This window comes from Lycium ferocissimum, chromosome 9, assembly GCF_029784015.1.
Source record: "Lycium ferocissimum isolate CSIRO_LF1 chromosome 9, AGI_CSIRO_Lferr_CH_V1, whole genome shotgun sequence".
Classification (NCBI taxonomy): Eukaryota; Viridiplantae; Streptophyta; class Magnoliopsida; order Solanales; family Solanaceae; genus Lycium; species Lycium ferocissimum.
This window is the reverse complement of record NC_081350.1, coordinates 17,218,121-17,290,209: the sequence shown is the minus strand read 5'-3', so window position 1 is coordinate 17,290,209 and position 72,089 is coordinate 17,218,121. Positions and strand designations below refer to the sequence as shown.

General features: G+C 34.3%; 2 protein-coding genes and 1 non-coding gene across 4 annotated transcripts; 2 read left to right on the top strand and 1 right to left on the bottom strand.

Moving 5' to 3' along the window:
* Positions 1-11,310: 11,310 nt before the first annotated feature.
* Positions 11,311-11,383, top strand: TRNAR-CCU (transfer RNA arginine (anticodon CCU)). The gene has a single exon. It is a non-coding gene; the product is annotated as a tRNA-Arg (tRNA).
* Positions 11,384-18,564: 7,181 nt separating this feature from the next.
* Positions 18,565-24,520, top strand: LOC132029744 (probable boron transporter 7). The gene is made up of 14 exons (XM_059419079.1): positions 18,565-18,761; positions 19,331-19,442; positions 19,552-19,634; positions 20,246-20,438; positions 20,527-20,665; positions 20,795-20,960; positions 21,056-21,222; positions 21,678-21,851; positions 21,952-22,047; positions 22,134-22,250; positions 22,684-23,003; positions 23,346-23,601; positions 23,903-24,028; positions 24,120-24,520. The coding sequence occupies exons 2-14, from the start codon at positions 19,339-19,341 to the stop codon at positions 24,147-24,149; spliced, it is 1,971 nt and encodes a 656-aa protein (XP_059275062.1). The 5' UTR covers positions 18,565-18,761; positions 19,331-19,338; the 3' UTR covers positions 24,150-24,520.
* A 5,763-nt stretch (positions 24,521-30,283) lies between these two features.
* LOC132029743 (potassium channel AKT1-like) lies at positions 30,284-36,679 on the bottom strand. Of its 2 annotated transcripts, none has more exons than XM_059419077.1 (9): positions 36,253-36,679; positions 34,471-34,836; positions 34,012-34,069; positions 33,361-33,924; positions 33,089-33,187; positions 32,682-32,714; positions 32,146-32,602; positions 31,122-31,721; positions 30,284-30,845 (listed from the first exon to the last, which is right to left on the bottom strand). In XM_059419077.1, exons 1-9 carry the CDS (start codon positions 36,438-36,440, stop codon positions 30,574-30,576), a joined length of 2,637 nt encoding a protein of 878 aa, XP_059275060.1. In that variant the 5' UTR covers positions 36,441-36,679; the 3' UTR covers positions 30,284-30,573. The 2 variants fall into 2 exon arrangements, with proteins under 2 accessions (XP_059275060.1, XP_059275061.1); XM_059419078.1 differs by having other exon boundaries at positions 30,284-30,842.
* Between the last annotated feature and the right edge of the window lie 35,410 nt (positions 36,680-72,089).

Genomic DNA, 72,089 nt, shown 5'->3' with positions numbered 1-72,089 from the left:
AAAGGAATCGAGCAATTTCTAAGACCACTGGCTGTAATTTCCTGTGAGAAAGTCTTTACTTACAAAAAGAAAAGAAAAAAAATTCCTGTGGTCTTTTTCTTTAAGTAATATTTTATTTTCTAGATTTGTAGGAAGCATAGAGGGTCAAGTGAAGATTTAGCGTTACGTGACGGTAATACAGTAAGGACCAATTGTGTGTAGGCTGTAAGCAAGAGCTTCATTTTGAAAAATAGAAGTAGATTTGGCATCGTAACTTCCAACAGTAGCTAGGTATAAGGCTTATAGAGTTAGAATTTGTCCTTTGTATTTTTTCAAATGCTATTAATAGTAGGATTTGGATTAGACTTTATAAATTTAAAAATTGTTGCGAACGCAGGCAAAAAAAATAAATTAGATGATAAAATTGTTTTTTTGAACATGAACGTTTCATTTCTCATTGCTGAATCATTTAAGTTAAATGGGTCAAATTAATTTTTTGAAACATTTTAGCCTGAAAATGACTTTAAAATGGCGTAGAAGCAACAAAAAACTGGCGCTTGAAGCTTATAAGCCAACTTATAATATCAGCGGGCTCTAAATCACCTTTACCTTTCTGAAAGCGTTGTTATGAGAAAATTCAGCAAAATTGGGTTCCACATTAGGTTAACTTTTTAACTTTTTTAAATTGTTTTTATTACATGGGGGGAGTAGGGGAAGGGAATTCTGATATAGGTATTCAAACTTTCTGTAAAAATTAGAAATTAGGTTATCCAACTAAGCTAAAGCTACTAGATGCCTACCATTATGAGTTGGTTGATATGTGGATTCTTACAAATAATTTGGTATTCCCTCGAATCAAATAGGTATTATTGGGATTTGATTCACATGTAACTAATAGGGCAAGTAATAGAAAGACCAGGTTAATCGTTTCTTGTTTTAATAAGTGGATATTTTTTACAAAAAAAAAAGACTGGCCAAACTTTTTTTGATCCGAAGACAGTATTTAATACTCCTACATTCCATAATAAGTGACTTTTTAGGCTTATGCACACCGCTTAAGAAAGTGCTCATTCCTAGAAATTTAAGAGTGTTTTTACTAACTTACCCCTAATTAAATACCTAGAAAAAAAAAGCTTAATGATTTTTAATTATGTAAATAAGAGTTATTTTAAAAGAAGAAGATCAATTTTTTCTTAATATCTTAATGCACTACTTATTTTGAAATGAAATAAAAAGCCTAAAAAGTCACTTATTATGAAATGCAGGAAGTAGTAATTTTCACATTTATTTTTACATTTTATGTGAAAAGTGTTGATTTAGTTAAACCCATTACATCTACTTTATATCCACCTCTAATATATATATATATTAAAAGGCGGTGTCTTATCAAATGATATCCTATATATATATATATATATATATATATATATTAAGGCAGTGTCTTATCAAATATCCTATTAATATAAATTGATATCTTAAAGGCTCTTCAATTCCCTACCCAAGAAAACTTTACCAAAATTACAACTTCTAGGCTGAATGATTCTGGATACATAATGAATATCAAAAGGAGGTTTTATTAAATGATACTACTTGTTTCGTAATAAGTGATTTTTTAGGCTCATAAATATCCCTTAAGAAATTAATTACTCTTAAAAAGTAAAAAGTGTTTTTAACTTACCTAATCAAGTTCTATTACTTTCTAGAAAAAAGAAAAAAATAGTTAATGAATCTTGACTATTTAAATAAAGGTAATCTTGAAAGAATCTATCCAAAGTCTTCTTGAAATCTAAAGCACCCTTAATTTGAAAAAAAATTAGAAAGCCTAAACAACCACTTATTGTGGAATGGAAATTATCGGTAATTGATATCTTAAGGGCTCTTCAACGCTTACACAAAAAAACTTTACAAGTCACCGAGATGATTTAGAAATAATCAAAACATTAGTAGACGAATCATATTAAAATGTGATATATGAGATACTTTTCACTTTTCGAGTGTCAATTTGATTAAACTTTGAAGCTAAATTGGAATAGATTAACTCAATATTTGAAAATTAATATTTTATTTGAAAACTACATGAAAAATAAGTTATAACTTTTACCATATCAATTTGGTAAAAAAATATATCTCAAGATGATGATCAAAATTCATGCAGTTTGAATGTTGGGAAGCGAAAAGTATACATAAATTGGGATAGAGGAAATATAAACTTTTGTATCCAAATAAAGCATTCACCAGACTTACAAATTATCAACACTATGAATAATTCAAATCGTTCGCGACGAATAATTTTCTTATTCCAAACATATGTTGCGAATTTAGCGTTCAACCTCCATTAACTCTTATTTTGAATTAGTGTTGTCCTTGAGAAAACTTCTCATCAACATTCTTAATCTCCTACTCTACCAAAACCTGGTGTTGAAAGGATAAAAAAGAAAAAGATCAAGAAAGTCAATCACCTTTATATCATAATTATGCAAAACAACATAAAATCAAGAAACTACACATGTAATACAGATTATAAACACTGAAAATTTTAAGCAATGAAAAGCAAGGAGGATGTTTGGAGAGTTGGTTGATGGTATAAATAGTAGGGGTGTACAAAGTAAACCGACAAACCGCACCAAACCGATAAACCGAGTCAAATCGAGAAAAAAACCCGACTAGTGGTTTGGTTTGACTTGGTTTGGTGTAAAAAAAAAAAAACCGACCATAATTGGTTTGGTTTGGTTTGGTTTTAACTAAAAAAAGTCAAACCGAACCAAACCAACCCGACATTACATGTATTCAATTTTTATAATATTTTATACATAAAAATATTTATTTGTAATGTAATTTATAAATATTTCTTAAATTTTTTCGTAGTTTTTTAATCTATTATCATATTATTCAAGCTTGAACTTAGAATTTGGATGTCAATAAATTTTATATCCTATGGATGTTAGGAACTCAAATAAAGTCCAAATCAAAACCAACTCAATACTAATGCTAACAAAAGAAATTCAATTTACCACTAGGAATGACAATAATGTTAGATATCTATTCTTTCGTTTTGCATAATTGATTTAGAGAGTGAAAATACATAACTTAAGTTTTTTTTCTTTGTCATGTAATTAATACTTATTAGCCGTACTTATTTTAGCATGACTTAATATTTTTAGATTATGGTCATTTTCTTTATGGCTTGTTAATTAGCAATATTTATTTTAACCGATTTTATTAGCTTTTGTTGAATATTTTAATACAATGTCATCACTCTTCTCACATTTTGTGTGTTTTCTTAAGAAACACCTTAATTATATAGTTGTATCTTATTAGGACTAAAGAAATATTTGAAGTAAAAGCTATATGTTTTGTATCAAGACTATAGCGGAGAAACCCGAGAAAACCGAATAACCCGAGAAAACCCGAGGTTGAAAAACCCGAATTATATTGGTTTGGTTTGGTGTGTAAATTTAAAAACCCGACGCAATTGGTTTGGTTTGGTGTTTAAAAAATCCGAACCAACCCGGTCCATGTACACCCAGAAATTTATCACCCCCGTTTTGCTTAATAATTTGCACAAAAATAAATATACCATAATTATGTATCATTATAGATTGATATTCTATTATTTCATACCTTAATTATGTGCCCGCTTCATCATTTTTGTAACTTCCACTCAAATCCTTCTTAATGAAGTTCTCCTTAAATCTCTCTTAATTTTATGTAACTGATTACTTAATTATCTCCACAAATTTCGGGAAGATTTTCTGGACTCATATAAGTCATCGATTGTTTTTTCTAATTAGTGATTTTTTTTTAATTATTTATTTAATTAATATATAGCAGATTAACAAGAGGGAATGCAAAATATAAATATTTATAAATAGAGAAAAGCCGAAAAAGGAGATAATTTTTTAACCATTTTTCCGCAAAAATATATGGCTAACTACTTCAAATTTAGAATTTGAATTAAACATTTTAGAATTTATAATCAGTTACCTAAATTTTAGGGGTATAATAAATTTTAAATTTTTATTGCATTATAATAAATTCATTACGAGAGATAACCCAATCTACGGGGGGGGGGGGGGGGGGGGGATGGGATTCTAATATTCCTTATATGTTGATATTTGAATTGCACATGTTTTAACTTTTAATTCAAATTCAAATTTTTTATTTCAGTTCAAATATTTGTATTAGAATATTTTCTCTACATAGAAAAAGAAATCGATATTTATTTATAAAATTTAGTTCATCAGAGCCATAAAACTTGTCGATTTGATTCTGTTACTACCCTAGCTTGAAAGAAAATTTTCTTCTTAAAAGGAAGTACCAAAAAAACTTTGATGTGTTCCGTTTTTTTGCTTTTAGGAAGGATAGTCATTTGATTAGTTTAAAAAAGGTAACTGTCTTTCAATTTAATTCAAATCCTATTTTTTATTTATTTATTTTAAGTTTAAATTGTTTTACATCTATATATATGGTATGAACTTGGTTTAAAATTCAAAGTAGCATTATATTTTTTTCCTGCTAATTATGCTAATATTGATTCGTTCTATTATTAATAAGAAAGGTGATAAAATCTAATTGTTGATATCTCAATTTCGTTTAGACTTATCATTTTTTATATTCCTAATAGATTACTTACACGGTAGCATTTTAAAGTGAAAATATTAAACAATTGAATTTCAATCATGATATTTTGATACATTTTAATTTTGATATTGCATTCAATTTAATCGTAATGCGTACTTTCATATGGGCTTGAATTTATCTTAATTGCGAGAAAGTAATAAAGGACAATATTATATCTTACCATTTAAAGGAGCATTGTTGACTATAAATTAGAATCCAAGAATATCAATTAATAATTTTCTCTAATCAATACATCAAATTAGGTGAGTTCATTTAATACTGTCAATTAATTTCTTTTTAGAATTGATACAAATAGAATTTGTTGCCAAGTGGCTTGTTCATATTACGCCACTTGGCTTAATATTAAGCTAGACTGCCCTCCTTTTATTATAATATAGATATAGATATTATTATTATTATTATTATTATTATTATTATTATTATTATAATAATAATAATTATAATAATATTAACAACTCTACTATTATGTGTTGATAATATCGTATGAGTATATTAGGTGAGTTCATTATTATTTTCATTATTATTATTAACAACAACTACTACTATGTGTTGATAATATCGTATGAGTATATTACGTGAGTTCATTATTATTATTAGTATTACTAATTATTATTATTGTTATTATTATTATTATTATTATTAAATTAGGTAATATTTTGAACTACAATTAATAACTTCTTTAATAATTAATGCAAATAGAATTTGTTGCCAAGTGGCTTGTTCATATTACGCCACTTGATTTAATATTAAGCTAGACTACTCTCCTTTTATATATATATATATATATATATATATATATATATAGATATTAGTAGTAGTAGATTATTTAATTAGGTAATATTTTGAACTACAATTAATAACCTCTTTTATAATTAATGCAAATAGAATTTGTTGTCAAGTGACTTGTTCATATTACGCCACTTGGCTTAAGATTAAGCTAGCTTACTCCCCTTTTATATATATAGAGATAATAATATTAACAACTCTACTACTATGTGTTGATAATATCGTATGAGTATATTATGTGAGTTCATTATTATTATTAACAACAACTACTACTATATGTTGATAATATCGTATGAGTATATTACGTGAGTTCATTATTATTATTAAGTATTATTATTATTATTAGTAGTAGTAGTAGTAGTATTAGATTATTAAATTAGGTAATATTTTGAACTACAATTAATAGCTTCTTTAATAATTAATGCAAATAGAATTTGTTGCCAAGTGACTTGTTCATATTACGCCACTTGATTTAATAATAAGCTATATATATATATATATATATATATATATATATAGATTAGTAGTAGTAGATTATTAAATTAGGTAATATTTTGAACTACAATTAATAACTTCTTTTATAATTAATGCAAATAGAATTTGTTGCCAAGTGGCTTGTTCATATTACGCCACTTGATTTAAGATTAAGCTAGACTACTCTCCTTTTATATCTATATAGATATAGATATAGACTAGTTGGTATGGAAGACTAATGTATGTACAAAGAGAGACTAATATATACCACCAATACTACCATCGGTAAAGGGACAATGAAAAGAATTTATCTGAAAGGAATTTGACTTTTTTTTCCTTTTGAGGAAACTAATAAGTTCATTTGGCGATACCTTAATTAATGAATGAAAATCCACAATCCACGTCCCAATGGTCCCAATGAGTGCAACTTTTTGACCTTCATCTATTAGTTCATGAACATTCTCTTATGCAAACATGCATATCATATCTGAATGAAGCTAAAATCATTTAAATAATTTCCCTTTTCCAAGAAAATCATTGATTTTTCATTCATGAACCTCCTTATGAAGGTTAGATAAAGTACCCAAAAGCAGCAATTGATCATGAATTTCTTTATAGGAGTACCCATCATTATTAAATGTAGTACTAACTGTAAATATAGGTTATGTTAAGATAGGAGAACTAGCTAGCTGATTTATTTCCTTAAATGAAGTATCTATTTTCACTCTAGCTGTTGTTGTTTGGTGCAGCTCAAAAGGAAAGTAAATCAGAGAACTTCAATAAGAGGACCCTAAAACTTCGAAATTGGGTGGATGGTTTCTTCACAAAGAAGTGAACGCTCCATTAGGTGCGGTGAATCAGTGACGGAGCCAGAATTTCACTAATTCAAAATATAAAGAAGTAAATATACAAACTAATTAAAAAGATTTAACATTTACTATATATACATAAAAAATAAATTTTAATTTTGTATATATGTACAATATAAATTTTCGAGGAAGGGGGTTCGGATGAATCACCTTGCGATACCTTAGCTTCGCCCATCGTCAGTTGTTGTGCTGAATCATGATGCCCTTCACGCAGGGTCGACCCAAGGCCAAAGCCACTAAGGCAATGGCTTTGGGCCCCAAAAAATTGGGGGCCCCATTTTTTATTAAGTTTTATGCTAATTTGTTTAAAAACTTATTGTGACTTATGGTACTTTTATATAGCTTCTAAATATGTAAATTATTTTTCAGAAAACTTAAAGATTGTATATCTGAATTCACGATAAAATAAAGAAGTTGGACTCTTGAAATCCAAATTGTGTCACATAAACTGAGACAGAGGGAGTGCACAATATTTATGAAAGAAAAAAAGAGAAGAAATTTGTTTAGTCGCGTGATTGATTAGCTATATTGTCAGTTGAATTTTTTTCGAATAAATTGATTTAAAAAAATTGTTAACAACTTTGCATTGTGTTTGACTATTAAAACAGTAATTAATGACTTCACACCTAAAAAAATAGAAAAGTAGGCTTTAAATAAAAATATATATATGTCGATATTTCTTTTAAAAAAAAAAAAAAAAAACTAGGGCCTCTCTATGATGTTTGGTTTTAGGCCTCCAATCTTGTTGAGACGGCTCTGCCTTCACACGCAGCGGGCAATACACATATATTGAACCTCAATGGAATGCAAATTCAGGATTTAATTTACAGCCCATAACTACCTCTAAGACTTATTTATTAGTAATAACTATCTTTTTTTAAAATTATTTTTGGTAGCTTAATTATTTATCAAATTACCATCTATAACTTGTTTTTGTAACTGCAATGTATTTCCCTAAAAATAAGGTACCTCTCTCCCACTTACCCACAATCTTTTTTTTTTTTTTTTGCAAATATTTTTCTCTCACATCTTCAATTCACAACCGTATTTTACTCCTATTATTCTTCACCATAATTAGTATGATTTCTTCTTCTTCTTCCTTATCAGTTACCCAATCTCTACAGGTAACTAATTTTCGTTATGTTATTTGTTGTATTTCTCTTCAATTGTTCGTAAATTTCATCGTCTTTACCTTCACTTTTCATTCAATTTTTTTATTTTTATTTATATTTTCAGTCATTGTTAGAGTATCTTCAACAAGCTCTAACTCTCCATTTTAATGGCGGATATTGATACTCCAAGCAAAAATAAACCAGTGGCAACAAGAAAAGCAAAAGGATCTCCGGCCATGGCCGAAGCTCAGCCATAACAATTCGATTGCTAAATCTCCATGGATAGGCCGAAATAAGAGGAAAATCCTTCTTATGTTTGCTAATCATGTGGTGTTGTTTATCTTATGAGTGATGAAGAATAGTATTGATTATAGCAATATGATATTGTAGCATCATCTAGGAGCAAGAGAATAGGTTGTTGTTGTAGAAACACCACTGATGAGAGTTGTGGAGCTTCATGCCCACCAAGTGTTTGATAAAATGTTTCAGTATATTTCGGGTATTTCGTGTATCAACAAACAATATATCTAATTTTCGATATTTCGGTGTATTATTTATTTGTATTTAAATGTATTTATCTTTTTTTTGCTGTAGAGCCTATTTTTACTCCACTTTGTTTTCACGATTTTTGTATTTCGCTGTAGTTCAATGTATTTCTACATTTTGTATTTCTAATTTTTGAAATAGTTTCTGATATATTTCATTGTATTCCATTGTATATACGCATACTACAACTTTATATTTCTTAAACAATCAACCATATTTCATTGTATTCTAGCATATATTTTTCTATATTTGGAAGTTTTCAGATCTTTAGTGGTTTTTGAATTCAAAAAGTTTTGATTGTGATAAAAATTGAGAGAGATTCGTGAGCTGTTATGGAATGCGTGAAATATAATTGATTTAATTTAACTTACCATTTAAAAAGAAAAAGAAGAATCTGTTCCAAAAATATAGCCTATTTTTACTCAACCCGATTTTGTATTTCTGTGTATTTAACTATATTTCAAAAAATCTGTTCCATAAATAGCTCCTGATTTCACTGGAGCGTGTTTACTGTTCACTGTATTTCTCTGTATTTAAAAAAAAAAAACAGAAATACACGCGCTTTTAAAGAAAAGTAGCTACGCTTGATAATTTTGTATTTTATAGTTATATCTAGTTAGAAGCCAATAAAAGGTAGTCATTTATGTAAATTTTACATTTAAAAATTATTTATTCGAGTTCGAAATTTAAGTAAAACTTACTTGGTCCAAATGATGTTAGCTAATTAGTGTCCTTCTATGATGAAAAAAAAAATTAATGTCCTTCTATCACTCGCAAGTGAGCGTTAGCCATTCCTGGGAGGCGTGATAGCACAAGATCATAGTCCCTTCATTTGAACTTGGATGGGACGTCTATTGGAGAAAGTGCGAGGAGTGAAAGACCACTTCTAATTATTAACATTTGGATATCAGTCTAAAATGGAATTTTAAAATAATTAACTGAGATTATCTCTTCTTCCCCTTGCCGAAATATAAGCTTCTGCCGAAGAGTGGAACTCACATTTTGTTATTGGGATAGGTGAATTCTTATAGATCCATCCCCCGAGGGAACTGGACATGATAATTTTTAATCATCCAGCTCAAGCAAGAATAAAAAGAACCAAACGAATCCATATATCCATATAAAATTTATATATGGTACCCGTATTTACACATACACATATATAATATAGGAATGGTTCAATGTAAGAAAAATTTGTGAAATTCTTTTTTACGGAGTTGCAACTATCCATTACAAAACAAAGAATTTTGTTCTTACAAGTAAATACTCAAGACCCAAGTAGGCTTACAAATTAGATCATGATATAATCAAGTGCTTTCTGGGTCGTCTCAGACCTTCGATCTGGATTTCCCCCATTTTTGTATCATAGACCAAGGATCTATTTTCATTCCTTGTCTACTCTTTCTTTCCAATATTTTGATTATGATTAGTTTTTAGTATTCCATGACTAATTAAGCAATAAGGGCATTTTTGGAAAGCCACCTGCTAATTGGAATTGGCGTAATTACTAGGGTAATATGCAAGATCTGTTTGTTTGTCATAATGTAATTATAATGTAATTACAAGCGTGATGTTTGATAGCACAAGTGTAATTACACAGTTAGTTTAATTTAAAAATAAAGTTTAATTATAAAAAATTTAAAATTAATATTTAAAAAATATTTGCCTTTATAAATGATATTAAATTAGTTCTTTAATAACACATTTTTTCTTGAAAATATATTAATTAATAATCATATATTTGTAACTAATATTGTAAAAAATAATTGATATATATTTTTCAAATTAATAATATTAATTTTAATTAATTATAAAACTTAAAAGAAGACTTTTTTTGTGAGAACGTTATGGATTGGATGTTTGACAAAAAAATAATAGTTATAAATATAATGCCATAACATTCTTCAAATGTTTGACACAAAAAATCTATCAAATGTAAGTGAAAAATAAACAACATGCAATGTGAGAGCAAATAACTTAAAATTCAAAATATAACATAAATTCAAAATCCAAATGAAAAAGTTTAACATAATACTCTTATGTCAAATTCCAACATTACGTAAGTAAGTTCCAACGTAACTTAAGTAAATAATTCAAAAGAAAGAGAAAATATAAGTCTATAACCTCATTCACAACGAAATTCTATTTTAATAACGTCACTCGTTATATGCCAAGTTTTTTAATGACTCATTCTTTCCAATATTAAGAGGTGTAGTTTCAAAAATTAGAATAATAACATGGTTATGCTAAATGAATAAAATAAAAAATACAAGCAATCACATGGAACTACAAGAAATAAAGGTTGGAATGAGAAGAAAGGAAATGAAAAGTAAATAATATAAAAAGAAAAATACATATTAAAAATAAAAATAATTAAAAAGTAAAAATAAAAAAGAAATTAAAATAATAGAATAAAAATAAATTAAAAATCAAAAGAAATTAAAATAATATAAATAAAAAATAAATAAAAAATAAAAAAGAAATTAAAATAAACAAAAAGAAACAAACTAAAGAGCAATCCTGTAATTACAGGGTGTGATTACACCCAATTCTCAACCCCTCCCCCACCCCCCCCCTTGAGAATTGGAGAATATAATTACACCTTCTCAATTACACCAAATTCCCAACTAACTGTGTAATTATTTGGTCAAACAAACAGACCAAACTATGTAATTACACTCAAATACACCCAATTTCAATTACCTGGGTGCCTTTCCAAACAGGCCCTAAACGTATCCAATCTTTCCTAGGGACAAAGTGACAAGGTTTATATATTGTTGGTGGATTATGAGAAGTAAAAGAAAACATGATGAACAGAATGTTCCAATACCTTTGACTCGTTTTGTAGATTGAGGCGTTATTAGTAGCTTTTCTTTAGTATTACAATCCAACTAAATAACAATGCGCCTGTAGCTCAGTGGATAGAGCGTCTGTTTCCTAAGCAGAAAGTCGTAGGTTCGACCCCTACCTGGCGCGCGATTAGAGGTTGTATTTTTTTTTTGCCTGACCAAAACAAAAAATATCATGTCAAGTCAAATCGGAAGCCTCCATCTGCAGAATGATGGAATATTGTTTTCAAATAAATTTTGCACATATAAAAGGTACTATAAATTTTACTCAAGTTACAATTCTTTTTATCATGGACAAAGAGAAAGAACCTTTCTTTTTTTTTTTGGTAAATAAAAGATTTCATTACCAAAATTGATAGACAGTACATAACAATGATCTAACTGAGTACTGGACATTGCCCCAATACTTCAGCCATACTACCATACTTTTAGACTATACTAAACGATTACAAAATAATGCACCATACATTCTACTAACTTTCCTCCTCTGCCAGGCAACTAAACAGGATAGAAGTTGAGTCTGGTTAGCCATTGAGCAACTGTTGGTTTCCTGTTCCCCCTGAAGTTTATTTCTTGAATAATCATCCTTACCAAATTATCCACCGACTGTTTTTTGTTTTGAAAGCATCTCAAGTTGCGTTCCTTCCAAATATGGTCCACGCAAAGAATAGTCATCCTATACACTTCATCTCTAGCAATCTTTCCTTTGGCATGTTGAGTACCTAATGCGAGTTCTGCTTCCCAGTTCAAATTGCTCCTCTGTATGTCTTGCCAACACAAAAGTTTCTGCCATAGTTGACTAGAGTATCCACATTCAAAAAATAGATGAGAGTGGAATTCATCCATATGTTCACAGAGGGGACAAGCTGTAGCATTTGTGATTCCCCACTTGTGTAGTCTATCTCTTGTGTATAAATTCCCGTGTGCTGCCAATCTAAAACTGAATACCCATCTAGGAAGTCCCATATTATTACATACTAGTTTTCTCCACCCAACTTTTGGAACGACACCTCTGATTCTTTGATAGAATTGCTTTGTAGGGAACCTAGTCATTTGTTGGAGTTCTTGCACTGTATAGCCTGCTGCATTCACATGTTTGCTAGCCTTCAATATTTTCTGCATGATCCATGATGCCTGCTTTGGTATGTCCTCAAGTATGTTCCTTCTGTTCCCATAGTAGCAGTGGAGCCATTTGATCCACAGTTTGTCCTTTTTCTGACAAATATTCCACAGTAGCTTGCTAATAGCTACCTTATTCCAAGAGCTGATGTCTATTATGTTCAACCCACCAGCAGTTTCAAGCTGGCATTCCTTACTTCATGCTAGAAGTGCCTTCTTTGATAATTCTGCTCCCCCAGTCCAAAGGAAACTCCTACATGTTGCCTCAATGGTTTTAATCACTTTCTTGGGCAAGATGAATACTTGGGCCCAAAACACTTGGATTGAGAATAGGACTACTTTGATTAATTGAATTACGCATAAGATAAAAATTTTATGGTCCAAGACTTAATCTTGTTAAGGATCTTGTCTATTAGGGGCTGACACTGACTATAGGACACTCTCTTCGTACTCAATGGAACACCTAGATACCTTATAGGGAGTATACCCTTTGTGAAACCAAGTAGCTCTAGGATTTCACTTTTTCATCACTGGACATGCCTCCAAAATATACTGAGCTGCATTGGCAATTAGGCCTGAAGCTAAGGAAAAGCTTTGAAACTGTTTAAACAGTATCTGGACAGACCCAACATCCCCTCTACAAAATAATAACAGGTCATCTGCAAATCCAAGGTGAATCAAGCTTAATCTGTCACACTTTGGATGGAAATTGAAGTTGGGATTTTTACCAAGCTGTTTCAGTAGTCTACTCAAATACTCCATTACCATGACAAACAAGAAGGGGGACATAGGGTCCCCTTGTCTTAGCCCTTTCCTTGCTTCAAAGGGTGTTGTTGGTGTCCCATTTACAATGATTGAATAGGAAACTGTCCTAAGGCATGCCATTATCCAGTTCACAAACATTTTGGGGAAATTCAGTCCACCTAGTACTTGTTCTACAAACACCCATTCTACTGAATCATATGCCTTTTGCATATCGATTTTGAGCATACATCTTGGGGATAGATTTTTCCTACCATAGCCTTTAATTAGTTCATGACTCAACAGTATGTTATCAGTTATGACCCTCCTTGGTACAAAGGCTGCTTGACTTTGGTCTATCAAGTAGTGCATAACATGTTGCATTCTCCTTGTAATTACTTTAGATATAATCTTGTATAACATAGTACAACAAGAAATGGGTCTAAATTCTTTAATAGAGTTAGGAGATTGTACCTTAGGAATCAGGGTGACAGTAGTGCAGTTAATGGCCTTATACATCCAGTTTGTTTGAAAGAATTATTGCACTGCCTTTGTAACGTCATCACCAATGATGGGCCATGCCTTTTTGAAGAAGCAGGCATTAAAACTATCACACCCTGGTGCTTTTGAATCATCTATACCCTTCAGTGCCTGCTGTACTTCCTCCTTTGTGACAGGTGTGATGAGGGATAATTGTTGTTCACTATTGAGCACTGGTCCATCAGCTATGACACTTGGGTTCATAGCAGGTACAACATCAAAGACTACTCCTCAGCAGTCTCTTGTAGAAACCAATTATATCTTCTTCCAGCCCACTTTCAGAGTTAATGACTACACCCCTCTCACTGGTTAATCTTCTAATTATATTCTGAGCAATTCTATTTTTGAGGCTGGCATGGAAGTAGGCTGAGTTAGTGTCTCCAAGTGTCATCCATTTAACTCTGGATTTTTGCTTGAGTATACTATCCTCCACCAATATCCATTTTTCTAAAGCCAATTTGAGTTCCTTTTCTGTTGCATACAGGTCTGGATCATCATAACATTCCCTTAGCTTTTCCTGCACCTCACTTAGCTGTTGTCTAGACATCTGAATTCTTTGCTCCACATGTGAAAATTCATGGTTTTTCAGCTTCTTCATCTCTTCCTTCATTAACTTAAGTTTGTTCCATGTACTAATCATGTCCTTCCCTTGCACTGATGTCTCCCACACTACTTGCACTGCTTCTAGAAACCTTTGATGTGTGGTTAGATGGTTTAGGAACCTAAATGGGGCATTCTTTCTCCTCTGGTCACTGGAAAATGTAATACAAAGCATAAAGTGATCAGAGAAGTATGGGTCTGTGGCTTTAGCTTCTAGGTGTGGCCAACTACTTATCCAAGCAGGATTGACTAGTGCTCTATCAATCCTGCAATGAATGTAAGAGTTAGTCCATGTATAAAATCTCCCATGGTCTCCAGTACTGCTAGGTTTGTGCACTCCAACAGATACTCAAAATCTACTATTTCTGCATCCTGCACAGGACTACCTCCTCTTCTATCATCAGCTTACAAAATGGCATTAAAATCACCCACCACCACGCAGGGTAGTTGTATCCCAGGTGCTAGACTTTGAATACCTTGCCACATGCTCTTCCTATCAATAATGGTATGAAGCCCATAAATTGTAGTAAATTCAAATTTGATATCACTATTACTCTCTTGAACATGACAGTGTAGCATCTGGCTGGTGGCATGAGTTACATGAATGTCTACAGTCCCACTATCCTAAACTAACCAAATTCTTCCCCTTCCATCTGATGTGTAGTTGCTCTGCCAGCTCCAGTTTGGAAATACTTTCCTGATAATATGTGGTGCTTTATTTTCAAATACCCTATGTTCTATGATGGCTAATACTACTATCTTTTCTTTCTTTATTATTCTACTCAACTCCTTATGCTTATGAAGCTTATTGAATCCCCTTACGTTCCAAGTTGCAACCTTCATTTGGACTTTGTGTTTGGATCAGGATCGGCTTGGACTGCTTTGGCTCCTCTATACTAAGTTGAAAGCAGCTTCAAACACCTGCTGGAAATTGTTTTCCTTCAGAGGGGTATAGCCATTACTAGTATCCACAATATATTCACTCTCTTCATCTACTTGTACTGGATTTTTATTTTTTGATTTCCCTTTCACTTGTGTCCAATCCTCATTCTCCCTTGCCTTTGTTTCATCCACCCCAGGCCCTTCATCTTTGTTCACCTTTGTGGCCTTAGTAATATCCAGTGGTTCACCTTCTTTACCTTGCCATACCTGCTTGTTCCTCTTGGGTGGATTCTTTGGCTGTTTAGGTGGTTGTTTCTTCTGTGGATTCACTTTGCAGATATGTCCCACCTGGCAGCATACAGGCGATTCTGGCCACCATTCATAGTCAATAAATTGCTCAAAGGTCTGCCCATTGGAGTCAAGTATCTTAACTGATGTTGGTAAGGGAACTGTAATATCCATTTCTATTAGCACCCGAGCATAAGATATTCTTTCCATCTTAGAGGTGCAATCATCAGCACACAGAGGATTGCCAAGACCACTAGCCAATCTACTAAGGGAATCTGTTCTCCAATAGCTCAGTGGAAGATTTGGAAACATTACCCAAAGTGGAATAGTTTTGAGGATTTCTTCACTAAAGTTGAATTTCGCACTCCATGGTTTGACAATCACTGGTTTACTATTAATCATATGGGGTCCCGACATCATAACCTAGTCTCTATTGCTACAGGCATGGAATTTTATCACAAAATAACCATCATTGTGGTAATAGATGATAGGTTTGACTTCAAAGGACCACTGACTAGTAAGGAATCTGTTTACAGCCCCTATAGTTGGTGTATCACCAACTACATACAAGATTAACGCAGCTTGCCACATTTCTGACCCTTTTGCCACCTCAGTTTTGTCAAATTGTACCAATTTAACCCCATTTTTTTTTATTATTGTAGCAATAAATTTCAGTGGCATACCTTTCGAAGCTAGTTTTGACCTAGTGAACAGGTTCACCCAGGTTTTCTCTTGTGCCGGTCCAATTGGAGGCTGGTTGAGTTCCAATCTCCGGTTAGCAGTGGTCGTTCCTTGTGGTTCTGTATTTTGTTTCACTACTGGTAGATCCGGCTTCTCCGCAACTTCCTTCAAACCCATCCCTTGTGTTTCATCTGCCTTCGTAGTTGTCCCTTTTGGGGTTACACCTTTCATCACCATAAGATTTGGTGGTGTAATCATAACCTCTAGCCTAGCAAGTTCCATCTGAGCTTCTTCCATTGTAATGACTCCAGAGCTTGTAGAAACACCCCTCTTTGCGGTCGCTTCTTGCACTGTCTTACTCGTCACCTGTTTCCCTACATTCATCTTGACCATCTGGACATCCTCCTGGACGTCTTGTGTCTTTCTTGGCCGGCCTTGCGCCATGGCGGCGGCGGCAGAACGTAGTTACACTACTATCGTACGCCTTTTTAGGTTTTCTTATCGTGCGCCGCGAGAGCTTATTTCTTTATTACACTTTTAGAGAAAGAACCTTTTGACTTCTTAGATAATGAACGCCACATAAAAAGGGAAATCTAAGTATTTGTCAGGTAGTTCATAGCAGAAATACAAAGTCATTTTCATTAAGAATATCTTTAGCAATATTATAAGTTCATAAACAGTTATGGCAAAAACGAATTATTAGTTTGATATACACCCAAAAGTGGAATTCACAAAGAAGATAATGCTTCATTTATTTTTCCTCTTTCACAACAACATTCACATTATATCTGACACGAAATCCCAAAACAAAATATGCACTCGTTTGCTTATCGGAATGACTGTACATGACCAAGTGCAGCTAACTTTTTTATGCACTTAAAGATGTGTGCTTTTAAAGTGTATAAAAAAAAAATGAGTGCATTTCAGTTATATGTTGTGACTTTTCAATTTCGAAAAAAAATAATTATAATTTTAAATTCGGATTTTGCTATTTTAGTCACGTACGTCTGAAGTTATGTCCCAAGTGAGTAATAGTGGACAGTGAAGGCTAGAGTTTGTATGAAAAAGAAGACATTTGTTGGAGGTAGAAAGAAACTATTGTTATGTTTTGAAAAGAGAATAATATTACTATTGGTTATGGTTAATTTGGTCCTAGTATATGTATAGGAAACTATCCCTATAAATAAAACAAAAAGAAGAAGTATCATTCCCTTAATTCCAAATTGTTTGACATTGTTGGATCGATTCCATTATTTAAGAAAAAACTTTTGACACATAAATCAACTTTCAATGGATATCAAAACTGTCCTTGTACCAAAATAATTTGTGTTACACCGCATATTTTCCTTTTATCAGGAGTTTCAATCAGAAGTATAGTGGAAAGTAATTTTAAATTACAGTTAGAAATACATGAATAATCACAACAACAACAACAACAGCATACTCAGTATAATTCTATAAGTGGGGTTTAGGGAAGGTAGAATGTACACATATTTTACCCCTACCTTTATGGGTAGAGAGGTTGTTTCCGGTAGACTCTCGGCTCAAAAAATGCAATCAAAGCAGCATAGAAAGGAAATAACGACAGTAAAATAGGAAGATAAAAGAACAATCGAAGTAACAAGTAGTAGTAAAAATGAAGAATAAGATACTGTGCAAATACTAGAAAAGACTACTAAATAAGGAGAAGATGAGAAGAGACGACTAGCTTCACCTTCTCCCTCATAAAAGTACTAAAGCAGATACAATCAAACAACTCTATAACAACATCATTGGTTCCGAAACTTTTTGGTTGCTATAGCGAGCTGCTGTTATACACCTAGAACAACATTCAGCATTTAAATAATATTTGTTTGTTATAAGCAAAAAAAAACTTCCAAATCGTAAGCTTTATCAAACTTTCCATAAAGAAGGAAAACTTTTTAACGATGGAAATATATATTTCATATAATATTCTTTGTCATAAATAGTGCACTATTAAAATATCAAAATATTTGTCCAAAATCTCTAGACTTATTGTTGGCAATCTTAGAGATTCTATTTCTATAAAGATGGTTAATTAAGATATTACCAAAAAAGAAGATAGACGTTATAGAAGGGTAATTTTACAAGGAGTTTACTGTTATAAAGATGGTTGTTGCTGTTATAGATAAAATGTCGTTATAGAGATGTAAAACATAACATAAACAAATCATTTCTAGAAAAATTTGGCTGTTATATAAAGACGTAGTTACTTTATAAGATAGTTTGCTGACCATAAAGGTATAAATGACATTTCAAAGTATAAATACATTTACACGTCATTTTGCCAAAAGAAAAATAAGAGAAGGAAATGAATAATCCAAGTAAGAGTGAGAAGAGAAGTAAAGGGAGGGGGACCTACACGAATCGCGCGCTGCCATGATCGTTATTCAAAACAGAAAGACAGAAAAGAAGCTCGAAAATAGGAAGGGAAGTGACGGATATAGAGAGAGAGAAATAAGAACTAATTGCCCTCTTTAATTTCCTTGTCATACATACACTTATATCATTTACTTATTAGACCCCTTCCCATCTTCTTCTCCAGGCGGCAAGTTTTGCCGCCGGAAAGGAATTAATATTACTACCCTTTTTTTTTTCTTCATTCTTCTTTATCTGCATTACCCTGTCATTTGGTAATACTATTTCTCTTTCATCTCAACATCAATTATTTATGTGTTGGGTTGGGTTGGGTACGATGTGAACATGCGATTTGGTCTTTTCCATTCCGCCGTTTGGCCAACTTTTGAAAATAAGAGAAAGGGGAATGTGCTTGATAATTTTGTGTTTTTGTTTTGAGTTAAAAAATAAAAAACCTCCTGAAAATATTCGAAAAAGCAGATTTGAAAATTGTTAGTAGCACAAAATTTCTAGAGAACACTTTAAAAAAAAAAAATTACTCGTCTCTGTTGTCACAAGTGGGGGTAAAGTCTGCTTACACTCTATGTTGGTATTGTCGTTATCGTATTTTAAAAAACATTATTGCAATATATGAAAATAATCTCAATGGACAAACGCCGGGAACTAGAGTAAACACCATATATGATTTGTTTGGGGTGCGTGGTAGTGTCGAAATTTTGCATGTTCCGCTTGTTGAAGCCAAGTTTAATTTAATTAACATTCTCATGAAAAATGAAGGGATTTAATATGTTTCATGGTTATAATACTAGTATATGTTTAACCTGTTAAATTTCTTATAATGCAGTTTCACCTATGGAGAAACCGAAAACTCCCTTAAAGGGAGTCCTTGATGATATTAAAGGAAGGATAACATGCTACAAACGCGATTGGCTTGACTCATGTGGCACAGGCGTAAGGTATTTTGCAATATTTTATCTTATGTTTGCGCTGAACATGAATTAATTTATCACCCACCTATTGATGAAAAATGTTGATTTTCATGTGTATATATCTATATTCATATAGGATACTGGCTCCAACAGCATACATTTTCTTTGCTTCTGCTCTTCCTGTGATTGCTTTCGGAGAGCAATTGAGTAGAGAAACAGGTCCGTCCTAATATCTTTTCATGCTTGATTACTACTCCCAGAGGCGAATTCAGGATTTCACGAGGATGAGTTCACCTTAGAATTTTTTTTTTTAAAAAAAGGTGCAAAAGTGCATTTAGTAGGGTTCAATCCCACAACCTTGATGGATTAAACCCAGCACCGAACCAGTACTCCACTCAGTCTAGTTTGACCATGTGTTCCTTCAATTAATATTAGTTATATTTCAAGGAATATACATATTATACCGAGTTTAGTTGGGTGACCATGTGTTCACGTGACCCATATTTTACACATGGATTCGCCCCTGACTGCTCCCTCTGTCTCAGATTATTTGTCGTGTTTATCTTTTACACTCCCCTTAAGAAAAAAATTAATTAGGAGGGGTTTATGACTATTCTACCCTTGTTTGTGTCTTAAGATATAATCTCTCTTAATTGAATATTTATGCTGTTTATGTGCCATCTTGAGGTGCTTGCAGTCGTCAAGAACACTTGCTTGTCTTGAACTTCTAAAATGAGAAAATATTTGAGAAGGAGGGAGTAAGTATTTAGCATATGCAATAATCATGTAATACAGGTTGGATTAATTTGTTGGTATATTGATATTGACAGATGGAGCTATGAGCACAGTTGAAACACTTGCTTCTACTGCTATATGTGGAATCATCCATTCCATTTTGGGTGGACAGCCTCTGTTGATCTTAGGAGTTGCAGAACCAACAATTATCATGTATACCTACTTGTACACTTTTGTTAAGGATAGACCAGACATGGGGCCAAAGCTGTTTGTTGCCTGGGCAGGATGGTGTGGAATCTATTTTATTTTATTTTTCCTTTGTCTTCTCCAAAAGGAAAGCAAATGCATAAATGTTACTAACCATATTGTTTGACAGGGTTTGTATCTGGACCGCGTTGATGCTGTTTCTTCTTGCTATATTCAATGCTTGCAATATCATACCTAGGTTTACGAGGCTTGCAGGGGAACTCTTTGGCATGTTAATCACAGTTCTTTTCCTCCAAGAGGCTATTAAGGTACTTGTTCCTAATATCCCTCCCAAAGCTACAAGGACTAGAATGGATTTCCATTTAAAACTAGAAGAAATCCCATGTTCATACCTTTGAAGAAATCCCATGTTCATACCTTTGTTTTTCGAGTCACAGGGAGTAGTGAGTGAATTTACTATTCCAAAAGGTGAAGATCCGGAACGAGAGGAGTTCCACTTTCATTGGCTCTACACGAATGGGTTACTGGCAGTTATTTTCTCGTTTGGTGTTCTTTTAGCTTCTATTAAAAGTAGAGGAGCTAGATCATGGCGTTATGGAACAGGTATGTGACTATATCTGCTTTATTGAAGGGTGAATTTGGAGATATTGTTGTCTGTTAAAAGTTAAAATCTTTCATTCATTGACTATTATGAACAGGTTGGATGCGAAGTTTTATAGCCGACTATGGGGTTCCCCTTATGGTTGTGTTGTGGACAGCAATGTCTTTTGGTGTGCCTGGAAAAATTCCCTCTGAAATTCCTCGAAGGCTCTTTTGTCCTCTCCCTTGGGAGGCTAAATCATTATACCACTGGACTGTGATCAAGGTACTATAAATTTCACAATGAGACCTTATTCATCTAGGAAATCATGTGTAACTTCTTGAGTTCTCCAGCTGGACTGCTTCTATAGTCTGCTCAGAGCAATATCTTGCTCCTTTAGTTGAGCTTTCATAAAACGGAATGTTGTAAAATAAAAGGAGACATTAGAATTCATTATCAAGATCCTTTGTTTTTATATATGCTCTTGCATAGGATTGCAAACATGCTATTCTTCAACAAAAAGCTTTTGAAAGGGGGCCAAACAAATAGCTTGTGGCACATAACTTTCTCCTATAGTAATTCGGAAGTCAGTATTATACAGGTCAAGATATTGTCAGGCACCTCTTTGTTATTTTTCTGAAAAAAGAATTTTGAACCAAATTTATGGCGAAACTTTATGTACGTCAATCAAGTCAGAAACATTCCTATCCGTCTAATTTAGTTTGTGCACTTAATGGCAGGATATGGTAAGGGTCCCAGTGTTGTATATCTTTGCGGCCTTCATTCCAGCTCTCATGATAGCTGGTCTATACTTTTTCGATCACAGTGTTGCTGCACAGATGGCACAACAGAAGGAGTTCAATCTTAAAAACCCATCTGCTTACCATTATGATTTGTTTTTGCTTGGGGTCATGGTATAGATCTTCAGAACTTTTTCTATGTACAGGCATAAGCATAAATTCACTTCAGGTCTTTTACTCTGGCTCATTCTTCATCCTGAATTTATGGTTACAGACTTTGATATGCGGATTACTTGGAATTCCCCCTTCTAACGGGGTACTTCCACAATCACCAATGCATACAAAGAGCCTTGCTGTACTCAAGAGACAGGTAGATAATACAACAACATGTTCTCTGTTTATTCTCGTCTGCTTGTTTAATAGTCCTATTAAGACTAGTTGGTCCTTCATGAGCAGTTAATTCGGAAGAAAATGGTGAAGTGTGCGAAGGAAGGTATTAAGCAGAATGCAACAAAATCAGAGATATATGGAAAGATGCATGCCGTCTTCGTTGAGATGGATGCTACATCAAAGGTAAGAGATGCATAGGTCAATGTCCATGTGAATTAGGTGCCGTTTGGCCATAAATACCAAAAAATATTTCACTTTTTTTTGGAATTTTGGAGTTGGAGTTGGAGTCGTGTTTGGCCATAGTTTTTGAAGTTGTAGTTTTTGGTGAAATGTAGTTGTAAAAAAGTGAAAAAAGTGAAATTTTTTTGAAAAACAAGTTTTTTGAGTTTCTGGTATTCCGGAATACAACTTCAAGTTGTATTCCGAATTTTCATGGCCAAACGCTAATTCCTGAAAAAAGTGAAAAAAAATTCCTGAAAAAAAGTGAATAATTTTTATGGCCAAACGGCACCTTAATCATTTATAGGAAATGTGTTTATTTATTTTCAATACCTCCAATTAATTTGGGTTGAGGCATCGTTGTTGGATTATAAGAAATTTTGTTTATATTATGCAGCGCACGGCAGATAAAGAGTTGGAGAACTTGAGGGCAGCTGTTATGAAACAGGACGATGGAGAAGATGGACCAGAAGAAAAATTTGACCTTGAGAAGCACATTGATGCCCACTTGCCTGTCCGAGTAAATGAGCAAAGAGTTAGCAACTTTTTGCAATCTCTACTTGTGGGATGCTGTGTGCTTGCTATACCTGTGATCAAGAAGATACCCACCTCAGTCCTTTGGGGATATTTTGCATACATGGCCATTGACAGTCTCCCTGGTAATCAATTCTGGGAGAGGCTGCTGCTGCTTTTTATTCCTTCTGGTAGAAGATTCAAGTAAGTCATGAATAAACTATTCCTCAAAACTCTCGGACATGTTCACATTAACACCTGGCTATCTTAATTGTAGGACTTCTGTGTTGTTACCTAAGTACACTAGCCAGCCACCCTAAACTCTCATTTTCCCTGTTAAGTTCTTATTGGAAATAGAGATTCAGAAAAGTGACATATATTTTGGCATTGGGATCCTGACATATCTTTATATTGTTCTTATTTGTCTCAAACTGCTTTTGTAATTTACTTTTATGGACGACCATGTCATAGTTATATACATACGATTATTCAAGTGGTAGTTATTGATTGGTTAACAGTAGCATCTTTTAACTGTCATTTTGACAGGGTCTTCGAAGGGCTACATGCCTCCTATGTTGAGTTGGTCCCATTCAAATTCATTGTCAAGTTTACAATGCTCCAGTTCCTGTATTTCTTAATTTGTTTCGGAGTATCATGGATACCTATCGCTGGAATACTATTCCCTTTGCCTTTCTTCCTTCTCATACCTATTAGAGAGCATGTTCTTCCCAAGTATTTCCCACCTGAGTATCTTAAGGAATTAGATGCAGCTGAGTACGACGAATTTGCTGGTGTTCCAAAGGTAAATTATTTTTCCTACCTTTCCTGCATTCTCCTGTGTAAGTGTAATTGTTAATTCATGCAGGTGGACTCTTATGTGCTTTTGTACCTAAGTTAGTCGGACTCTTTGAAAGTGTTGCCGCACCCGTGTCGGATCCTCCAAAAATACGCTACTTTTGAAGGATCCGACAAGCACCCGACTATATATTAGGAGAGTCCAAGTAGCATAGTTTTGTACACATTTTAATGTATTGTTAGATGAGTACTTTGAGGGTCTTTTAGGATACCAGTTCTCACAAGGGTTAAATGTTATCTATCTGCAGGAGAGAGAGATAGCTGATGAAGAAAATGGTGATGATTTCTCTGATGCTGAGATATTGGATGAGATGACAACACACAGAGGTGAACTAAAACACAGATCTGTCAGCCTTACCGAAAGGCAACATCAGGTAAATTGGCCTGCCAAATCGTCCAACATTTGCAGCTTTCATATTTTTAGGCCGGAAGAATGTTTATAATGACCCGATTTTTTTATGTCAGGTTTATCCACACGAGACTTCTGAAGTGTAATGTTAGCTGATGCATTGATGTAAATGATATAGTGCATTGTGATTCCCAACCAGAGTACTATCGGGGAGGTCATTAATTTTCACAAATCCTCTCGGTTGTGGAAAATGTGCAGCAGAAAGAATACATGAAAAGAAAGACGAGAGTAGAAAAAAGCGGGAAATGGAGATATTATAAAAAGAAAAAAGCACAAGAGATTCTATACAAACTTTTATTTTTCTTTCATAGTACAGAAGCTAAAGTAATATAGAAGTTTAATGCTGACTGAAGATTGTGTATAATTCTTGATGCTTTTTTTGTGTTATCATTTTATTTTTGGCAAACGTTGAAGATGTAGTTGCCTTTTGTGTTAATACAAATGGGTCATTTAGGAATCTGATAACTTGCTTCTAAAAACCTACTTCATACTCTTTAACACGTCTGAAAATACATTGATAGTAAAAGGCTATGTAGTTTAAATGGCTCGATAATGGAGCACGGATTTTAGCTCCGATATATGATTGACAGAAAAATTATCAGATTTGGAGGTATATGCTCGTCTCTACTTATACTTGGCTGTCCAACTAGTTTATGCTATTCTGAATTCATATGATGTGCTTGAGATCCCAAAAGGTTCAAGGCCCCAAAGATTGTCCTATTTATAATTGAAATTATTATTACTTATTATTAATTACAAATAAGGTTTTTCAATCATTTATTGCCAGCTTTAGAGGTGTGCAAATTTCAATGCGACTGATGAATCCAAAAAAAAAAAAAAAATGTATTACTACCTGAGTCCCCCTGGTTCGAAAAAGATTTTGTATTTTATGCTATTGGCTTTCATTTCAGTTAATGGTTCTTTTAATATCCTTAATGATTTAACCGACAACCCAATAAGATTTGTTAAATTTACCCTTTTTACCCTAACAAGTTAATTTTGTATCACCTTCTTTAAACTACGTTTACAGATACTTTGTTGGTTTCGAATGGATTATCTATTAATGTGCTAAGGTTCTTCTTTTGGTTTTAATTCTCCACTATTGTTATGTAATCCACAACACTTGGTACATACTTGCTTTCTTTCCTCCTCACTTACTTCAGACTTCGAGGACTCAAATCGGATACCTACTTATTAATTACTATATCTATTGCAGGCATTTGAAAATTTTAAGTTACTCCATTAGTTCATAAATCAATAATCGAATCGTTAACGATCCAATTAATCGATAGCCAATAATTTAATATATTAATGGTTTGATTTTCAATTTAACATGTTTACAAACCAATAAACTGAACCAATAACATTTAAAACCAAACCAAACGGACAGATAACTCTAACCAACTTTTTATCAATCATAAATCACCCAGTTCCAACTTTATGAATTATGATATTCTTAGGAATTTAGTTGAAGTAATTACAGAGGGAAGTGGGAGAAATATAAACCACAAATAATTCGTCTTCTTTCCTTTAAATCAGTAAAACTTGAATAAATTTTTTTTCCAACTTTGGTTCGTATTGTTTCTTCTCTCAAGGCGCGGCAATGCTCCGAATTGAATTTACAAGTGCTAAAAGAAATTGCATAAGTAGAAAAAAATATTGTATATTAATAAATATACTCAATGGACCTGTTTGGCCACGAGAATTATTCACTTTTTTCCGAAATTTTTTCTTCACTTTATTTGAAATCAACGTTTCACCTGGAAAATTCCAAATACAAATACAACGTAAAGTTATATTTGGAATTTGGAGAATACCTAAAACCTTGTGTTCTCTTTCAATATATTCAAACAATCAAATATTTTTTACAAAAACTATAACCACACACCACTCCAACTTCAAAAATTCCAAATAAAGTGAAAAATATTTTGTTTCGATGGCCAAACGCCTAATCAAATAAAAAGATTTTATTTTTATAAATGCTTATATTAATTATAGAACTAGTTTCTTTGCACGTGCATTGCACGTGTATGCCAAGTCATGTAATATTCAATTTTATAAATAAAATTAATACTATTAAAATTAATATTAAGTAAATAATTATACATAAAAGAATAAGATAAAGTTTTTGTGGATGATCAATGTGGATTGTTGTGGTGACTTGTTTGTCGAGGTAAGCATGATTCGATATTGGACATCATCTAAACCAAAGAAGTTGAACAATCAAAATTTAATCAGATACATTAGATTTTCTTTTATGACGTACATACACATAGTTAAGCGCATCTCATCTATTAATATTTTGCTAAAATTGTCCAAACCGTAAATTCATCGAATACTCCAACAGTAGCCGCTCAATTAAACGTATAATCTCGCAGCACTGCAGTTTGATCTGTGCATATAGATATAAGAATATTATGATTTACATGTAGTCATGTAGACGTCAAAAGAGAGGAGAAAACCCCTAACCATTGTAACATTGAGCTTGCTCAGCAAAGTTGATGGTGTATACAAAATTCTCACAGTTTTTTTTAGAGGAAGTCATTTTCCATCTCTCTGACGAATTTCTCCTATGAGTTGAATATCTAGTGCTTTAGCACTGATATTTCAGCAATTATACAGCAGTGAAGACACACTAAAAAAAAAAAAAAAAAAAAAACTATGTCGAGTGAGTAAAATGCACTTTTCCTATCTGGACATAGATCAGTTTAAAATATCTTTTTATATGATTTGCCATCAATAACATCATAAATATTAAAGTAGTAACATATCTTTTAAGATTACAAGCATCAATATCTACCTAATAGTTCTAACTGATATTTGGCTGCGAAGCTGAAAAAGAAGAACAATTAAAGCTTAATAAGTAGTGGAAGATATAAGAACCCCTAATCATACATCTGTCTTAGTATATCAGAATTACTCATTCAATAAAAGTTTTTTCTCATTTTTTTACGGAAAGACATTTTGGTAATCCAACTTTTAACTCGAAGGCGTTCCACTTATAATATAAGACTAGTTGCTCGGCACGTGCATTGCACGTGTATACCGTGTCATGTAATATATAGTTTTGTATAATAATGTTAATGTTAATATTATTAAAGCAAAAGTTTGAGTAAATAATTGATACGTAAAAGAATAAAGTATACGTTTATGTGAGTGATCAGTGTGGATCGTCATATGGCACGGAAAGTTGTTTGTTGAAATCACGATGAACGAGTATCTTCTGATCCTGCGAAGATGAACAATCAAAGTTTAATTCGATACATGTAATTTATATACTTCCTTTGATTTTATGACAATCGTATAATGAAACGCTTCTCACCTAATAATACTTCCTTATTTACAAAAGTTTTGTCATATTTCTTTCCGTTGTTCCAAGTTCCAATGACAATTATATAGGGTTGGCGTTGTCTTCGTCAAAATTTAGCAAGATCTTAACCTCTATATCCACATTTTTCTCTTCATCTCCAATTTCTATTTCATCAACTTTTTCAACTTTGTATATCTTCTCTTCAGTTAAACGTCTTCCAACTCGATCTCTTCAATATTTTGTTTCAATTTTGACAAGAAAATGTAAAATCTTCATACTTACTCAACTAGTTCAGGATAAAATTGGGGTTCTTTCAATACATTATTAGGTTATTTTGAAAAGGATAATTTATAGCACTAGAAAAATATCATTATGTGATATATTTCATAAAAAATTAAATGAAAATACTATAACCTTTAGAGAGATTTGATTGTACATACATTATAACATCACAACCAAACAACTATCTTTTAACTTCTCAGAGTAATATTATTACGTTCTTTGTCATCAAGCACCTCAACTTTTAAACGATATCTAAAAAATACATATATAAATAAAATTGTCAACTCATTTGTTGAAGACGTAGACAAATAGTAATTGAAAAGTATGTTTTCACCTTTCCTTGTAATCAAGATTGTCGATGCTAAGGACGTGTTGGAATATTATTAACAAAGTTCATTTTCTTGTAGCGTTTCTTAAAAAGAAAAATACCATGGTTCATCCTAATAAAACACATTGGTTAGATTGGAAAAATGCACCATTGTATAGACAAACGTATTATAAACTTCTCAGTCTTCCCTTCCCCGGCCTCTTTTGCCACTATACTTAGGCATTAGAGTTATTTCTTTGTTTTGCGCCTTCAACATAATATCCCTGCATTTTTATTAATTACCTATTAAATATTAATAACTATATTTTTGTAATAATTCCTTCAATTCGAAAATCAAGTCATATATTACCATTGTTGGAGAGATGTTGCTTTTTCAAACATTGAGTATGCTATTAATAGCTACAGTAAGTATTATGAAATCCCCTTTGCAAAATTTAAAAAGAAAACAGTTAAACTACTAATCTAAGAGATAAAGAACTAACTATAAATACAATGGTATGTTGTAATTATAACATCGCATAGCGCTACAAGTGTTTCACTGATCCATTTTTGTAATATTTCACAATCTGTTTTTCTGCTAATTTACCTATAAGGTTATACAGTCATACTTGAATTTTTAATTTTTTTAAAAATTAAACATTATATTAATTGAATTAAATAAAAGTTGAACTAAACATTAATAGGTTAATGACTTTGATGCAAACTTTTTCGGGTTGAATTTTTTGTCTTTTAACATATAAAAAACCATCTTTGGCCAAGCTTTAGCTTTGTTGGGTTTTTACAACTTTTGAATGGTTTGATTTCATAAGTTTTACAGGTTCAACGATATATATATATTTTTTTTTTAAATTATTAAACTCAACAAAAATCAAAATTTTTTTTTTCTTAAATCTATTTTTGACATAAATTAACACTATAGTTTATTAGTTTTTGTGTGTGTGTGTGTGTATATATATATAAAAATTTTATATATACCCATGGTTATACATATTAAGAAACTCAAGATTGTATATTATAAGTGTAGTATATGTAACATAGATTGTATAAATGCATAGATTGTATACTTTTTATTTTCAAGTATATTTTTAACTTAGGTATATTTATATATGTTATGTATATATATATATATGTGTGTGTGTGTGTGTGTGTGTGTGTGTGTGTGTGTGTTTAGTTATATGTATTATAACTTATAAGTTTATATATTTACTACTAAGTAACAACTTATGAGTATTATCAATTCAAGATTGTTTTTTTTTCTAATTATATAACTTTTTATTTTATAACTTAAGTATATGTATATTATAAGTATATTTTAGATATATATGTTTAAGTTATATGTATTATAACTTAAAATTTATATTTACTAATAACTCATGAGTATTTTAAAATTCAAGATTGTATATTTATAATTATATATAGTTATAACTTTCTATTTTATAATTTAAGTAGATGTATATTATAAATATATTCTAAGTATATAGTAGATATATTCCTCTTAATATAATATATTAATTGAATACTTGTAAGAATATAAACACAAGTAAATAGAAGAAAGCTCAATGAGCTATATATTTTATTCATTAATGGATAACATTTATTTGCAAGTTGTAATTTTTTTTTAACTTGCAAATAATACATGAGATGCAACTAAGTAGTACAAGAATAAAATCACATTGTTGCAACCATTGTCGCAAGCAAATAAATTGCAAGAAATTAACGGAATAAATTTCGACAATACAAACATTGAATTAAAAGCGTAGGTTAAAATCCACCAAAGTTTTGAAGCTTTTTGTTGGTCTCCAACTCCACCAAAACTTTGTTTGTATAATTATATAAAACTGAAACTTGTAGGAAACTTTATAGTATATAATTGATAGAAATTGTAATTTTAAAGTGGCTAGTTATTGCAAAATAGCTATAAATTGAGAGAAAGTATAGAGAGAATTGGTATGGATGAAAATAAAATGGAGAGGGGTTTATATAGGAGTGGGGGAGGGGTTAAAGTGTTAAAAATAAAAGTTTGTGGGGTTGGGGGTTGGGGGGCTTCAGTTTTGGCCTTCAACATAATATCCCTGCATTTTTCCATTAATTACTTATTAAATAATTAAAAAAAAAATATATATATATATTATTGTAATAATTCCTTCAATTCGAAAATCAAGTCATATATTACCATTGTTGGAGAGATGTTGCTTTTTCAAACATTGAGTATGCTATTAATAGCTACAGTAAGTATTATGACAAGCTTACTTTGATGCAATAAAATAAAAGTTTTGTGACAACCTACGAAATTTACCCTAGTTATATTACGTGCATAAGAATTCTCAATAATTGAGAAGAAGATTTTGTTATCTGTAAATTTTATACATTTTGCACCACCCCCCACGCAAAACACAGCCCAACACGGTTGTCCTATTTCTTCCAACTTTTCAATGAGTATATGTGAATCAAATTCCTCTATGCGGTAATTACATTGCCTTGTTAGTGATCTATCATCTACTATATCTCCAAAATGGTGAGCACAAAAATTACAGGTCAACCAGATTCATTTCTGCAATATGTATGATTATTTCTTACTATTAGCTGTGTTTTAATATTCTGAAGTATCATCACCAGCAAGAACTAGATGATCTCCATCTCTTATTACTGCAATGTCTTCAATAAGTGCTCCATCTTCAGTTAGTACTTTGGTGAGAGAGATGCCAAATTTCTGAGTACCAATATCAAGTAGCTCTTGAATGGAATCCGGCAAAAGCACAACCCTTCTACCTATATGAGCTTTCTCTAGACAACCGATGGTAACTCTGCCTGGAATCCGTGAACTGGCAATTTTAGTTGAAGAATCCAGGCCGCTTCCTCCTGCTAAGATACCATAATGCACAATTAATTCCAAAGAAAAAAAAAATATTGAAACTTTATCCAGCCAAGACCTACTAAGGAGGTAAAAGAGGCTTTTCTAACTTAAGGCTATCTTATAACATAGATGTATTGTAGAGTTGACCATCTTTTTGACTTTGGAGGTGATAAAAGTAGTTAGTTATTATCCTAGTTGATATTTAGATGGATTCACGCTGCATCCTTTATTTTTTACTGGTATAAAGTAAGAAATTTGCCTTCAAAATTTAAAGCTGTACTCACCATCATGGTGTCTCTGGCCTGCAGACATAAATCCTATCAGTGAATTCTGAAAGGGACTGGCCCTTTTCTTCATTAATCTGCCGTGGGACGAGCCACTTTCTCTAGCTAGTGGTGATGCTGTTTCTTCAGGAGTTAAGAGATGAATCATGGGATCGCTCTGATACTTCTTAAGGTAGGGAGCACTAGGCATTTCAGGAGGATAGACGTTGGTTTCTTTACCAGTTGGTTGCATCAAATTGAAAAGCTCTTTTATCTCTTCGTGGCCCTGATATTCAGCCAATGCTCTCGGTGTCCAACCGTGAACGTCTGGTTTATCAACATCAGTTCCTTGTTCCATTAGGAATTTAACTATTTCCACGTTCTCCTCAGAAATAGCAGTGTGCATTGCGGTCGTGCCTAAGCTGTTGTTAAGAAGGGTGACATCACCTCCATACTTGATGATCTCCTTAAGCAAGTCTAGGCTGCCTTGCTCCACTGCAAAGTAAGCAAACTGACCTACGTCTCCTGAAGATATTGTTGCCCCGTTGTCCACAAGCAATTTTATCGCAGCTTCATGCTTCCCCATCATTGCATCCCACAATGGAACATTTCCTTCAGAATCTGCATTCATAACAAAAGGTAGTTGTTTATCAGAGAGAGAAGTGACCGAATAAAGTTGAAGTTAGGATACACTTGCAAATTTGGGAGTGATGCTCTAGTCACAACTGGTGCTAGTACTTGATATTTCTCAATAGAGAACCATCAAGGCCATAAATGGGGTATACAGATTGGAGGAGGGCCGACGCAGCTAAGTTATTCTTGTGAAAAAGGTTCAAGAAGACTTGAAGGAACCAAGGATAAAATTGCCTCTCAGATACTTAGTTGAGGTCATTGGAATAATTGAAGGCAAACACAAATTAATAGCTCGAATCAGGTATAAACTTTATAAACTAATGTACTCCATAATTTTCCAAACATAAAGTATGATATCCTAAAAGAAACGGTTAAGGCGATTTTCTTTGTGGTATGGAAATGGAAAGAGTACCTTTTCTATTTGGATCTGCTCCAAAGTCTAGAAGTAGAAGAATACATTCAACACTTCCTTTTGAAGCTGCTATATGCAACACTGTACGTCCATTGCTATCAGATTCGTTCGGATCCATACCCCTTTTTAGCAATTGGCGCAACAAAAGATCATCTCCTCTGTTTGCTGCAAAACATAAGCTGAGAGGCATGTCCATTCTTCCCTGAGCCAGCATATGTTCTATATCTGCTAATACCGTTGTCATCATTGGATCCTTTCGCTCTTTCAAATGCTGAAGGAGATTGTTCATGATTATTGTCCCGTCTCCTATATTTGCTTTAACGATGTTGAAAAATGAAGTACGATCCAAGCGTAGCAGTTGGGATGTTCTTTTCGTTCGAACAGTAAAGAGTTGAGGCCTATAGCAAAGCACACCAACTTCTCCACAAACGCCTCCGTTCTTCAACTCGCCAACTACCTACAAAAATTTATACACTCAATAAGCATTTAAGCTCAGGACAGCAGTAATGTTTAAGTCTGACACTAGAGCAACTTACCTGATCCATCCCATTCCTGTGTGATACAAGTTCCTGCATGTATAAGCAAGATGTGATTATTAAGAGATTCAATTGCAGCGATTAAATCAACGAAGAAAAAAATAGATGATAATGTGTATTTGACACAACAAGAATATTGAAGAGTAAAAATGGGTTGACCAGAGTAAATTTTTTGTAAGTAGTAGTACATGTTTCAAAAAAATTGTTTTCACCGATAATGAACATTATTATGGATGCAGAAGATATCACAGTTCCTTGACTTGACTTTGGCTATTGTGATAAATCAACAGCAGTACGAAAAAAATAAGAGACTCATTAGTTTTTTTTTTAAAAGTATTTTTGTCTTTTGCTTTCCGTTCCGTTCCTTTCCCAGAAAAAAAAAAAGCGAGAAAGAGCGAGGTCCCTACCACTACTCCATTAACCAGAATGTACAAATCTGTAGGTGCTTCATTTTGCAAAATGACATCCTCTCTTGGAGGGAAATACTCGGCCTTCATCTCAGCAACCTGTACAGTATTAAATCACCAAGAAGAAACCAAATCACCTATTAGTATTATTAAAGAAATTAGTGAAACAATAAACTACATTTCGTTATAGATAAAAGAGTATTGACCAATAGGTTGAAATTTAACCAAACGTTATAGATCAATCAATAAAACTAAGCATAAGCTGGAATTACCAGTTGAAAAAGTAAGTCATCTGATACACCATGGAATAAGTACACCTTATCGACCAGTGAATAGAATAGATAATGTGAAATGCCAGATCGAATAGCTTTGGGTAGTGTTCCAAGAGTTTCTTGCTGCTGTAGACCTTCCGAATCTGTTCTGTACCTCAAACACAAGTGAGCTAGCATCTGTTCTTCAAGCCGAACCGGCAGCTTATTCCTTTGTGCAAAGCTTGAGGCAGCTTGAATAGTATCCCTGAATTTCCTAGTCTTACTGGTTCCATGGACGACCAAGTTGGTCATATTTCCAATAAGATATGCAGTCAACCCGAGGTTGAATAGCATGTAAATCATGGTGAATATCATTTCATCTGTAGCCACAGCGTGCAAATCCCCATAGCCAGTTGTTGTAAGCGTTGTAATGGACCAGTACATACACATTACATACAGATTCCAGATGCTCCTGTCATGAAAATTTCCCATGGAAAGTGAAAGCCAAGTTTTACTTGGGTCTTTTTTCCGAGCAGCAAGAAGGTAGTAGAAGCAGCCAGCACAATGAACAGCAAAAAGAGTCACCTGAAAAGAGTATCCCAAAGTGTGTTATGGTAAATCGTCATTGAGGTACTTTACAAGCAAATGCCATTTACTGCTTGATAGACTTACACATATAAGCTTCAGTACTCGAACTCCAAAGTAACTGACCCTCCTATTTTTCTCCAATCTACAGCAAAAGAACAGCATATTGTCAGCAAACGCATAGGTAATGAGGATTGTGCTTATCTTCTTCAGGCAAACTATTATAAGTGTGTAATGCGAATTGACTTGAAACAGAACGATTCACAATTTGTTAGACCAAAGAATCGCATAGATCAATACAACAAGACTTAAACATAGAAAATTAAAAATGTAAATCAATTGCTAAAAGAAACACCACGAAGAAAGACAGTACTCATAGGATTTAAAACATATATGCAATTTATTCCTTCTTGTATTTATATTTGACCACCATCAAACAGATCAGGCATTGATCCGATAGACTGAAACGAAGAAAATCTTTAACAACAAATCAAACATGGAATTATAAGCAGTTCTGCTAATAAAGAGGGGCTTTAAGCATCTTACTTAGCAAACATGACACTGGCTCTTCTAAGACGCCAGAGGCGAAGCATACTGAAGTATCCATATGATTGAAGATGGTGAGGCAATGCTTTCCGAGCAAGTTCGGAAGGGATGGTGGATATCAAATCAAACACAAACCCGGATTTTATGTACCTCAAAGCAATCCGCTTTGGGTCATCAATCATACTGTAAGTTGATTTATCCAGATAGGCAACAAAGAATGTCAGGACAATGTCAACGGCGAAAAGAAGATTAACTATGTTATCTATGGTGTCAATAGGTCCATGAGGTCTGTCTAGAAATCCAAACTGAAAAGGTGACGCCCATGCTGTGTAGAAAACAAGAAGCACCAGAAATCCATTCCAAGCCCTGCATGATAATTTTGGTTAAAGCCATATAGGCTAAAATCATCAAAGTTACTGAACATATAACCATCTATTCAGAATCTGTTTTAAAAAAATAGGCATATATACAGAACTAACACAAATAATATAGTACCTCCTTCCAGAAAGACCTGAATGCAGTGGCGGATGTAGCATGATAGGTGGGGGTTCAATTGAACGCCAAACTTTTGACGCATAATATAAATTTATGTGTAAAAATTTATTAAAATTGCAATAAATAGTAGACATGAACCCATAACTTTTAAAATATAACATGTTCAAACTAAGAATCTTAACTGGTTGAACCTATAAAGTTTAAATCCTGGATCCGCCTCCGTCTGAATGGTTAAGTTGATTAATTCGACTCGTTTCAGGACATTTCCCAATTTATGTGAAGGTGTTCGATTAGGAGGGTCAACACACTTAATTTTGACCATGAATTCGGGTATAAGATTCTTCAAATATTTTAAGATAAAATTTGAAAACTGCCCAAAGACTCAAAATATATTTAAGAAGTTTGAGAAAATTATAGCCAAAGAAGAAACTGTTTCTCTCCATACAATAACACGTAAATCAGGCTAAAGTTTATAGATTAAACTATTACACTAAAGGGTTCATTTGGTAGCTGGTTTGGATATTTTATCTTAAAATATTTGAAGAATCTTATACCCGAATTCATGGTCAAAATTAAGTGCGTTGACCCTCCTACTCGAACACCTTCACATAAATTGGGAAACTGCACGAAGAGTACTACAAGTCCACGCAGCAAATGACTCAAAATATATTTAAGAAGTTTGAGAAAATTATAGTCAAAGCAAAAACTGTTTCTCTCCATACAGTAACACGTAAATTAGGCTAAAGTTTATAGATTAAACTATTACACTAAAGGGTTCATTTGGTAGCTGGTAACTATTACACTAAAGGGTTCATTTGATAGCTAGTTTGGAGGTAAGTTATGCAGATATTAAACCCTACATAAATATAGTATCACGTTTGATAGCTGGTTAGGAGGATAAGTTGTTCATGTACATAAAATTAATGCGGTATCTGGTTTGCAATTTAGAAACCCGCATAAGTAATACATGTATAAGTTACGAGAAAATCTATATATTATTTTATGCAGGATAGAAGATGGAGCAACTAATAACTAACTCTTGCATAACTAATCCCCACATAAAAATATAATAGATAGATTCCCTCATAGTATACGTGCATAACTCTAACCATCAACCAAAGGACCCTAAAGGTTGAAATCGATATACAAGAAAAGCAATTCAAGAAGTATGGAGTATAAGAAAAGAATCTGCTGCATGAAGTTTAGGTAACCGTAAAATCATCTACCAAATTCAAACATAAAAATTGGAATTTGGTAAAGAATTCACCCAAGATTGAAATAACGAACCTGTAACGGGGATTAGAGGGGGAGATAATGTGAGGAGGAAGCTTGATTTTACGATTACTATGAGCGCCAAGAGAAGGAAGAATGCCACTAGTAATACTATAGTGACTGCTTTTATCATCCATTGAATATGCTCTCTCTATTTCTTTCTCTATCTCTCTTAATCCACACATCATCTTCATCTTCTCCATTATTAATTCTTCTTATACAACACATATATATAACATATATATTAGCCCGACCACCACCACAGGCCGCCGGGCTTTGCCACCCTCTTCTTCTCCTTCTTATATATTATTATTACTGCCACCCTCATCTTTTTCTTTATTCATTTGATATACTATATATATTACACTATTTTTTTTTTTTTTTTCCTTTTCCTTGTATTTATAGTAGTTGATGACATTCTTGCGAGTCCTATTCTGACTCTCTCTCTTTAGCCGTTTCCTCCTGAATTTTAGTTAATTGTGTTGTACTTGTGCCATAACGCAACAGCAAAAGACTTGACTACCCCTTAAGTCACTTTTGGTTTCTTTATACCAAAAAAGAAAATAAAAAAATTGTGGTTCCTTTACCTTTTCTTTTAAAGTTTTTATTTTTTTTATTTTTTTATTCGTATTAGGAGGATCAAAAAGAGGAGAAAAGAGAATCGTGAGACTTAGCCCCCGTTTGGCCATAAAAATTATTCAATTTATTCCGGAATTTTTTTTTCACTTTTTTTGGAATTAGCGTTTGGCCATGAAAATTTCGAAATTTTGGAATACCAAAAACTCAAAAAACTTGTTTTTAAAAAAAAAATCACTTTTTTAAACTACATTTCATCAAAAACTACAATTTCAAAACTATGAAACACAACTCCAACTCAAAATTTCAAAAAAAGTGAATTTTTTTTTTTGATATCTATGGAAAACGAGGCCTTAAACTCACACCATTTTTTTTGCACGTATTGCCCTTCTTTTGGGGTGGTCTTTAAATTTTGCCCCTCAAATTTGTGATCTTTAAATTTTGTCCTCATATTTGTGCCTTTAAGTTGTGCCCTTCGCTTGGAAAGGTGGGCGAATAATTTATTTGGGTTCGAACCCCCCGCCGCATAAAATAAAAAAAAAATTTCGCAAGGTATCGGGGGTTTGGGATCCGGCATACAATCTTAAGGAAAAGCTAAGGATGGATCCGGCATAACTAAAAGTCCGCCCCCATAAAATTTTTCCTTTGTTTTTTTTTTTTAGGCTATGGACAATTACAAAATTATGCCCCATAAGGCAAACTTTCCAAGGCACAGACTTTGCCTTATAGGCAAAGTTTAAGTTATTTAAGGAAAAGTTCCGCCTACGGGCATACTTTTAGTTATGTCTTTTTATACTTTTTAGTTAAGGCATAACTAAAAGTTTACCTTGAAAAGTAAAAAAAAAAAAATATATATATATATATATATATATATATATATATATAAGGCAAAAACTCCGCCGGAGGGGCATAGCAAAATTTAAACTCGCTTATAAGGCAAACTTTAGTTATGCCTTAAGGAAAACTTACGCCTTATGGGCATACTTTTAGTTATGTTTTATGGGACACACTTTTAGTTAAGGCATTACTAAAAGTTTATCTTGAAAAGTTAAATATATATATATATATATATATATATATATATATATATATATATATATATATATATATATATATATATTCAAGCGCTACCGTAAGGTAGACTTTTATTATGTTTAACTAAAAGTCGAACTTTTAACGGCAAACTTTTGATGCGGACAGCATAAACTTGTGAAAGGAATTTTCATAACAATACTTATGCCAAGTCTGCCCAAAGCCATAAGTATGTTTCGGTCCGCTTTGGTTCCTTCACAAGTGTATGCAAGATAGCGCAAAGGCTTGCGAATTTTTTTTAAAATTTTGCGAACTAACCTAGATCGGGTTTTTGGAAGCAAAATTTAAAGATTTCAAATAAGGGCAAAATTTAAAGACCACCTTAAAGAAGGGCTAGGTTGCGAATTGCCCAACTCACACAAGACTTTGATTGGGCTTACAAATTTAGCCCAAGTCTATTTTTGTTGGGCAATTTGCAGGATTGACCTTCGCTGGGGATGGTCTTTAATTTTTGTCCCTCAAATTGTTGGTCTTTAACTTTTGCCCTTCGCTAAAAATCTCTTGGCTTCGAGTTTGAATCCCTGCTCAATCAAAAATTTAAAAAAAAATTCGCAAGATAGAGTTTGATTATTTAAGGCGAGTTTGCCTTCAAAACTCTTCCTTAAGGCAAAATTCAAACATCTGCCGTGCGAATTTTTTTTTTTTTTTACTGAGCTGGGGTTCGAACCCACAACCTCGGGGTATTAGGCGGGCCAAAACTTAAAGCTTTGAAGGGCAAAAATTAAAGACCACTTTGAAGGGCAATCCGGGCAAAAAAAAATGTCTTTTTTAATTTGTTTTGAATTCATTTTTGTGCGAATGTTTTTTCTTTTTTTCCCTCAAATGTCGGTCTTTAATTTAGTCCTTCGCTAAAAACTCCTTGGTTCTGGGTTTCAACCCCCGCTTAGTAAAAAAAAATTAAAAAAAAAAAATCATAAGGTAGAATTTGGATTTGAAAGGCGGAGTGTTTCGTACTCTAGCTAATCGGTTAAAAGTTTGAAACTTTGCACCAAGTAGTTTGACCGCAAACTTTTCGAAGTTTGACTGCAAACTCCGCCTTAAGGTAGAGTTTTGCCAAAACTCTACATACCTGAAGGCAAAACTCTACCTTAAGGTAGAGATTTACATTAAGGCAATTTTTTTTTATTCAGTTGAAATTTTACAAAACTCTGCCTTGCGATTTTTTTTTTTTTTTTGGGGGGATTGAGCTGGGGTTTAAACCCAGGACCTTGGGATATTAAGCGTCGGGCAAAAATTAAAGACCACCAATTTGAGGGGAAAAATTAAAGATCAGTGCCTTTGAAGCAAATGACCCTTTTGAATTTTAATAAGTTGGGCATGAGATACATTATAATTGGGCTAGGTTTGTGTCACGCCCCGAACCATGGCTACAAATACTTACGCACTAAATTATTGGTGCCATATGCATGACCGAGCGAACCACATGGCTTTGTTAATCATCATGAGGCATAACATGAGCGAATATAACGTGAATGCATGACGAGCCTTTATAAAACGTGGTAAGTCATAATACTTAATAAAAATACTTGTTTAAACATGAGTGCGGAAATAACATGAATGAGCCAAAATGGTTATACGACTCGAATGTCGATAACATAACCGACTTGTCTAGTCTATGAAACCTCTATCATGAGTCCGACCGGAAAACATACTTGGGACAAGGCCCCCAGGATATTAGATGCATAACTAATCATAAACAAAAGTTGACCGAACCCGAATGAGATGGGAGCTCACCAAATTATTTGAAAATCTTGTGTTTACGTGTCGTCCCGTAAATCGCACCGCATCGTGAAATGCTGCCCCGGGCAATAAAAGAAACGGCAAACATTGAAATGCTACAAAGCAACCGAATGAAATAACATGGGACATGAAGTAATAAAGATAAGAATCGAACGTGAACCGAAACTCCGGTTATGAGCATGGACATGAATACATATATAATATAAAGCACGGTAAAAATATCATAAGTAGGAGAGATAATAACTTATAACCGATCCATTTACGTGCTTGCGTGCCCGCTTTGACAAAACACTCGGTCCTGTGGAACATGAGATTTAATAAAAATATGAAAGGATTCATTATGAGAGATCGTCCACGGGTGGAGCGATCCTCATCTACAATAATTACGTATGATCAAAGCTATCGAAGCCTTCCTCGGTAATTAAAGCAACTCCCAAAATCATAAACATGTAAAATAAGTGGCACTTGCTGCTCCATGGTTTTCATGAATATAACTTGCTTATTCATGGATATCATAAATTATAGCTTTTGTGTTAAACTTGTAAAACAAGTGTAGTATTTTCTTGAAAATAGCATAATATATCATAAACTAGCATGCATGAACCCATGGAATGAGATATAACACCATGGATTAAAAATTCTCAATAATCATAAAGAAATATTAAGAACTCAATGATGGAATTATAACAATTCATACATGGTATAATCATGGACTCGGACCTAGTGGTTATCATGAGCATGGTATAGAAACCCTAGTTTTCGTAAAGAATCATAATTTATGGATTATGAGGCGTGGGGAAGAACAATGATATTCCCACACGTAGATAGTAACTCTACATACCTTAGTCGCTTCAAAACTTGAATTAAAGACTTGAGCTTTGAAGAAGGTTTCCAAAATCTTGAATTAAAACCTCGAGATGAGTTTTCTTGAAAACCCTATGTTAATGATGGATTCTTGCTTAATGATCATGAACGTATGTTGGAATTGAATTGGATTGCATGGAATAGGCTTACCTTAAAGTTTCTTGAAGGTTGGGAGAGAAGAATTTAGTCCTTAGGGCTTCTCGAGAGACTTCTTTAGGTTCTTTACCTCGTAAAAATCGGTTTAAAACGAAGTGGGAAAGAATATAATGAAGTTTAGCTTTAGAATTTTTAGCTGAGGGTACTTTTGCACAGGTGATCGCAGCGAAGGCTGAACATCGCCGGTGCGCGATCGCGCATGACCGCAAAGTCAACCTAAAACGGGTATAACTTCTAGCACAGAGCTCCGTTTAAGCTCCATAATATATGGTTGGAAAGGTATTTCAAAGGCCTACAACTTTCATGTTTTGAGTTTTTCTCAAATTCCTAACGTCACTACCCGAATAGATATAAATGTACAACTCTCCAATTATATTTAATTTGTGTAAGGCTTCAGAACTTCACTTTTTGGTTTGACTTCAAAACGACCGTTTATCACCCGAATGGATTCATATAGCTAAAATATGATCTTTATACTAGTTTCATACGTACACATCTAACTCAGATTTACGGGATATTACAGTTTGGGTATAACCAACCTTAACCCGTGACAAAAGCTAGCCTAAAGTCAAAAGGGCAATTTGCACGATTGACCTCATTCGGGGGTGGTCTTTAATTTTTGCCTTCGCCTAAAAATTCATGGGTCTCGGTTTTCGAATCCCGCTCAATAAAATATTTTTTTAAAAAATCCGTAAGACAGAGTTGTGATTATTCAAGGCAGAGTTTGCCTTAAGGTAGCAACTCTACCCTTAAGGCAGAGTTTGCATGAAACTCTACCTTATAAGGCAGAGTTTGCCTACGAACTCTCCCTTAAGCCAGAGTTTGCCTTCAGGCATAAGACAAACTCTGCCTTGCGATTTTTTTTTTTTTTTTAAATTTTTGACTGAGCAAGGGTTCAAACCCGGAATTTCAGGGTATTTTCGGTAACCTTTTTAAGACAAGGGAAAAAATTAAAGACCAGTGCCTTTGAAGGGAAATCTGCGCAAAATAAAAAATAAAAAAAAAAACAAGTCAAAAAGAAATTGCACAGTTTGTACTTAAAATGGGCTAACCTTTAATTTTTGCCCTTAGCAATCTAATTTATACCTAACGGTGCATAAGTTCTTTAAGGATGAGAAGCATAACTTGTGAAATATTATGATAAAAAAATATAAATTTATCTCCCGCAAAAAAACCATTTGCCTTGAGGGCCAAAAATTAAAGACCAGCACAATCTAGGGCCAAAAGTGCAAATGAACTTAAAATCGATCAATGAAGCTACCCAAATTCAACTCATCGCTATCCAGAATTCAACCATAATAATTTGAACTCAACTCGTGACGATCCATGATAATATAAATGTAATACCTCCTTCCAATTATATTTACATATGAGTATTCTTTCATGCATCTAGATTATTTAAATATTTACCTAAATTACTGCTTGAGCAAACTTTTAGCCGAACATGCATACCGACATGTTTGACACCTCTTTTTCACCTCGCTTAAAAGGTTTAAAAGGGTTTTTCAGTTGAAGTGACTATTTTGAAAATTAATTTATTATTTATTTGAAGCCGCCACTTGAAAATTGATTTTGGTGTTCCAAGTCACCTTATTGAATTCCTAATCAAAAGGAAGTTTGACTCCTGAATTATTTGTATGCGAAAATAAATATCGGGGTAAGGAATCTTGTTGACTGAGAGAAGTTGTAAGGCACTCCCTGGTCTGTGGTTCTAAAGACGATCGCTTTTATTGAATTATACTCGGGTAAAAAAAATTATTTGAAAATCTTGTGATTATTTGTCGGTGCTTGTCTAGTTTGTGCTATTTATTATTGTACTTTTTGTTAGTCTCAACCTAAAGGCATAACAGCATTCTTGACGTACACCAACTTAAAAGTATAATCGCTTTCTTTTTTCTTGTGTATCACATCGATTAAGTTCTGTCTACACATTTTGATCTGATTTAATGAACTTTTAATTGTTAAAAGTATTTTGGCCAAGATGCGTATTCTTAACTTTCTTTTTACATGTTTCAAACTCTAATTTGCAAACACGTAAAATGTGTATTCTTGACGTGTCTACCTAATTATTATTAGTAGTCTTAAGTGTACGTGTGTCGCACGTGCGTATCGCATGAATCAATAAATAATTTATATAATTAAAATATCATTCAAATGCATTCTCGAGGTAGAATATTTAAAAGCAATATCTAGTCAAAGTATGACCATACATCTCTTTCTTCTCTGGTTTAGGCGTTTCCTCCTAAATTTCAGCTATTTGTGTTATACTTGTGCTATAACACACCAAAAGACTTGACTACCCCTTAAGTAACTTGTGGTTTCTTTATACACACAGAGACACACACACACCAAAAAAAAAAAAAAAAAAAAAAAAAAGGGAAATTGTGGCTTCTCTACCTTTTCTTTTAAAGTTTTTTTTTTTTTTTTTTTTCGTATTTGGAGGATCAAAAGGAAGAGAATAGAGAATCATGAGACTTAAAGTCACGCAAGACTTTGATGGGGTTGACAATTTTAGCCCAATTTTTTTTTTTTTTTTTTTTTTAAATTGTTTAAATTTTAATGAGTTAGACATGAGATATATTATAAAGGAATTTTTACGCGTTATAGCTACTTCTAATACATAATTAGTGGTAATAACTATCTTTTATTTTAATTACTAATAATAACTAAATACTTTTCTAATTTAACTATTATAGCTATACAATAGACTTTGAATTACCATTTCACAAATACACCTAAAAAAATTAGCACCCCCAATCCCATATCCCCTTTTAATGGTAACAATATTAATCACTTAATATACATTACCATTCTCTCTCCTTTTTCATAACTTCTTACCTTTTATGATCGTCTTCTTCCTCTCTTCACCCTTCTGCAAAAATTTCACTTCCATTCTCACCAATCAAGAAGATTCGTCGTATTCTTTCTTCTTTTTTTCAAAATAAAGGAAAAAGAAGCCTTAAAGTACTCACGGTCTATCCCATCTCCTTTGTTTCATGAAATTTTCGCTATTTGTGTTATTATTCTTCCACAAAATCAACTAAGTGCTTGTTTTTGCTTCAAAGCCATGGTGGTGGTTATGGCGGCGCACACGAGAGAAGTGTGGGAGAGAAATTTTTAGGGTTTTGAGAAGACGAAAAATATATGTATTTGTGTATGTTCTATGATATAACTACCAATTGTTGTGTTGGTGGTGTATTTTTGTAAGTTTTTCTATATATTTGTGTATTTTGTTCAAATTAATTCCACTTCCATCTAGTTTCAAAACATGGTGACACAAATACATGGTAAGTTTTCTATATATTTATGTATTTTGTTCAAATTAATCCCATCAAATACATGGGTGATGCAAATTGTTACTCACACAAATACATGAGATTTAATATAAAATACACGGGGTTTGATTGAAACTTCAAATACATTAGTTATGCTATCAAATACATGGGTAATAAAAAACTAAATCAATATTGAAAACTTCAAATACATTACCACTAAATACATGGGTGATGCAAATTGTTACCCACACAAATACATGATATTTAATATAAAATACATGGAGTTTGATTGAAACATCAAATACATTAGTTATGCTATCAAATACACGGGTAAATAAAAACGAAATCAATATTGAAAACTTCAAATACATTGGGTCGTTGATTGATCGTGTTGTTTTGTTAATGTATTTTCGCAGTTGTTGAAGATTTAATTTGAAATTTGAATTTTTACGTTTGAATGTTGAAGAATGTATGGAAGAAGAGAAACGTGTAAGGAAAGGGAATATTACAGCTGGTTTTGTGGAAAAGAAGGTAAAAAATATATTAATATGTGATTTAATACCACCACTGTTACATGCTAAAATCAAGGAGCCTGTTTTTTTTTTTATTTTTTATCGCATCCTCATGTATTTGCTGGCAACAAATACACGCGAAAACATACACAAATCGGCCAGAAATTAGCTACGAATGGTAATAATTAAAAGGATAGTTACAAATGATAGGAAGCTACAATAAGATAGTCATTTGAGAAATTTTACCTATTATAAATAGGCTAAGTTTGGATAAAACCAATCTTAACCCATGACAAAAGGTAGCCTAAAGTCAAGAAGAAATTGCACAAACTTGTACTTAAACGGGCTAACCTTTAATTTTTCCCTTCTCGAATTATGCCTAACCGCACATAAGTTCTTTAAGGACGCAAAGTATAAACTGGGGGATATTATGATGCGAAATATAAATTTATGTCACGCAAAAGAATTGTTTGCTCTGAGGGACAAAAATTAAAGACTAGCACAATTTAGGGCCAAAAGTGCAAATGACCTTAAAGTCAACCTATGAAGCTACCAAAATTCAACTCATCACTCTCTAGAATTCAACCACAACAATTTGAACTGGAATCGCGACTACCCGAGATAGATATAAATGTTATAACTCCTTCCAATTATATTTAGATGTGTGTATTCTTCCATCCATCTAGATTATTTAAATATTTACCTAAATTACTGCTTAAGAAAAGTTTTAGTTGAACATGCATACCGACATGTTTGACACCTCTTTCTCGCCTCGCTTTAAAAGACACCTCTTTCTCGCCTCGCTTAAAAGGTTTAAAGGGTTTTTTCAGGCACTAAGAGAATATTTTGAAAAGTAACTTATTATTTATTCGGAGCCGCCACTTGAAAATGAATTTTGGTGTTCTAAGTCATCTTATTGAATTCTTATTCAAAAGGAAGTTTGACTTCTGATATTAGTATGCGAAAATAAAAGTCCAGGTAAGGAATCTTGTTGACCGGGAGAGGGTGTAAGGCACTCCCTAGTCTGTGTTTCTAGCACGTTCGCTTTTATTGATTTATACTCAGGTAAAAATAATTATTTGAAAATCCTGTGTTTATTCTCGGTGCTTGTCTAGTTTGTGCTATTTATCATTGTACTTTTTGTTAGTCTCAACCTAAAGGCGCCACCGCATTCTTGACATACACCAACTTAAAAGGATAATCGTTTCCTTTTCTCGTGTATCACATCGAATAATCTTTGTCTACACGTTTGATATGATTTAATGAACTTTAGTTGTTAAAAGTATTTTGGCCAAGATGCGTATTCTTGAATTTCTTTCTACGTGTTTCAAGCTCTAATTTGCAAACACATAAAATGCGTATTCTTGAAGTGTCTACCCAATTATTATTATTTACTTTTCTTGCTATCTTTTTACGTGTTTCATATTTATTGTTTACACGTCTCACTCCGTCACTATTGTTCTTTCCAGATCTTTTTTTTCCTTCTTGTTGCGATGGAGTTTGAAATAGACTCGCATCCATCTTACTCTTTCTCACATATGATTAATTAATTGGCCTTCTAATTCTTTTCATGCTTAAAATCAAGATACTTGAGGCCTCTTTCATCTATCTGGATTATTTAAATATTTACCTAAATTATTGCTTAAGAAAACTTTAGTCGAACATGCATACCGACATGTGTGAAACCTCTTTTTCGCCTCGCTTAAAAGGTTTAAAAGGGTTTTTCAATTGAAATGACTATTTTGAAAAGTAATTTATTATTTATTCGGAGCCACCACTTGAAAATGAGTTTTAGTGTTCTAAGTCACCTTATTGAATCCCAGTAAAAAGGAAGTTTGACTTCTGAACTATTAGTATGCGAAAACAAAAGTCCAGGTAAGGAATCTTATTGACCGGAAGAAGGAGTAAGGCACTCCGTAGTCCGTGGTTCTAGCATGATCTCTTTTACTGATTTATACTCGGATAAAAATAATTATTTGTAAATCTTGTGTTTATTTATCGAAGATTGTCTAGTTTGTGCTATTTTATTATTGTAACTGTATTCGTGACATACGCTGACTTAAAAGTGTAATCGCTTTCTTTTCTCTTGTGTATCACATCAAATAAGCTTTGTCTACACGTTTTGATCTGATTTAATGAACTTTAGCTATTGAAAGTATTTTGGCCAAGGTGCGTATTCTTAACTTTCTTTTTACGTGTTTCAAGCTCTAATTTGCAAAAACGTAAAATGTGTATTCTTGGCGTGTCTACCTAATTATTATTATTTATTTTTCTTGCTTTCTTTTTACGTGTTTCATATTTATTATTTATACGTCTCGCTCCGTTACTGATGTTCTTTAGAGATCTTTTTTTCCTTGTTGTTGCAATGGAGTTTGAAATAGATTCATATCCAGCTCGCTCTTTCTCACATATGATTAATTAATTGGACCTTCTAATTATTTTCGTTAAAATTAAGAAAAATCTACAAGGTCTAACACCTAGGAAACAAATTAAAGCAAATTTTGACCCCACTTTTTGAGAATTACCCCATTAATCATATCCAGTAAAAGAAATATAGTGCTCCTTTTGGTTCAAAAAAAGTGTCCACTTAGCCTTTATTTTTGGCGAAATAGCTTGGTAGGCCCCAGTATTTTTCCATTTTTGTCATCCCGATTTTCGTACGTACGAGTTTGCCAACTAAGCCCTTCTACCCTTTAAAACTGAGCATTTTAAACTCCTCTAGCCGTTGACCAAGCATATGTGGCATTACTCGTGCTGAGTTGGACAAAATGTGTGAGATTCACGCATGTTAAGAGCGTGAATGTGATAATTTTAATTAAAAATTAAATATTTTAAAAAGGAAAAGAGAAGAAAACAAATAAAAAATTCTCAAACCCCACCTATGTCATATTCCTCGTTCACGCCCACCCTCGCCCACCCATTAAGATTTCTTGGTTCAAATTTCATCACCATCAGAAAAGCTTCTCAATACACCTACTCTCTCTTCCCCAACCCTTCTCATATTTATTTTCCTTTTTCATTCTATATTTTTCATTTCTTCCCTAATTTTCCTCTCCAAAATAGCAGGCCACAATTAGTATACGTGGAGCGAATTTCTCTTGTGGTCTGATGAGAGAATTTTGAGGTAGTCTGAGGAAAGGGGTTTGGGTATGGGGCTACTGGTGGCCTTCAGTGGCGACGGTAATGGCCGACTGGTGGCAGAACTGTAATGGACCCCCTTTTTTTTTAATCTGGGTTTACCTTTTAGAAGGAGGAGAGGACTGATTATTTGGTGTTTTGCGGATTTTAGGATCAGTGGAGATGAAGGCCATGGTGAAGAAAAAGGGGGGGGGGGGGTGTTCGTTGGTGGTTCTCAACCACGCTTTAGTGGAAGTCCAGTGGTGGTTGTCGTCGGCAAAACTATTGTCGAAAAAAATGGCTACTCGGACATGATTCTGCAAATCCATCTCATGTTGCTTTCAATTTTATTTTTCATATTGAAATTAGATTTAAAACGTTTATTTACAGAAGGAAATAGAGAATAAAAAGGTTTATTTATGGATGAATTAAAAAAAGGACGTGGCCAGTGACATGGATCTTATAACACTCTGTAAATTTGGGTTAGGTGTGAACGTGTTTAATGAATGTTAACGTGACATTTTAGCCATATGAAGTCCCATTGGGATGAGTTTGGGTAGAAATAGTTGTCTCGGAATCAAGACGGATAGCGAGGTGCATAAGATTCGATAGAATCGGCTAAGTTTTCGATAGGTTTGTCTTCCAGCCTGATTTCGAGAAAATCCATTAGGTATTTGAGGGAACTTAAAACATGAAAATTGTATCCCTTAGAAATGCCTTTCCAATAATATATGATGGAGCCCAAACGGAGCTCACTACAAAGAGTTATGCCCATTTTACTAAAGCACGCTCGGCAGGCCCCAAAGTGAGCTAGGAGATCGCTGAGTAAGTGCCAAAGCGTGGTTGGAGCTCGACGTGGAGCTCACTCAGCGAGGTCCAGAGCGAGGGGTAAGATCGCTTTGGAGGTACTTTGTAATGAACCGTTAGGTCATTATAGTGGTTTTGACCCATGTATCCTTGTTGACCCTTCCCCAGAGTCCCATTAGTACGATCTATGACTTAGTGAAGACATTGGTTTGGTTCCCGAAAGGTATGAGTGTAATCTGAGTTATTGGTAGAGGAACTAGTTAAGTTAACAAGTTAGAGTTGACCACAGTCAACGCCAGGCTAGGATGACCCCGTGTCAATGTTTTGAAAGTTCCAACGAGTTAGTATGATGATTTTGAACTTGTCCACAAGTTTTGTCGAGGTTCCGAAGAGTTTCAGATGGGTTTGGTTTTTGTCGCGCTCGCATTAGATGTTTTTTCCATAGGTCTTTGGCTAGAAAGGGCTTCATATTGATAAAACGACCTTTGTTTTATGTGAGGTTTGAACCATTAGATCCGTATAGTAATTACGAAGCTATAGCAAAAAGAATCGTCGCGTTTCACTTTTGTATAAGGGAGTTATGACCATTTTTTGTGCGAATGTTCCCGAAGAAGTCCGTTGTGTGAGCTTTACTCGTGGCCGCCATAGCCGGGACCGCTTGCCGGCTGCCATGGTGATCACTAGTAGCGACCAGCCGGCGAGAATACCCTCTTTTATATTCCAACTCCGAACCATTACCCACAAGAACCCAAAGTCAGTTTTCAAGAGAGAAAGATGAAAACTTCATTCCATTCATTGGTGAAAGCATCTTGTAGGGTGAGTCCCCACCTTTATTTGTTCATTTCCCTTTCTTCTTCAAGTTTCATGATTATTCTAACGTCCATCAATGGTGGGTGAAAATTTTAGAACCTTAGAATTAGTAAACCCTTAAATAATTGATGGGTTGTTGATTTTGTTGTTGATTAATCATCTAGGAGTAGAGATTATCGCTTTTTAGGAAGGGAATTTGATTTCTTATGATTGAAATTGCATGTTGAGACTTAGGGTTCTAATAAAAATGGGAACTTTCTCCTAAAATCTGTTTGAAAAGGTAAAATTGATTAGAAACCCATGAATTGAAGGTTAATGATCGTAGAGGTAGAATTTATGATAAATTCACCATTAAAGGATGGTTTCATCCATTGAAAAGGGTAGAAGTAAGTGGGTCTTCTTCCCCAAATTGTTGTTCTTGTTTAAATACATGGGTTGTTGCTTACTTAGCATCATATTGTTAGACTTTGACTGTTCTGAGGCGCTTAAGAGACAGAAGACTCGTGTGGGGTAGTTCGTGGCTCTTGTACTGCATTCGAGGTAGGTTACGGTTTACTTTAGTTAGATTTTGATTAGTAACATGTATGTATTGTGTAGAATTAGCGGGAGAAAGCATGATTAGGTCTTCGAACATGGTGTTTTGGTTGGATATTAGCTAGGCTAGTATGACTTCTGATTTTGTGGGCTCGTCGCCATTACGTTATGCACTGAAATATGAGGTGTAGTTGTATTCATACTGTGGTGATTTGGGATAGATTTCTATTAGGTTGATTGTTGTTGACGGTGGCTTGTTGCCTTTTATTGTGATTAGATTTATTACCTAATTTGTTGTGTTGTACTCGCTCTCTTATTATGACACATATCATCGGAGAAAGTAAGGATACTGAGTTTAGACCTGAATTGTGATTTATATATTTATGATAGTATGTAGATGAACACTTGATGTATGATTTATTATTGATGACAATATATAGAAAAATGGAGCATCTTGGTGATACAAGACTTAGTTATGAGGCGTACTTGCTATATGTAGAAGTAAAGAGCGACATAGACTCTTATGTTGGTTGAGACGGTTTGTATGATTCATTTCATGGTTGAGTTGATCTAAGTCTTGATATGACTTCTGGCTTTGTGACTTGTACCTTCATCGTTAGTTTATTTGCATCGATTTACCATGTTTACACTCATTTATGCATTCATACACTCATACATGACGGAAATGGTTAGGTAACGATTCATGAAAGACTTGTGGCATGATGCCTTGTGTTTGACATTGGTATTACTATTGTTCATAGTCCATACATACTAATGAACTGGAATACGTTGAGACATACATTGTGATGTGAAATTAGTGAAAAAGTTAATATAATCTTCTTGTTGAACTTGTGATACTATTTGATACATGGTACTTGATAAATTGATAATTGAGAGTGATGTGACAGTGTTACTATACAAATGAAAAGGCACATTTGACCGGGGGTGAGGATGCGTGTCCTATAGATGAAAAAGGCACATTTGACAGGGGGTGACGATGTGGCCTTGAGTGTGGCTCGGGTTCGAGGAGTGATTCTGGAATGAGTGGATCGGGTTGCACACCGCAATAGGTACATGGACACCATGGGTCCCCTGCAGGTCATGACTTCTGGGCAATGACACCAGTTAGCATGTGTGTACAGTGAGGTATTTGGCCAGCGCATTTCATTGCATTGCATGCATTTCATCATATTTGCATTGTACATCATTACATTTCATTTTGCATTATGATATGCTCGTTTGGTTCTGATTTTGGTATGGATGTTGAATGCCTATTATGATATAAATATGACCATTGACTGAGTTAAATTGTGAATTAGTGACTCTACCTAGGGACGGAACTTGGACTTGTGATTATTAGATGAGATTATTGAAATTTGACATTCTTGTGGTTTAGAAGCTTCATCTTAGGCTGTGACCCCGTTATGGGATATTATGTGACTTGGATTTAAGTATTAAGTGTCTATTGTTTATCTTGTTGATTTTATACTTATATGCGTGAACTAATCTTAGTCGGCCTATGATGCTTACCGGTACATAGTGTTTGTACTGATACTATTTTGCTGCACCCTTTTTGAGTGCAGATTGTGTTTCTGAGATTTCATCCAGACCACATCTCTAGCTTGAAGCTAGTTAGCTTGATCGGATTCGAGGGTGAGCTTCTATCCATGCCATGCCACCTGAAGATCTCTCTTTCTAGATGTCTACTTTCATTCCAGACATTATTTGTTATTATATTTGAGATATACTTCATTCTTTAGACATTGTTGGTTAGAGTCCTTATACGATGACTTTCAGATTTTGGGGGTGTAATAGTTAGACTTCCGCACTTATTATCTATTAATTATGACTTGTTTTATTATTTATTCATTCAATTATGTATTGACTGTTAATAAATGATTAAAGAAGTTGAAATTGGCTAATGATTAATGGGTTAACGGGTAAGGGTTCGCCTACTAGTGATAATAAGTTAGGTGCCCGCACAATCGGTAATTAGGGTCGTGACATACTTCGCCCAAGGCCTATAAAAGCAATCTTTAGACGATTTTATGTCATTTTTGACGTCCCAACTTCGTTCCCTAAGCAGCCGTTTTTCTCCTATCCTCATCCACCCACTCCAAGGTAAGATTTCTCTAACGATTCATAAGCACTTCTAACATTAATTCATGATTAGTTACATGATTCTTCATCTAAAACATAGGATTTCCAAGGTAAATCTTTCTCAAGAGATTCAAAGCTAGGGTTTTGGTGTTCTTCGTCAGCGAAGCAGTTTAGTTCATTAGATTAGAGTGATTACAGGTATGTAAGGCTAACTCTCTATGTTCGGGAATGTTGTTGATCTTCCCCACGCCACGTTCTTTTATGATTACTACAGATTGCTTCAGAAATAGAGTTAAGCCCTAGTTTCATGAAAAGCTTTAGAACTACTATTCTCTAAACAATATAGTTTCGTAATTCGTTCATGATTGTTATTCTGAATATTATGAACTCAGTACGTAATCAGTATGGACTAGTGTTTAATATCTCATGAGTCTCAATCATGAAAACTCAGGTGTCGTTTGGCCATAAATACCAAAAACTTTTTCACTTTTTTTGGAATTTTTGAAGTTGGAGTTGGAGTTGGAGTTGTGTTTGGGCATAGTTTTTAAAATTATAGATTTTGGTGAAATGTAGTGTAAAAAAGTGAAAATTTTTTGAAAAACAAGTTTTTCTTATTTTTGATATTCCGGAATACAACTCCGGAAAAAAGTGAATAATTTTTATGGCCAAACGCTAAAAGTAAAAAAAGTGAAAAAAATTTCCGAAAAAAAGTGAATAATTTTTATGGCCAAATGCCCACTCAGTATGCTTATGTTGGAATAAAGCCATGTGAAGTTTCGATGATTGATAAAGTAAAGACTCCGAATTGGTAAATCAGTTGAAAGTTAGAAGAGGAATGAGAAGAGTTGACCTAGCGAAAGTTCATAGTACAACAATGATGTAATGATCTATGAGAAAGAGATATGACGATTGGAACAGGTCCATAGACATGTTCCATTACACAGCAGCAGAGACAGATGCAGGCACATGAACGCAAATGGTACAAATATGTGAAATAAAGAAAGCAGACCAGAGATGTCGACCAAAGGAGATGGAACGATGGGTGCACAGGTGAATGGAACTGGTCAAAATACATGTGCCAGATACAGACAGGCACAGTCTAAGAGGAGAGACTGAAGTGGCCTGGTCATAAAGATATTCAAAGGTATAGCATGAATGGATCTATGAAGAGAACAACTAAACAAGGCAGCAAAGGGAGATAAGATGACTCAGTGGAAGAAGCAGTTCATTGAAGAAATAGAACAAATATGCAAATAGCTCTATACAAAGGAGTCATCAAGTACAATGGAGGAATCAAGTAAAGTGGATAAATAACCAACAGTGGTGAGATAATAAAGAAGAGGAGAGGTGAAGTGACTCAGACTCATAAGACAGAGCTCAAAAGGAATAAATTGTTCAGCTAAAGAGTTTGCTGACAACGCATGTGAATCAGGTTAACAGAAGAACCAGGTCTACAAACACGTCCCATCATAGAGCAAGAACAAAATTGGAAGTCAAAGGGTGAGTCAAGATAGAGGACATGGTTCATTCCAGCAATGAATAAATGCAGAGCAACACAGATACATGATACAGGTCTGTCAACATGTTCCAGCCAAAATCTCAGAAGCAGTTCAACAGCAGATGAAGACTGAAAGAGATTAGTGGAACAGGTACATGAATATGTTCCAGGTCAATAATGTAGAGATTCAGAGGAAGACGAACCAGGTGGATGAAAAATGTTCCAGGGCAAGTCCTATAGCAACAAGGATTTGTAAAAGAATTATGGTAAAGACTTGGCGGTCAATTATGAAAGATTCCTTGCCATAATTATCGAGATTAGTAAGCCTTCTACAAGGAAAAGAAGCTGACTCAACAAGGAAGGAATCCAAGTAACAACACAAAACTTAATGCGTGTTATTGTCCAACAAGGAGAAGGTTTTGTCAACCGAACTGCGGATCTACAAAGTTATAAATACCCAGGTCTTTCCAATAAGAAGTTTGCGCACCCATAAAGAGATAATTCAGAATATCGAGCGACGAAGATATATCTAAGAATATTTAAGAATTCGGGGTTGCGTCCCTAGTACAAGAAGAAGGATTGAAGGAATTATTTTACTGTATAATATTCTTCAGTTCACAAGTCTAGATATCTTGTATTAGGTTGGTTTATTGAGTTGTATCTTTATCAACTTATTGTAGAAGCATTAAAGTAGATACAAACATTGTAACTTTGAGTAGGAAGTTTACTACTTGGAGATAGCTTGCTAGTCAGAGGTTGGGTAGCAAGGTTGTTATAGTTAGGATTAGGTTGCAGAGTTTGTAAATTAATCTGCAGTTGGCTCATTGCTGTAGTGAAGTAGTTGGGGAAATCCCACAGGTCTGTAGCTCGTGGTTTTTATCACTTTTTGAGCCAGGTGATTTTTACGTAAATATCGTGTGTCCTTTACTTACTTATTGATTAAATTTCCACACGACGTTAGCATAAAATAGGTAGAGTAACGTGTTCCATCCTATAAGCAAAAATTGGATACGGCATAGGATAGGAAGTAGGTGGTGCAACCTAAAAAGTGGTATCAGAGCGGGTTCTCTCTAAAGAGGTTAATACCTTAAGAGAAGATCAGAATGGACGTTGCACAACCTACGGGACAAAGCAGAGGAGGATCAATCTTCAAACCTCCGATGTTCAAAAGTGGACAATATGTCACATAGAAGAATCAGATGCGGACCTACCTAAAGGATCTGGACTATAGGTTATGGCTAATTACGACAAACGGACCACTGATTCCCACGAAGAGCATACATGATGGAAGAGGACATAAGACTAAAAAGGAGTTCACAACTGAAGATGTTGCACTAATGGAGTTGAACGATAGAGCAGTAAACATTCTACATTGCAGCATATATAGAAAAGGATCTATTTTTGCAAAGTATCAGAATGTTCTAGTGCCAAGGAAATCTAGGATCTGCTAGCTTAAACTCACGAGGGTATCACTCAAGATAAACAACTCAGATTAAATATGCTTATGAGAAGATACAAACTATTTTCCATGAAAAGGAGGGAATCAATCAGAGATATGCTTGATAGATTTGTCAACATTGTCAGGAATCTCACAGCACCTGGAAAGACCTTTTGAAACGAAGATTTAGTCGAAAAAAAATCCTAAGGAGCCTTTCTCCTTCTTGGGATCTAAAAGTCATGGCCACAAATGAAGCCTGTGAAACAAGTATCATGCTGATAGTGGATCTATGTAAGAACTTGCTAACACACGAGGCGAAAGAAGATCGTTCAAACTAAGGGTCATACTTGACAAATCAGATAGCGACATAGAGGAATCAAAAGTAAAAGACCTTGCATATAATGATCATCACAACAAATGTCCAGTCTATGGAAAATCAAACTCCAAGATTGAAAATCGTTCGACATGGAAATCAAAAGGAAAAGAGCCCATGACAAAGACGATCGAGATCAAGGCCGAAGAAAGAATTGGTGGAAAATGATTGCAAGGCTGTCATATCCATTGAAGATTCGGACTCTGGAGTTGAGAAGGACATTTGGGAAGGTACTCTTGATCTTAGAAGGCTTAATGAGATTCCTAAAGACATGCTCATGACACTAGTAATAAAGTTAAGTGAGGAGTGTCGAAACATGAGCAATGAAAGAGTTGAGCTACTTTGGACCATTGCCAGGCTGACAAAAGGGTCTAGGAGTGTAACGAAGAGCAAAAATAAAGCACAGAGGAAAAATTGATCACTAAAGGAATAGGTTGCTCGACTTGGTTCGACCATCGCAGCTTTCCAAGCTGAGGCTCTAAAGCTGATTGCTGATGTTGAACCCATTCTGAGAGGAATAAAGCTGGAACCTTTTAATTAAAATATCATATTAGGGAAAATTATATAGAAAATATCATAAAGTACACTTTACAATTTCAAGCCATTTTCAATTATCCTTCCATTTCCGATGATAAGTGAGATATCAAGAGGGAAATGAATGCAAATACAAAATAATAATATCAAGTGGGTCATATCAATCCCAATCGTGCCACACATGGACACATATTAAAGTATCAAGATAAGTGAGAGACAACCTTATTACAACCACAATATGGAAACTAAGTAATGAGTCCAATATCACACATATAGCAACAAGACAATACACAACAAGAGGCAACAATCACATATAAAGTATGGAATGCATACCGTACAATTCTTCAGCCTCAATTAGACACATCAATCATAAAAGTTCTTAGATTTATATTATAATATGTGCAGATCAACATTTCAATTCTCAATAACAATATTCTCTTTCATATGACAATCGAATAACAAGAGAGAGTGAGTGGCAAGTATGTCGGTCACAATAATATCACGCATAGCCAGTGGGGCAACAGGCCCAATCATCACAATCATGGCGACGAGCCCACATAGTCAATCAACAATCCCAACCTGAGAATATCCATCCTAACTTCATACCTAAACGCTTAACATGCTTTCTCCGTTAATAACTAACTTCTACTTATGCTTTGCAAACTGAAGTCTAACCGAAAGGTAAGCCGTAACCCACCTCACTGCCAAGCTGGAGCCACGAACAAATCCAGTTGAGCCTTGCATTTCCTCTTCGAAGAGCCTCGGAATGATTAACATCTATTAAATATGATCTACGTTAGAATAAAAATCTAAGGATACCCATATTGCCATAATTTTACCCAAAACCCAAAATAGCCAAACCCGAGCCACAAGGGCAAAACTGTAATTCCAATGAAAAATCGGGTTCAATATAGTAAAAATAGTACCCTACAAGGCCAATGATACCTTGCTATACTTTAATTCGAAACCCTCAAACAAACCCAAAAGGGTAACCACAAGCCCACAAAGGCAAAACTGGAAATTTATTTCAAAATTAGTTTACCCATAGATTAATTAGTCTAGATCCAGAAAACTCATTCAAAAAGCCATCATCTTGATCTTCAAAATCACAATTTTCCATTTTTTAACTTTGGGTTCAAAACCCCAATTTTCCCCAATCAAACTCGGATAAAATCAATAACCAGTGAAAAATAATCATGGGGAAACACCAAAATAAAAGCTAGATACTTACCCCACTCGTTGAGATGAGAACAACACCGCAAAAATCACCTTAATTTGAGCTCCCAAATGAAAGTGCAAGAGGGGAGGGGGGGTGAATTGTAAATTTTTCATTCTGTTAGTCGACTAGGTTAGATCGGTAGTTTGCTTAGAGAACGCTAATAGTAAAATGCGTGTAAGATAAATGACACAAAGTATTTTATACCGGTTCGATTCAATGTGAATCCTAGTCCGGTCCCAGGTTTCAAGGGTGATCTCTGCAGCTTTTCATTAAAGGTTTGGTACAATCGAGGTTTGAATGGAGCTCCTACGTCTACACTCAAATCACTCTTAATCTTTTTTATACAAAGCCTCACAAGCTATATTATAACTCTCCTTTTCTTTTTCTTACACTATAAATCACTCAGACATACAATGTTTATGAAAAGTAAAGCAGAGTACTGAGAGAATGAGACTAAGCATTTTTCTTGTGTTTGTGAAGCAGCCCTTTTATAGCTTTTTAGGCTCTTTACGCATAGAGATCAACCCAAGGGATTTGATCCTTGGAAAAAGGAATTAATGATCCTATTTCCAAGAATAAGGCCGGTCTTGCTACTTTCCTTGTGCGTTGAGGCAGCATTATCAATCATCAAGATTATTACACTTCATGAGATATTCCTTCTTTAATGTTGCAGATGGCCTTTCCTTCCTTGAAACGATTTGGTACTGCTGGATCAAGATTGTTACACTCTGTGGAATATTCCTTCTTTAATGTTGCAGATATCCTTTCCTTTCTTGAAATGATTTTGTACTGCTGGAAAGTACTGCTGTTAGCCACTATCTCGTTAGGGCTGGGAAGTCTTCACTTGAGTAAGCCCATCTTGTTGGGGCTGTTTTGTGGGCTCATATATTCCTTGTGCGATTCAATTATTACACCTGCACAAGTAAAATTGTCATCATAAAAACTTGACACCAACAATCTCCCCCTTTTTGAGGATGAAAATTTTAAATGAGATGTAGTCAACTTCCCTGTGACGGATGCTCCCCCTGAATGGGTGGAGGCTTCCCCTGATTAGTCGACTTGTCCTTGTAGGCTCCCCCGAGCGCTGGATCTGTCTAGTTCTCCCCCTTTGGCGTCACTCAAAAAAAGAAAGGCAAAGAAACAAAGAACATCGATATAGACTTATATAACGGTTGTAAGATGCGGAACCAAGCAAAGACAAAAAAAAAAAAAGATTAAACCAAAGTGAAACACAAACAAAACCAAACTTAAGTCCCACAAAAACATTGTTTAAACAGACCAAAAACAACCAAATGAAAAGGAACTACTCTTGGCGTCGGAAGACTAGACGATGAAGGAAATAAGCCAACGTATTCACAATAGCATCCTTCATTTCAGTCAACGGAGTAGTAAGACGTTCAGTCATGGCGCTAACACTGGCTTGAAGCTTGGCGGACAGTGTGACTGCTTTCTTTATCACAAGATCCGGCTTAACCCGCAACTTAGAGACATCGATCGTCGTTTCCTTAGTCGTATCACGACTCTTCTCTATTTGAAACAATGTGGATGCCATTAAGTCTTTGATGGACTCAATTTTTTCATCCATAGAGGAAAGTTTGGAGAGAAGTTCTGCATAACATTCGAGCGAGACGACGAAGATCGATTTTTTCACTTTGGTGGAAGGACCGAAGTTGAGATGCATCATAGACATCCTTTAGCACCCAAGATTCATTGCTCAAGACATACCCCATGCTACCAAACGCCCTAGAGTTGTAACATCATAACGAGAGTAATGGGATAGTCGACTAAATCGATTTTGTGGACTTTAAGTATGCGGGAGATGACATACCATATGGAAGGCCGGAAGGATTTGAAGCACACTCAATCATGTAGTTGATGACGATGGAGGACAAATTGATTTTCTTCTTGGAGAGAAGGCAAAAAAGATGGCATCACGTTGGGAGATAGTAGTAGACCCAGCACGAGGGACAATAGTAGTCACAACGGATGAGCCAACACACGAGCCTCAAAAGAGATGTTGGACGGACCAATTTGAGCGGGAATGAGTGAATTGGAAAGGGTTTTCTTAACATCATCAAAAGAGACTTCAAGAGATTCAGGCCAGGAATTTTTAGGTAGTTCGGAAAAACCAGAATAGGTGCAACCAAAAATAGAGTCAAGGACCGAGCAATTTAATACAATGTGGGTACCAAGGACCATGGTTTCGAGTTCATTAGCTTTAGAGGACCGAAGATTTGCATAGAACATACGAACAGGGTTTCATACACATGAGAGGAGGGTTTTGAAAAAAATTTCCCAACCTTGATAGACAAATAAATGTTTTACCTTACAACACAGAGAAAGCATATGGTCAAGATCAACAATCCTATCAGAGATCATGGTTTTGTCTTCAAGAGACGAGAAGAGTTTTTTATGGTGGTCATCCCAAAATTTTTTGCGAAGATCAAGGGGTTTATTAGTAATGGTTTTGAGTTTCTTTGAGGAGGTTGAGCATGCAGCATCAGCAAAAGCTCGCTTTCCAAGATTGCAAATTGGAACGGAGTCGGAGGTGTCAGAAGAAGAGGAGTCACCGGAGTTGACAGAGTCATGAGGAGCAGGAGAGAGACTCTTACCAATTTCCTTGAGCCTGGAGCTTTAGCGTGTGGAGATAAGATGGGTTTTCGCATTTTTCGCCATTGAAGAGACGAGATACAGACGGAAGGGTTTGGCAGGGAAAGGTAGAGAGGAAGGTGGAAAGAGTTTATGGGGATATGGATGAAAAAGGGAGAGGATTTTATGGGGAAAGTAAAAAGAGGAGGTAAACATGGAAGATGGGACGATTAAATTGGGATGGGAATGCAATTTATGGCAAGATTTGAATAACCGAAAATTATGGCACGGATTTCTACATGGTAAAAAAATTAGACAGATTTATGAATAATTCCTAAAGATCTTCTTAGCATGCAGAAACGTTCTTCCAAGAAGCGGTTTAGTAAAAATATCAAAGAAGTCGGTTTTCGGTGTTAACAAAAACTATTTCAAAATCTCACGAGCAACATGATTTACGATAAAACGATGCTTAATATATATGCTTGGCCCTAGAATGATGCACATGATTTTTGGACGGACGGATAGCACTCGAATTATCACGAAAATTTTATAGGTTTAAAAAACAAGTCATAATCGCTTAGTTGATAAGACATCCAAATTAGGCGTATGTCATTGACCAACAGCAGTAATGTAAAAGCCTCGGTAGTAGAGAAGCCGATCCCTATTTTTGCTATTCCGAAATACGAGATTTTCCTAGAAGCCGGCAAGTACCACTTTGGTACTTTTTCTATCATCTTTATCACTACAAAGTCCGTATCCGAAAAACCTTCAAGTGTAAAATCATTTATGTTAGATACCATAATCCATAATTAGTTGTTCCATGAAGGTATCTAATAATACGCTTGACAGAAGCGGTAAGATGAGATTCCTTTGGAGCGGCTTGAATCTAGCACACCTCGCACACTAAACATGATATCCGGTTATTTGTGCTAGTAAAGCAACGATCCAATCATACCGCAATACTTAGTTTCATCAACAAAGTTTTCTTTTCATCCTTATCAAGAGTGCAAGTAGGACTCATTGGAGTTCCCATAGCTTTTGAGTCGATATTCCAAATTTTTGAACGAGTTCCTTGGCATACTTTGCTTGACATATAAATATTCCAACGTAGTTTGATGAATTTGTAGTCCCAAAAAAGAATTTTAATTCTCCCATCATACTCATTGAACTCGCCATAAGATCAGAGAATTCCTTGCACATGTAGGGTTAGAACTTCCAAAAATAATATCATCAACATAAATTTGTATAATGAGATTTCCTAAGGAGGATCGTTTAATGAAAAGTGTTGTATCAATCTTTCCTCGGAAGAAACCGTGACTTACCAAGAATGAGCTTAAACGATCATACCATGCCCTAGGAGCTTGTTTAAGACCATATAAAGCTTTAGTTAATTTAAAAACGTGATAGGGAAATTTTGGATTTTCAAAACTTGGCGGCTGTTTGACATACACTTCTTCTTCAATGAACCCATTTAGAAAAGCACTTTTGACATCCATTTGAAAAAGTTTGAATTTTTTAAAAGAGGCATATGCAAGTAGAATTCTAATGGATTCCAACCTAGCAACAGGAGCAAAAGTTTCATCATAGTCAACTCCTTCCCCGTTGTGAGTATCCTTGAGTAACAAGCTCAAGCTTTTTTTCTAACTACTTCTCCGGCCTCATTTAGCTTGTTCTGTATACCCATTTTGTGCCAATGATTGACGTATTTTCAAGTTTGGGAACTAGATTCCACACCTTGTTCTTTTCAAACTGATCAAGTTCCTCTTCCATAGCTTTTACCCAGTATTCATCTTTTAAGGCGTCACCAACTTTCTTTGGTTCATATTGAGAGATAAGAGCTAGATTTACATTATTTTTACTAGATGCTCTAGTTTTCATCCCTTCCTTTGATGTCTCCAATAACAAATTTCTTTGGATAGTCAAGTTCGCTTCTCCATTCGTTTGGGATTGTTCCAATAGTAACATCGACCGTCATTGTGCTTGAAGTCGACTAAATACATGCTCCTTTCTTGAGGTCCCGTAACCACCGCAAAGATATTGTGACCGTCTTCTTCATCGTTAATACACAATTTTTCTTGTCTCGGATGTGATTAGTATCATCAAATACAACATAAATAGACTTCTTGAATGGATAAAGTACGTTTGTTAAAATTCTATAGGATCTACTAGTAGGAGAATAACTAAGAAATATATCTTCATCCTTTGTGGATCAAACTTACCAGTTTTCCTTTGCATTATTGTAGACAAAACACTTACATCCAAAAGGATGAAAGTAACTAATATTTGGTTTCTTACCGAGTCCATAGCTCCTAAGGAGTTTTCTTGAGAATTGGTCTAATCGACATCTTCGTTTAGAATATGACAAGTTTGTACTTAATGCTTGACCCAAAAGTGATGTGGTAAGTTTGTTTCTACGATCATTGTTCTTGCCATATCTTGAAGGGTTGTTCTTCCGTTCAACCACACCATTTTATTTGTGGAGATCGACGTGAGGAAAATTGCGCGTGTACTTGGTCGTTGCGAATTCTTAAAAGCCTTATTTTCAAATTCTCTCTATGATCACTTCTAATGGAAGTGATGTAATAACCTTTCTCTACGCTGAACTTTCTCAAAAAATAACTTAAAATTCTTTAGAGTATCATCTTTATGAGCAAGAAATATTACCCGGGTAAAGCGAGAGAAGTCATACATTATAACAAATGCACCTTTTTCCTCCAATGCACTGGCAGTTCTAGTAGGACCAACAAGGTCCATATGAAGTAGCCGCAAAGGTTTAGATGTAGACACAATATCTTTTGAATTGAAAGAGTTTCTAGTTTGTTTACCTTTTTGACACGAATCGCATATATGATCTTTGGTGGCAATTGAGTTTTGACAATCCTATTACAAGATCATGTCTTGCCGGTTTCTTAATTAGGCGCGTATGCCGTGAAAGCTTCTTGTGCCACATCCACGGATCTTCTCCCATTGAAGCCGGGCATATATGACTTTTGTAGGATTTTGGCCAATGAGAGTCAAAGTATACACATTTTGTTTAAGCTTCAGGGAAGAATTTTATCCCGGAAGTCCTACATGGCACAACTTTGTTTTACTAAACCTTACGCGAGATCAGAGTCACACAGCTTGACTTACACTTAAAAGGTTGTACTTAAGTCCCTTTACCAACCAAACATTAGAAATGTCACAAGAATTATCAAAAGTAATAGTACCAATACCGATTACCATTCCAGTTGAGTTGTCTCCAAAAAGGTTACTAATCCTCCATTAAAGTCGGCGGTGAATAGACTTTTGCGCTGTCATATGTCTTGAACATGCACTATCTAGATACCATTTTCCCTTTTCCCTTTTCTTGTGGTGTTCTGCGGGGTCAATTTTACTTTTGTTTAGGTACCCAAGGGTTCTTGGGTCCTTGATAGTTAGTTTCAAAACACTTACTTTTCTTGGGTTTCCATACCCGTCCAGTGCGGATTGAAAAATGAAATCTACGGTTATGATAGTCATGGCCAAGTTTTCCACAACAGAAACATGTTTGAAGGAGTTTTCCTTCACCTTTACAAGGATTGTTTGACTTATGTATTCCAGACTTCCTTCCAGTCGACTTAGAGGTTCTAGTTGATTTATCAGTTTTTTTAAAAACATTTGTCTTCCCTTTAAGATTATCAGTCATTGGTAAGACCTTTTCCCAGTAGACTCATTTGTATCAGTTGGTAGTTTTGACTTTGCACTTGTTGTGACAATAGGGGTTTCGATGAAATATCTATTTTAGATTGTAAATTGTAAACTTCATTTTGAAAAGAATTTTTTACTTTTTCGTAGATTTCTAATTTTGATTCCCATTCTTTTTTCTCTCTCTTCAATTTCCTATATTCATCAAAGACATTATTCAGGTCTACAAGAGTTTGATCTAATAATTCTTGAGTTTCTTCACATTTAGAGCAGGGATGGGAACTTACTTTACTGCTTCCTTCGAGAGCCATGAAACACACATTTTCAATTTCTTCAGATTCTTCATCTGAAATTTCATCTTCACTCCAACTGCTGAAGGCTCTTTGTTTTTGATAACTTCTAGTTGGTTTCTTTCTTGTCTCAGGACATTCAGATGCGATATGGCCATATTTTCCACATTTATAACACTTCCCATCATTCTTTGATGTTTGTGGAAGCCTTTCCTTTTCTAAAGTTTGAGCTTCCTTTTCTATTATTTCTTGATAGTCTCATGGCTTCTATCACATGCTGGAAATCATGGCAACTTCTTCTTTAAAGGTAAACCATTGATTCTTTAACTTGAGCCTTGAAAGCAACCACTTTTCTTTTCATCCTTAGATATCTTTGAATGTGATTTTTTTCAAATCTTTATCAAATTTCCTCTTAATTCATCATAAGTGAACTTATCCAGTTTCCATCTTCGGGACAATTGCTTTGGTTTCCCAAGTTTTGGTAGACTTATAACAAGCTTTCTAACTTGTTGAGAGTTGGTGTAAGTTACTCGAGGATTTGAGTTCTCCGATGATCTTCTTGAGATCTTGTGAACATTGATTCAATGTTCTCATCATCCTTCATCATAAAGGCTTCATAATCGTGTCTTAGAGCATCAATTTTTGTTTCCACTTACCTTTGATGTTTCCTTTATAAGTGACCTCCAAACTATCCCGACATTTCTTTAGCGGTATCACAATTTGAAAATTTTCCATACTCTTCTCCACTAACGCACGGTAGAGCAAGGCTATTGCCACAGCATTTATTTGCGGTGTCTCTTGTTGTTCTTTGGTAATGTCATGTGATTCCGAGTCAATTGTTGAAGTATCAGTGTCTTCCTTTGTTTTCGGTCTTGCTGATTTTGGAATAGGTTTAGGCCACTTTCTTTATCACAATCCCCGCTTGATAATACATTTGCACAAATATTTTGAACCTTTCCTTCCAATGGCAATCGTGTTCACCATTGAAGTATGGTGGTCTTGTTGTGGAGTGCCCATCTTGTAATATTGCTCCAGGAATTTGATATCCAGCCATTTGATCTTTTCTCACGTGCGGTTAAGCAACTGAAAGTGAGACTTTGCTCTAATACCAATTGAAAGTGCAAGAGGGGGGGGGGTGAATTGTAAACTTTTCGTTACGTTAGTCGACTAGGTTAGATCGGTGAGTGGTTGTTTGCTCGAAGAACGCTAATAGTAAAATGCGGAAGATAAATGACACAAAGTATTTTATATCGGTTCGTATTCAATGTGAATTCTAGTCCGGTCCACTTTGGGTTAGGGTGATCTCTGCAACTTTTCATTAAAGGTTTGGTACGATCGAGGTTTGAATGGAGCTCTACTGCCTACACTCAAATCACTCTTAATCTTTTATACAAAGTATCACAAGCTATATTATAACTCTCCTTTTCTTTTTCTTACACTATAAATCACTATCGGACATACAATGTTTATGAAAAGTAAAGCCCAGTGCGAGAGAATGAGACTAAGCATTTTCTTGTGTTTGTGAAGTAGCCCTTTTATAGCTTTTTAGGCTCTTCACGCAGAGATCAACTTGAGGATTTGATCCTTGGAAAAAGGAATTAATGATCCTATTTCCAAGAATAAGGCTAGAGATGTTGCTACTTCTCACGTTGAAAAAGATTATCAATCATCAAGATTATTACACTTCATGAGATATTCCTTCTTTAATGTTACAGATAGCCTTTCCTTCCTTGAAACGATTTGGTACTGCTGGATCAAGATTGTTACACTCTGTGGAATATTCCTTCTTTAATGTTGCAGATATCCTTTCCTTTCTTGAAATGATTTTGTACTGCTGGAAAGTACTGCTGTTAGCCACCATCTCGTTAGGGCTGGAAAGTCTTCACTTGAGTAAGCCCATCTTGTTGGGGCTGTTTTGTGGGCTCATATATTCCTTGTGCTATTCAATTATTATACCTGCACAACTAAAATTGTCATCATAAAAACTTGACACTAACACCAAACTTGTAAGAAAAGTAACTAAATCCCGAACAAGTGGAGAAAAGAAAATGCAGCAGCTGTTTTGGTCCAAATCAGGTGCTAATTGATCACGAAGTTCACTTTGAACCAGTCCAATAAAATGAATTCCACCCAAGATAGCATTTTGAATCACTCAATTTGGCCTTAAAATGAGAGAGGTGTGATGTTTTCATGTTTGGAAAGAATGCAGAATTTTTAAAGGCTACTTTGGGGCAAAATCGTAATTTTCAGCAAAATTACATCAGAACACCAACAGTGAATTTCTTTAGTAAAATGGTCATATCTCCCTCATACGATGGCGAAATACGACGAGTCTTGTTGCTATAGCTCCGACCTTACGATACGAATCTAACGGTTCAATCGAAACACAAAACAAAGGTCGCTTGCTCATTATGATACCCTTTTTTCTCAAAGCAACAACGAAACCAAAAACAAACACCATACAACCCAAACACATTCGAATCTCATCGGAATCTAACCACAATTTGTGGACAAGTCCAAAATCATCACGCGTACCTGCTCAAACTCTCAAAATATCCAAAGGTGACCGTCTTGACCCGATTTTGACCGTGATCAACTCTAAATCATCTCAAAAGCTAGTTTATTAACCAACCACCTAAATTACACCCGAACCTCTCGAGAACGGAACCAATGACTCGATTAAGTCATAAATCACATTCCAGACCTAAAGGAACAGTTAGAATTCAATTATGAGCACGTTACTCAAAAGTCAACTTTTGGTCAAACTTGTCAAACTTAAGCCTTCAAAATTCCAAAACTTAGATTATCTTATCTGGTTCTTATCCGATCACCTAGGGAATGGCGCCACCCATCCTCACAAATCATAAACATCAAAACAAAGCTAATAGAAACAACAAATCTCGGATCCAGGTCTTATTTCTTCCTGTGACAATTTTTTCACCATTTATAGGCTTATTAAATAACCGATTTAATTGTCAAAAACCAACCATAGTCAAAATAATTATAACGGAGCTTCTAGATAGACGACATGCAAACTAGAGCAGCGGTTCTCAAAACGGCCAACCGGGTCGTTACAAGCTGGCTCCTTGTTGTAGTAAAGTTGTTGGGGAAATCCTACAGGTTTGTAGGTCGTGGTTTTTATCACCTTTTGGGTCCGGTGATTTCTACGTAAATATCGTGTGTCCTTTACTTACCTATTGATTAAATTCTAAAAGATGTAGCATAGAATAAATGGAGTAACTAGTTCCATCCTATAAGCGAAAATCGATTACGGCACAGGATAGTAAGTAGGTCATGCAGCCTAACAGCTTATGAATAGTTTGTGCTTTACACTCCATAACCAGTTCATGGATACATGTCTCAGCATAGTAATGTTCAGTACTACAGTGTTATGCATCACATTATGATTCTCAGTTCTTTAATATAAATTGTTGAATATTGAACACCTGTATTTGAGCCCCAGGCCACATACTTGTATTTGGGCCCGAGGCCACAGTTTATGTATAAGTATACTTTGGCTTGAGGCCATAGACTTGTGCACTTATATTGGGCCAGAGGCCACAACTTAATAACTCTGTTAAAATAGGTGATTTCACATTTAGAATAGGGAGTACTTATGACTATACTTCTCTTGTTCAGTTCAGCTATCAGTATGTTTCAGTTTCAGTATGTTCATATTTATTGATTTGGGCTGCTCTTTCCCGAGCACTCCACAACTACTTATTCTTTCAATTGGTTTTACATACCATTACAATTCAAATGTCTTGACTCTTTTTGCCCGAGTGCATTTCACGATACGAATGCGGTTACGGGACAACGATACTGCTCGCTAGGATTCTCGTATCAGCTGCTTGGTGAGTCCTAGTTTCCTTCGGGGCATTATCTTATTTACAGTCTTTCATTACTTTAGACAGCCAGTTATGCTAGGGGCCTTGTCCCGGTGTTAGTACTTCATTATTCTTTAAAGGCTTCATAGACTAGAACAACAGTTAGTCAGTGTTTAGCAGGCTTTTGTGTTAACCATGTTGGCCACATTCATACACTTCATACTTATTCCACATTTATGATTTATCAGTTTGACACTTTAGTATCTCAGCATGTTTGTATATTTTATTTTGCTTCAGTATATGTCTCATGTTGATTCAGCCGGCCATATGGTTCGCTCGATCACATGTAGGTAGGCACTGAGTACCGTGTTACTTCCAGGCCATGGTTCGGGGCGTGACTGATCTGATGTGTCATCCATATCAAGCAAGTGAGGAGCACGCACAGTGGGGAGGGTTTAAAATACATGTTTTGAACAGGTTTGGGGGTCTAGATGAAACTCTGTACAATACAAACACTGGAATGATAAAAATGGACAAGTACAGGGGTCTACCAAGCTATTCCGCTTTATTTTTTTGTTCAAAAAGAGTGTTCCTTTACCAAATCAAGAAAAAATTAACCTTATTTTTTCAAATTTGCCCTTATTAAGTGCTAAGTGACCAAATCCAATACCTATTTAATTAGGAATAATTTAGTCAATTACCTATTTTTACCTAGGAGTTAGTATTTTTTTAAAGGATGTGCAAATGAGTAAGTGGACAATCTTTTTTAACCGGAGGGAGTAATATTTTATGGCCACTATTCCCTATGTATTTGTTTCTTCTAGAAAGACTATCGTTTTTCTTTTCTTAATGGAGTAATTTCTCTTTGTTCCGTAAAAGAGTTGAGTACCCTCAGAAGCTTTGGGTTGGGTTATTTGCCTCTTCTTATAACAAAAGTTTTTTTTTCCCCAATTAGGAGGATCAAAAAGAGAAGAAAATAGATCGTAAGAGTTAAACTTGACCCTCATTTATTTTTATTAATAAGACACCTGAATTTGAATACATATTTAAATATTAAGATGTTAATTTAAGATTTGAATATTAAGTAATTAAGGCAGTTTTATCCGAATGAATAAAACTTGTTTTTATTTAAAAATTAATAAATATAATAAAAAAGATTAAACTAATATAATATTGTATTTTAAAAATTTATATGGCAGCTGGTGATAGTGAGGTTAGCGGTAGTGGTTGTGGATGACGATTGAGGATATTATTAGCTAATGTTATAGGTAGTAGATAATAGTGATGTTGGCCGACAGTTGTGGGGGATATTAGTGATAGCTACATGTGGTATGATAACAGTGGTTGACGATATATAGTGGTGATCGTGTGATAATGATGAAAATTATTCACCAGAACTCTGCCATGGTGTGGCTTTGTGTTTATCTGCATTTCACCTATTTGTTAACTTGTTCATCAAAATCTACATGATTGTCATAATTTTATCCGTGTTGTAGGACGCAAGGGCCATTTATTAAATACCTCCAATTTTGGGGAAATTCGGCTAAGACCAACCCGCGGGGCCATTCTTGTCAATCACTCGTCAATTTATACCAAACAGTATTTTTTAAAATTTTACTATTTGTCCAGCTTCAAGCCATTCTTCATTTGTTTGTTTTATTTTATAAATTATTTAATTACATACCCCTCTGTCTCAATTTATGTAGCACGTTTTGCTTTTCGAGATTCAAACTGCATGAAATTTGACCAATATTTTATGAAGTATTTTTTCACCAAATTGATATATAGTACTTTTCATGTAGTTTTCAAATATCTAAATTTTAATATTAAAATATTGAGTTAATCTAATCGATTTGGCTTACCCCGAAAGTTTAGTCAAATTACCAAAAAAACAAAAGTCTGCATAAATTGGGACGGAGGGAATACAAAACAAAGTAACAATATCCTTTTCTTATATTTCGCATGACTATATGTATACACCAACTAAACTCAAAAAAGGATTTTTGGCTTTCAGAGCATAATGTTTGTTGTGGTTTATGATAGTACATTTGCATCTATTGATTTGATTCTTTTCATCGTCTCAATAAAATGATCATCTGGAATCAATTGTTGGTACATTACAATTAGTAGCTCGGATCATCAAATGAATCTTAATAACTTCAAACCAAAAATATATTTGTAAATAGATAACAATGGAAAATAACACTTTTAGTTCCTGAGTTATCACGTTATTCCGATTTTCTTCTTGTGATATTCGATTAAGCACTTTTGATTTTTAATTAAGCAATGCAAGCTGTTTTGATCTGATGATCGACGGATCTCATCAAATTAAATAGACTGTCAATTGTTATGAAGACAATTCTACACATAACACACATACTCCCTTCATCCCGAAAAGATTGACACTCTTCACTTTTCGAGAGTCAAAAGAGTTGTTTTTTTACCGTAATTTTTCATATGTTTTTTAAATATTTTAAATAATTAATTATGGTGACTTATATTACTTTTTACGTAGTTTTCAAATATGTAAATTTTATTTTTAAAAAATTAGAAATTCTATATTCAAACACAGTCAAAATTAAGAAGCTTGGCTCTCGAAAAGCGAAAATTATCAAATATTTTTGGGACGGAGGGAGTAATACAAGTTTTCAGCGTTAAGGATAGATCTAAAATTTACACGTTAATTATTTGAAAAATAAATAAAATACATAAGTATTGATTGTACTCACTGCCCTGATTCTTGTACAATATTTAGCTCCAGATCATTAGTACTTGCCAATACGTGTCAAAAATAAATGCGTCATTCACATTGTATATTACACTTCCCTAACACTCTTCAAGAAACTCTCTCTTCGATTTTGGCATTTGTTGCTTGTTGGGATTATTCTTCAATTTGTTACTCCATCTTCTAGGTAAGATTAGTTACATTTTTCTTGGGAAATGGTTTATATGCACTCATGCATTCTGTGAGGGGTAGTTTCGCCAGGTTAGTATTTCTTTATAAGTTCTCTTTTACTCATCATTCTCATATGTGATATTTTTTTTTTTCCTATTTATCTTGTGATTTCTGTGGGAAGTAGTAGTATTCTTTGTTGACGTTTCAATGTTCCGTTTGTTAATGAATCTTTTGCACTGGATTTTGAAGTGTTGGTTGATCTTTTCTTTTTCGGAAAAGGGCCAAAATTACCCTTGAACTTTGAAAAATAGTTCGTTATCTACCGCGTTATCTTTAGGGCCAATTATACCCTTACGAGTTATCTTGTAAGTCAATTATACCTGCAATACAGCATTTGTGGCATCATCTGGCCACTTCAAAATTATTTTACCCTCAAATAATTTTTTACTCACTAAAATAACTCAATCAGACCCGAATTTTTTTTTTCGGCAAAAAATAATACGGATAATTTTCCAAAAAATATAAAAATAATTCCGTATTATTTTCTTTGAAAAAAATTCGAATCGGATTGAGTTATTTTAGTGAGTAAAAAATTGATTTGAGGGTAAAATAATTTTGAAGGGCTAGGATGATGCCACGTGGCGGTTAGGGTATAATTAATTGACCCCATAGTATGCTTGTAAGTATAATTGGCCTAAATATAGCGAAGGGGGTATGAATGAGTATTTTTCAAAGTTCAGAGGTAATTTTGGCCCTTTTCCGTTTCTTTTTAGAGTTGGTTTTGAATTGCAAATTTGTGAAAGCTCTTCGTAAACAATTAAACTGAGGCTATTGAGATATTTATGTAATTAGTTACGGTCAGTTACTCCCTCAGTTCACTTTTACTTGTTCACTTTTGACTTTTCACGCTGTTTAAGAAATAATGATTAAAATAGGTATTTTACCATAATACCCCTATTGACTACTCCCTCTGTTCACTTTTACTTGTCCACTATTCCTAAAATAGATTTTTATTTTTACTTGTCATTTTTCACATATCAAGATAATATAAATTTTTTTTTCTGTTTTACCCTTAATTATTTACCAAGACTTCTAGAAATTGTAATGGTCAATTTTACTTAACCCATGCATAGCATTGGGATTGACACAAACCTCTTCGTCAACCCTCCTAATCCCGTATTAAATTATGGAGAACATAATTACTCCACTTAAACTCATCTTTGGAATATTTTTTTCTTCAAAAGTATTTTTAAAACTCTCCAGCTAGTCAAAAAAATTTGTTAGCATCTCCTCTATGAAATGGATGAAGATGTGAAAATCATTTTATACTTCAAACATTACAACAATTTTTGGCTCCAAAAAATTTGGTGAAGTATTTTCTGAATTGTTTGGCTCCAAAATTTTCTGCATCGTTTGGCTCCAGTGAAGCATTTTACTCTTTGGCTCCAAAGAATTTGAAGCACTAAAGAGATGGATGAGTTGTAAAGTGCTAGTATCTATAAAAACTTAATACTTAATGTTGAATCGTGGAACTTCATATTGCTCTAATAATTATGTATGGGAATTTGAGTTTCAATTATTGAGATTGAGTATTAGTTAATTGGGGTATTGTGGTAAAATATCTATTTTTATCATTGTTTTTTAAACAACGTGAAAAATCAAAAGTGGACAAGTAAAAGGAGAGAGTAATACTCAATCTCAATAATTGAAACCCAAATTCCCAAACATAATTATTAGAGCAATATGAAGTTGGTTCAACATTAAGTTTTAATAGATACTAACACTTTCCAACTCATCCATCTCTTTAGTGCTTCAAGTTCTTCGAAGCCAAACAGTAAAAATGCTTCACTGGAGCTCCAAACGATTCAGGAAATTTTGGAGCTAAACAATTCAGAAAATACTTCACCAAGTTTTTTGGAGCCAAAAATTGTTGTAATTT

Bases quoted from the DNA above. Each gene is read 5' to 3' on its own strand.
- LOC132029744 (XM_059419079.1), top strand. From the start codon at position 19,339: ATGGAGAAACCGAAAACTCCCTTAAAGGGAGTCCTTGATGATATTAAA. The intron at 20,666-20,794 runs GTACTTGTTCCT...TTCGAGTCACAG, and splicing joins TCCTCCAAGAGGCTATTAAG to GGAGTAGTGAGTGAATTTAC. The intron at 22,048-22,133 runs GTAGATAATACA...CTTCATGAGCAG, and splicing joins TTGCTGTACTCAAGAGACAG to TTAATTCGGAAGAAAATGGT.
- LOC132029743 (XM_059419077.1), bottom strand. From the start codon at position 36,440: ATGGAGAAGATGAAGATGATGTGTGGATTAAGAGAGATAGAGAAAGAA. The intron at 32,715-33,088 runs GTAGGGACCTCG...TTATACATGCAG, and splicing joins TTCTGGTTAATGGAGTAGTG to GAACTTGTATCACACAGGAA. The intron at 31,722-32,145 runs GTACTCTTTCCA...TTATGAATGCAG, and splicing joins AGCAGATCCAAATAGAAAAG to ATTCTGAAGGAAATGTTCCA.